The following is a 72,089-nucleotide window of genomic DNA, read 5'->3' on the forward strand; positions in this document are numbered from 1 at the left end:
GTGCTATTAGTGCAAAAGAAAGACGGCACATATCGTATGTGTGTCGACTATAGAGCACTAAATAGGATCACTATCAAGATTAGGTTTCCCATTCCACGGGTAGAAGACCTATTTGATAAGCTACAAGGATCGACCTACTTCAGTAGAGTTGACCTAAAGAGTGGCTATCATCAAATAAGGATAGTTGATCAAGACATTGTAAAGACAGCGTTTCGCACTACATTTGGTCTTTACGAATACATTGTCATGCCTTTTGGCTTGACCAATGCACCGACCACATTCAACCGCTTGATGGAGAAGCTATTCAGGCCTCATCGAACCTTCACTGGAGTGTTCTTTGATGATATTATCATCTACTCTAATTCATTGGAGGAACACAAGCAACATCTCCAGGTAATATTTCAAGTTTTAAGAGAGAATAAACTTTATGTTAATGGAAAGAAAAGTGAATTTTTCTTGCAAGAGATTCAGTATTTAGGTCACATTATCTCTCAAGATGGCATCCAAATGGATCCATCCAAGTTAGAGGTAATAAAAGGATGGACTAAACCAAGGAATCTGCATGAACTAAGAAGCTTCATAGGTATGTGTGCATACTATAGACGCTTCATAGAAAAGTTCTCACAAATTGCGGGACCATTACACGACCTAACAAAAAATAGCATTAGGTATACATGGTCTGCTAAGGAGAACAATGCTTTTGAAAAGCTTAAAGAAAAGCTTATCTCTCAACCTGTGCTTACACTACCGGATCTCTCAAAACCATTTGAGGTCCAATGTGATGCTTGTGGTGATTGCCTTGGAGCTGTTTTGCTCCAAGAAGGGCACGCCATAGGCTATGAGAGCCGAAGGCTCGACCCTGTTGAGCAAGCTCTAGGCATATACGAAAAGGAACTCCTTGTAGTTCTACATGCCTTAGACTCATGGAAGCACTATTTATTGGGGACTCCTTTCATTCTGCGAACGGATCACCAAAGTCTTAAGTACTTCATGACGCAGACCAAGCTCTCCGACAAAAAAATGAGGTGGGAAAATTTCCTTTCGCAATTTCATTTTCATATTGCTCACATTGCTGGCAAGCATAATCAAGTAGCCGATGCACTCTCAAGACGACCGAGAGTGAATGCGGTTTCCATAGCAACTCACAATGATCTATCTTCAATGATAGATGAGTATGCTATTGATCCCGATTTTAGAGATGTGATTTCAGCCCTTACATTAGGGAAGAAAGAAGAACCATTTACTTTACAAGATGGTTATCTTCTCTATGGCAATAGACTATGCGTTACTAACTCCCTGCGTGAGAAAGTAATGTATGAATCTCATGCTCCCCCGTATGCGGGGCATAGAGGGATTCAGTCTACCTTAACACTAGAATGGTAACCTAACAGGACATAAAAGTGTCCTTGCAGGGTTTTGGGAAAAATTTCCAAAATCATAGTAGATCCACTCATTTTGAAAAATCCTTTCATGAGCTTATTGTTCAATAACTACTACATATGGAAAAAATGAGAAACTTGTAATTTTTCTCATCCCTTGGTCACTACAAGCCTCCAAAGTTGATGGAATAGTGCATTTTGCCCAAAACAACAATTTCTTACGGTTGATTGCATATAAATAAGAGTGGAGATTTTTGTAGGACATGAGATAAAATGCCCCGTTAACTTCAATGGGTTGGTGACCAAAACATATGGTTGCTTTTACCTCACTATTTTTTTTTTGGGCAAAAAAATTAGGTACAAAAAAGCTGCATTTTTGCCATTCTGCGGACCTATCATCAAAGTTTCTATAGTCACGCTCAATACAGATACTATATACATGTTTTCTTAGTTCCCTTTGGGCCTCTGGATTCAAAAGGAGCCATGGATCATGTCAAAAGGATAATGGATCTCTTACAATTAGAACCTTGGGGAAAATGATAAAGTGCTAAATACAGCAAACATGAAAAAACTTGGTTTAGCATTATCACCTCTAGAAACCCATAGAAACTACTCAATATCTAGCCAAGTTTGTAGTCTATGATTAGATATGGTCACTACCTACAAAATACACACAATTGGCCTAAGAAACTAGCAATATTGAGAAAGTTATACTTGCTACTCTAAAATGTATCGTATTCTTCAGCAATCAAAAAACTCAACCATCATCATATACTATGCTATATAGCATATTAGGTCCCCCAAAACTCAAGGAAGATTAGCTTTATGTTATACATTACACTTACACAATAAAAATTGAATTTGGATATCAAGAAAGCCACCAAAAAAATCATAAAAGTGCTAATTTTGGCCAAAAAACAGAATTATGCAATTCTTGTAAATTGGTCATAACTTTCAATTTTAACACTTAGCTCTCCCTACAAGCATCAAAACATGTTGAGAAATATGAAGGCCTAACCTATAGCCATCTAAACCTCACAAACATGAAGTTTGGAGTGGTATAGTTGCCAAAAATTGAAAAAAAGCCAAAAACATGACTCGTTTTTTCACACAGTTTAGGTTCAAAAATGTTGTGCAAGAGTAAGGTTAATGGTGAGATCGATACTAAAAAAAAAATGCTAAGTTTTTTTCAGTTCATAAGACAACTTTGTGGATATATAGCACCTAGAAATTCATTTTCATACTCTTCAAATAATTCAAGCAAAATGGTCACTTAACAGGACACAAAAGTGTCCAAGGACATAAAAGTGTCCTGTTACCATTCTAGTGTTAAAGGGGATTGAAACATATTTCTATTGGCCTACCATGAAAGTGAACATACAAGAGTATGTTTCCAAATGTGTGGTATGTCAAAAGACAAAATTTGATAGAGGGAAGCAACCTGGATTGCTTCAACCCTTGCCAATCCCTAATTCACCATGGGAGAGCATATCCATGGATTTTATCTTTGGATAGCCTAAGTCTATCCATGGGAATACGGGAATATGGACGATAGTAGACAGGTTCAGTAAACAAGCTCATTTTATACCTATCAAAAAGACTATCAAAGCCCATCAAATGGCAACCCTCTTCATTTCACAAATTTCAAATACCATGGCTTACCAATGTCCATAGTGTCAGATAGAGATCCTAGAATGACCAGTAATTTATGGAAGGGTCTCTTTGAGAATTTAGGGACAAGGCTAAATTTCTCTTCGGCCTATTATCCACAAACGGATGGCCAAAGTGAAATAGCTAACCTAACAATTCTCGATCTACTAAAAGCCTATGTAATGGAAGTAGATTGAAGATCCCAATGGGAGAAGTACTTACCCTTAGTGGAGTATGCTTACAATAACACTGTACATACTTCCACGGGAAAAGCACCTTTCGAGGTAATTGAGGGAAGATCAAAAAGTCCCTTGCTACTTAAGGTACATGGGAAGATCTTCGCTGCAGATGAGTATAGCCGAGACCTACAAGAATCTTTTCAAAAGATTAAAGATGCTATCTGTATCTCACAACAAAGGCAAAAGGCTGCTGTTGACAAGCACAGAAGATCCCAAGCCTTTAAAGAAAACGATTGGGTCTTGTTAAAGTTTCCCAAGGCTCGATTAAGGCACACGACGGGCAAGAATCCTACGGGCCACCAAAAGTACTATGCTAAACTAGCAAAAAGGTACTATGGTCCCTTCCAGATTCTTAGGCCAATCAATGACATGGCCTATCAACTTAAGTTTCCCAATCATTGGCTCATACACAATGCTTTTCATGTGAGCCTATTAAAGCCTTACAAAGGAGAGCCACCTCAAGGACCAACTATTGAAGACCCACCGGAGATCGAGGACCAAGAGGAGGTGCTGCAGCCCGAGTCCATTCTCCGACATGAAGACAAGGTATTAAGAGGCGGTAAGACTATCCGAAGATATCTTATTAAGTTTAAGAATTATCCTTTTGAAGATGCTAGATGGATGCAAGGCATACAATTAAAGGATAACCTAAACCTTGTCAATGCTTACAATGCTTCCCAAGAGTAAGCAAATGTACAAAATGTTAAAAATGAACAAAATTTTTGTCTTATAAGACTCTCTTTTTCTTTATTTGTGCACAAAAATGAAGTACTATGCATGGTTAGATCAAGTTTGCGGAGACGACGTCTCCCAAACACCAAGTAGAGCTTGTCACTCTACTATGGAAGACTGATAGGACTGATGTGTAGACATGCTTACGGCAGCCTCAGGATCTCAAGCGCCAAATGGACTAGTCATCCATTATGGAATGATGTCGTAGGGTAACATAGGGATCCTCTACCCGCTAAGAAAAGGACTCATGAATATGCTTTATCTTCTCTACACCATAGTCGAGGAAAACTATGATTTCAAGAGAGAGGTAATGTCATAATAATGAATATCTAATTCTCCTAAATGATTTTCTCATATTAAATTGATCATTTAATGTGGGGAGGTACCAGGGGAGAAAAAGCTAGAATATTGGTTAAGCTAGCAGACCGGCCACAGTAGGGATCCAAAGGAGGGAAAATAGGGATCCAAAGGGGGGGCCATTTGCAAAAGAGCCATGTGCAACAATGGGCTAAAAAGACCCTAAGGTTCAGCCCATTAAGACTTCCAAAATGCTAAGGTTCCAAAATTCAAAGGTTTTGTCCAAAGGTCAACCCTAGGGAAAATTGGATGCTTTGTCTGTGCCCTAAAAGTCTTTGCACATCCCTACATGGGAGGGGGCGAGCCCTAAAGGCTAGGTAGGGGATGAGAGAGAAAGCCACACACACACACAGAGGCTCCCTTTTCACAAAGGGAATTAGGGACACATGTCAGCTCCCTAGGCTAGATGCCCACAAGGTGTGCCCAATTCCAATTGGAAGACCCTTGAAGTGGACCAATGAGAATTAAGCTAGAGTAAATCTAGTTTAATTCATTTAAAAACATTTAATAAAAGAAACCAATGGGAATTAAGTCTCCTAGAAGACTATTGGGCAGTCTCCCAAGGGGTCCAATGAGCATTCAGGAGCCCAATGGCTTGCCTGATTCCTATTGGCCAGGAGGCAAAGGGGTCCAATGAGAGTTTAGTTTAATTATTTAATTACCTAAAGCTCTCACAAAAGGGGAAAGGGGGACACATGTCAGAAGGCTATCACTTATGCTGCTTAATTGTAATTGGCTTGACTTGGGGAGGGCCAATGAGGCTTCAACAAGAGAAATTAGCAAGAGGGCTCGCCCAAGAGAGAGAGGGGGCTGATTTTTGCAAGGCATTATCACACACACACACTCACACAAGCTCATGTGTGAAGAAAGAGAAGACTATCTCTTCCTAAGCTTTAATGGAGAACTCATCACCTACTCCAAGCTTGTGAGATAGAAGCCTACAACAACACTCTCTTGGCATGTGGATGCAAATCCAACCAAGAGCCAAGCTTCAATGCATGCTCATCTCCTCTACCAAGCTAATTACTAAGCTAAGCTATGCTACATATGAGTGATTATGTGAGGAGATGTACATCTTTCTCGTAAGATACTCCTTCTTCCTCTCAATCTACTCTCATACCCTGCTAGCTCTCACCATCTTCGAAGGTGTGTGAGGTCTTGGGTCTGAGAACGGGGATAATTCAAGTTGTGTTTGTTAAGTGTTTTGCTTAGTGCATGAAGCTTCCATCTTCATTGCACTAGCTAGTCTTGAAGGAACACAAAGAATTGTATTGTACAATGTCTCTCTTGATGGGAGAAACCATAATACAAAGCCTTTTGGAGGGGGGACCGGCTCCATGCAAATCCGGTCCTCAACTGTTGTCAATAGCTTAATTTCTCTCTCTTTTGAAAGTATTGTTGATGCTATCTAACTAGGTGTTATGCTTTTTGTTGCTCTCTCCACCCAAGCACTCTTGTAATTCTCATTAGGAATCTATTCTAATGAAATGCCCACTATGTTCATGCTAATTTCCACTACACATAAGTTATTAGGCCATTAAATGTTACAATCTACTGATTGCTCCTCAGTGAAGTTTTAAAGCCTGAAGATGATGCAAGATATTGACTTGGTGATTGCTGGAGAAGAAGAGGATGTAGATTGGTTTTTTGATCTGGAGCTATACTTGTTGTAGTTGAGAATTTGTGGACATGAAGCGAAATTGAAGGCCCTACCATCATTAGGGGAATTTTGAGGTCATTTTTGTGCCTTTTAGCGTGTAGAGAGAGAGTGGTCTCAACCAATGGTTGAAGAGCTTCCGTTACGGAACCTCTATTTTTGAAAACTCACAAAAAAAGCAAATATTCTATCTTTACCGCAACTTTGAGCTGGTAAATAGCAATGTAAACAAGTAAAAGTGCAAAGGCATTCAATAGCTGTCGCTTTTAGAAAGACGTACTTCTCATATTATATTGTTTTCATTTTGCACGTCGTCATCATAAAACAACGTTTGGATTCTATCTCATGATCTTTTCCAGATTTGAACCGTTTTTTGTACATTCTGCTTATTCTTCTCTTGAACTCAGGCTAAACTTCTCCGCTCATTTCTTTTTTCACCATGGAATCTTCATCACGATCAAAACGACCAAGAACTTCCATTGAAGCCATTGTCACTTACAACACGACTGATCAAAATGGAGAATGGATTCCAATAACTATACACAAAGGAACGTGGATACTGATGCAACAGAACAAGAGAATAAAGTCTTCCACCAAAAACTCTTTCTTGGCGGGATGGAAGGGCATTGTTAAAGATTTCAGCTTTGGCGACAACAAAAAATCAATCAAAGAGGTGCTGGTGCAGCATGTGTACATGCATAAAGATCTGCATATTAACTCAGAGAGTTCTGCTTTGCCATTACATAGACCAAACTGTAAGTCTCTTAACTTAAATTCTTATTTGTAATGCATGTTGTATAAGGTTATTTGTTGTACAGATTTGTATCCTTCAAACATTATGGAATGGCAGCCAGTAGAATGTGTTATAAATATTCTGGATGTGTGTCATGGATCAATTGGTGAAGAAATATACAAGGGAAGGACTAAGGGTTCATTGGCAGAGAATGGAATATTCTTCTTTGACCATTATTATGTTCCACCTAGAAGGACTGGAGAACTTGGAGCCACAACTAAGCTAGACTTGCCTGATTTCAAAAGTGGAGAATGGTCACTCCCTAGCTCAAATACAAGTGAGGGCTACAGGTGCAAACTGTTTTGTGAGATTCAAAAGTGTTTGAAAGCAAACATAGCAAGCAAACAGAGTAGAATTTCTATATTCATGCCCATTACAGTTTTTGTAGACTTCTTCTCTAATGTTGAAGTCAGAAAATCTAGAACAATGTTTTCAATGAAGACTTTAGACTCAGCAAATGTACTTGAATTTGTGGATGAGGGTTGGAACACCAAAACAGTGAATGGAATCACTTGTAATGTGCAAGCTGGCTCAATTGCTTGCAAATACATGATAGGGACACAAAACTTCATTATGTCATTTTATTACAGAAGATGGCACTATGTTGGTGGTCAGCTAACTCCACTTGATCAAGACATGGAGGACTTCATTGACAGCCCAATAGAAGACATTGATATATGGGTAAACAATGAGCATCTGTCAATTGTAAAGATAAGAGGCATGTGTAGCTTACATCAATTGAGATTGGACCTGCAAAATGATGAAATTGAACTGCCCACAACATTCTGCTTTCAAATAAATGGTGGAAAGGTAACTGTTATCCCTAAAAGTCTCTTGTTCTCTTATTGGTTCTTTATTTAACTTGGGCTGTTTTTGTAGGTATCAAAAAGGAATGAAAAGAGGCTACAGTGCAAGGACATCTTGGATGGCATTGTACATTTGGTGCCTTGAACATCCTTTAAGGCAATTTTGTAACACATGACCTGCAAGGATCTTATTTTGTATCACATGACCTGCAAGGATCTTGTTTTGTATCACATGACCTGCAAGGATCTTATTGAAATAAAGATCTAAAAGGATCTTTATTTTGTTATTGAAATGCAACTTTTCCAAACATCAATGATTTTACTTCAATGATTTGATTTTGTAACACAGTCTTAAAACAAGGTGATCAAAATGTATTCAATTTCAAATATTTGCAATTACATAGACAATTGGATACAAGTGGGCTATAAAATAGACAATTGGATACAAGTGGGAAGCTTGATACAAGTGGGCTGCAAAAAGCTTGATACAAGCTTGATACAAAAAGCTTGATACAAGCTTGATACAAAGGGCTATAGAATAGACAATTGGATACAAGTGGGAAGCTTGATACAAGTGGGCTACAAAAAGCTAGAATAGTTTTCTGCCAGGAGTTTTCCTGTCCCTAGGGGTTGGTGCTTTTGCAGTGGGCTCTTTTGTCCTGGGAGATTTTCTTGTGGGCTCTTTGGCAGGAGGGCTTGAGGGCTGCTTCCTCTTTCTCTTATCATCCATCTCTTCAATTGCCTTTTCCTGCTCACCACTCTCTTCTTCCTCTTCACTTCCCTTTTCCTCTTCTAGTTTTGCTTTCCCCTTTGCCTTTTCTAGCTTTGCTTTCCCCTTTGCCTCTTCTAGTTTTGCTTTCCCCTTTGCCTTTTCTAGCTCTTCAGCATCATCATCTTTAAATACCTCTTGCAGTCGTCCATTTGCTTCAATCATATACTTGATAATCTTTGCTCTTGTCAACCATACATGGTTCTCACTATAGCACTCTCTGTTGATCTATACAAGGCAATAGAAAGAAAGTTTTAGGAACAATAAAATGAGAAAAAATACAGCTAGCAAATATGAAATATGCTATACTTCTATATTCTGATTGTCATTGCAGTATATGAAGTCCAAGAGGAGCTTGGCATTTGTCACTACCCTCCATCCACATGAATGGCTTTCAGGCTCGATTGGAACTTGCAACTCATTACATGTATTTATGGGAAAAAATATTTGAGGATAATCCATTGAAGTGAACAAAGCATAAAGAATTCCAACCTTCACAACTGAAAATTGGATTTCAGTCAGCATCTTTGGCATGGGTGGACAATTCTCCAGTGTCTCTATAAATCTTGTAGCAACACTGTCCAAAATTCTTTATTTAAAGTATGTGCTTGAGGTTCTGCTTGTGGTTTACAAAATGTGTCTGCTACTTTACTTACAATTTTTCTTGACCATGTACTCCAGCAAGAGAATTGACAAAGTAGCATTTTCTTTTCACAATATCAATTGCAATTAAACTCCAATGTGAGCTATAAAAACAAGCCTCAGTTAGCCTTCTAACATGAATTAGTAAATTCTCTTCACAAGGTGTAGGTAGGAAACTTACCTCTCATGATAAGGAATCAAGAAAATTTCACAGATTTCCAAGTCCACATGAATCAACCACTTTGTGAGCTCTCTAATATTTGTCTCTGTCCTGAGAAAGTGGGAGATAGAAGGGTCTAAAAATTCCACCTTTTGTTGAAGGTCTGGCTCATATGTATGCATCATTAACCTGGTACAAGATATTGTTATACAAAGAGTTCTTGCTATAAACAAAAATACATAGGAAAACAAAAACAACCTGAGGCATGTGATAAGGAGTGGAGAATTGATCTCCTTGGTCCAGTCCTTGAGAATTTCCAAGGTCTCAGAGTCAAGTGAATTGTAATCCTCCCTAGGATCCTCCTCACTGAATAGAGCGACAACAATACCAGTAGGATTGACACTCCTCAAGAGGGGCACTAGTTGAGGTTCCAACAGGTCAAGCTCCTTTCTCTCTGCAATTTCCTTGTCTTCCTTTGCTCTCTTTTTCCTTTCCTTTTCCTCTTCTTCAGTAATATCAACTACTCCTACTTCAGGCTCCTTGGGCTTCCTCCATGGAGGAATGTTGAGAATATTAAAGGCCTTAATATCATGCATAGGGACAGGCTCCAACATTCTTGAAAACCTGTATCTCAGCCTCCTGAGGGTGATCATGTCTTTGTCCATCAAAGTAACCCTATGGGCATGAGCTGCACATATATAGGCATCTTGGAAAAGCTCAATCATAAAGTCCTCAGAAGCCTCCTGGATACATGCCAATGCAGTTCTAGTCCACCTCATGTCAATCTTGTACTCCTCTGCAACTTGTCTGCATAGTCTTTGGAAGAGCAGTTTGGGAATTGCAAGATTGATGGCCTTTATGGCCTTCCTTATCTCTCTTAGACATTTGACCCCCTGCTTGAACTTTCTTTTTGTAAGGAGAGGCTTAAGCTGCACTGGCTTGAAAGCTTTCCTCTGATGTGTAGTTTTTCTTTTGCTTGGTTGAGGGTCAGGTGTGCTTGGTTTAGGGTCCTTCCTCTGAGATGTGCTCTCCTTTGGTTTTGAAGTACCAGCTAAAGCTTTGCTAGGCTGAGCTTCTTCTTCATCTTTGGATAGAGGCTTATCAACCGGCTTATCAACCTTCCTTGCAGTCTTCTTGGTCCTTGCCATCTTCAAAAGGGATAGGAATGATTGTTACACAACAAACATTAGTAAAAAAAGTAAACGATGTATATTTAGTGGCACACATTTCCGTACATAGTGGAACACATTGCGGTGACACCCCGTACGCGAAATCACAAAGGGACCAATGTCCTCACACTTACGGTGATCGCGCACGGGGTGACGGAGCATTACACAGAGGCGGTGACACTTCGTACGCGAAATTGCGGAGGGAGCACAGTCCTCTCACTTACCAAATTCGCGCACGGGGTGACGGGAGTCCCAAGAGGTGAAAACCTCTTAAACCTCTTGAGACACATATTGTATGCATGGTGAAAATAGTGGCACACATTGCGGTACACATCGTAAACATGATCACATTTGTGGACATAGTGGAACACATTGCTTTGAAACTCCGTACGCGAAATGACAAAGGAGGCAAAGTCTTCTCACTTACGAATATCGCGCACGGTGTGACGGTCAAAGCGCTCGAAGTTTTGGGTTGTGGACCTCCTTCAAAACCTCCTTCAAAATGCGCTTAGTTTGGGCTCTGTGGAGGTTTATATAGGGTGCATGGCGCAAGTCCCTAGGCGCATAAAAACTAGCCGTTGGACCAAACTTCGAGGCGGCAACCGATTTGCACACCCCCCGAGGCGCGTTTTTGGCCATAAAAGGAACCTACCCAACCCGTTTTTTCGCTTATTGTCATTCACAAGGCTTCGAATTTAAGCCTCCAACCCTCCAAGCGACACACCGCGACACCCGTGCGCGATTTTGGGGGACGTCAACCTCTTCCTAGCAATAGGAAATCGCGTACCAAGTGTCACTCTGTGCGCGTAGTTAGTGAGTGCCGAGTTTCTCTTAACTTCTCAAAGTTCGCATAGCAAGTGACAAACTTAGCATGTCACAATTTTATGTAATTCTTTTTTGCTTGCGCTTAATTTGTACGCTTAATTTGCTTGACAATTTTATGCTTTTAATTTGTTTGTAGACTTGATATAAAGAAGGGTGGTTAATGTCTTGATAGACTTCTCTTTTCTCTTTTTCAGCTGAGCATTTGTGGATTGTCATAATGGATACAGAGGATATACAAGAGACCGCTGATGACAGGCTGATGTCTTTTCTTTACAAAGTTAATGAACTTACAAGATTTCAAAGTGTCAAACAGATTTTTAATGCTGCCTTTGATCTTCAAGCACTTGTGGATGGCTTCTCTACACAAATTAGTGACTTGAAAGAGATATATACAGAATTGATCAGAGATCACAGGCTTGACAATCTTGTTCATTTTGTTGATATATGCAAAGCAGGTAGCTTGTCAAGGACAGGTATTGCAAAGAAGTGGTCAAGCCTTCATCCAGACTGGCAAAAGATCATAAAGCCTTGCAAATTTCATGGTAATATGCATTGCCAGTTGGTAGATTATGACCTTGGACTTATCATTTACTTCAGTGTACTCCCAACACCAGAGGGCAAAGAGATTCCAAAGCAGATTTCCCAGGCTGAGGAGGACCAGGAGAAAGAGGAGATAGAGATGGAGTTCCATGAAGAGGAAGAGAAGCTACAAAGCATTGATCCTTTGCATTGCACAGCAACATTTCCCACATACAAAGTTAACAAAAAGGAATATGTTTTGCTGAATGACATTCAGCATCTTTTTGATCTAAGGGAAGATTATGCTTTGGCAGTTTTGGTTGAGTGGGGATCTAATGACATAGGATTTATTGATTACTCACCTTGCCCCTTAGCAGTCTTGGACACAGAGGCAGAAAATTTTATTGACAGCTCAAGTGTTGGAAAGCATGTGCAGGACATTGTTCTGAGATATGAGCAACAGGGTGTTCCTTCTGAAGAGGAGTTCAATGAGATCCAGAAAAGGCTTAAAATAGAGCATATGGGAGAGGAAAAGACCAGAGATTATGAAGTAAGGCCAACTAGATCCATTGATATATGGGAACCTGCCTTGTTTGAGGAGGATGAGTCTCCTAAGGTATGTTAATGACCATTTTGCCCTGTCTTATTAATGTGCTGAACAATTAACCAAGACATATTTTTGCAGATTGAAATACTGGACACAGACAAATTCCTTGGCAGGGGAAAGGGTTCCAGACCCTTAAATTTAGGAAGGAACCAGAGCTTGGGACACTTTATTGGGAAGCTCAACAAAGAGACTGTCATTATATTCCATAACAAGTTTACAAGAGAACCATTGCTGCCAATGCTTGCAATTAAAGCACTTGCAAAGGTTGTTGGTTCATATCAGCTTCCTCCAGGGTTAGAGAAGTTAATATTGGTGGAAAAGGAGGAAGCCATCAGAATTTTTGGATTCTTCCCTGGCCTTACTGGTTCTAGAGCTGGTTATTTTGCAACAATGGCATCCTATGTGCTTGCCCACTCTGGGGACCTCAAGAGACAAATGATAGGCTACAATAAGCAGAAGTTTCTGAAGTTTAGGGGTGAAGTTGATGTACCTTCATCAAAAGACTGACTTTGCTCATACCTGTACTTTGGCCCACTTTCTACCTTGTCTCTCTCTTGTAGCTAGCCATTGTAAGAATTTTTCATTTGCAGATGAACTATTATATGAATTTTGTCTTTTCTGCTTGTTCCTGTGTAAGGCATTTGCTAAATCTGAGTTCAGTAGTGCTTTCTTTGTCATTTTTGATCTGGTTCTATGCCATATTTGTCTATAGAACCATTGGAAAACCTCAAGCAAGCTGTTTGCCTTCACTGCACCTCCTCCATGTCTTGTATGCTTGAAAAACTTGGTTCTTGCTTGATAATGGGATTTCTCCATGCCTTGTGTAGACCATATGGACAGGGAGCCCCATCTCTTTACAAACCAGGGAGTGTGATTGTAAATTATATGCTGGCAAAGTAAAAGTGTGTCAATAATTAGTAAGTATGAGATTAATCATATGCTTCCAAACTAAAAGTATGTACATATTAAAAAGGAATAAAAAACTTACCATGTAATGTGTGAATTCCTGATCCCAAGCATCTTTCATTCCACTTCTGAAGTTATTGAGCACTTTCTTGAAATTTGGCAGATCATTTTTTCCCCAGGATGTCTTATCACAGTAGGAAAATACTTTGTCTAGTGATTCCCATACCTCTGCCTTTTTGTTTCTTGATGTACGTTCAAGACCATGATCTTTGATGGCATTGTGGAGAGCTTTCCACTGGTTATACTTCACATTGGATGAACCCTTCTTCGCATTTACCTTTCCTAGTTTGCCATGAAACCCTAGGAAAGCTCTGGCCTTCACACCACCAACAGATACCTTTCTAGGCACATTGTTTCCATTTGAAGACCTCTTCAGGTCTGTTTCAATCTTAACCTTACCACTGTGAAGGCCAATTTGTGATAAAACCGTTTCAACACATTTGATTGCAGCATCTCTAGCTGCTTTTGGCTGTAACTTCCAGGCAAACCCCACATAGAGATGTACAATTTTCTCCACAATTCTGCAAAGAGCATGCAGAGTGCATATGTGGACATTAGCAAGTGGAATATTTAAAACTGCTTTGAAGTTTGGATCTTGAGTATGCCTATTGGGTGCTTTGTTCCAATTTGCAGGATTACATTCTTTTGCTGATGCCATACAATACAGACAAGGGCTCTTTGCCATAGCTCCTTTGGAGACATTGTACATACATTTAAGGGTTTTAAGGTCTCCTCCCATGTGCCATTCCACCCTGTAACTTCCAACCCTTCAACTTCAAGCTCTTCCCCTAATTCTTGTGCATTAATGACTTCGGGTATTGTTGTTTGATGGAAACCCAATCCAGAACATCAAACTCTTCACTCTCTACTTCAAAAGCACCTAGCCACCAGACATTCTTCTCCGATTGCACGCTGAAGTACTTGGTATCCTTCGGTTTCAATGCTCTGTTCATTCAAGTTATGGAAATCCTCTCAATTTTTCTGTTCTTAACAATCTCACATTCATCAAGCTTTATCACAAAACTGACAACACCATTTGCTTCTGTATGCTCCAGCTCATAGAATCTGATCATTTCCTTCTGAAGTGTCTTCAAGTCAAGGAAAATATTATTGAACTCGTCAAATTGAAGATCCCTCTTTTTACCATGATAGGTACCATGAATGTGGTGAGGCTCACCCAACATCTCCATTATCCTCTCATTGATCTTTTTCCTTGCCTGCTGCACAATGGATGGCTTTGGAAGCAAAGAGGACTTGACCTTACATTGCTTTAACCTTGACTTCATATTTCTGAATAGCTTGCTATAACCATCTCAGCTAATGCCTACCTTATCCATAGTATATTGCACATCCTCCTTGTCCAAGCAAGAGCTCTGCAAAAATCCCTCAATGCACTGCTCCTTTGCCTTTTTAAACTTCTTCTCTGTGAAAATCTTTTTGGCAACCTTGAGAGGTAAAACATCACAATAATGTTTAGCTGCCATTTCCATGTTTGATGCAGAGTTTGGTTGTAGCAAAGTCCTAAATCAAAAGGTACAAAATTAATTGATTATTGTCCAAATGACACCAACAAAATAAACAAACTAAATTAAAGTTAACTGAATATTAATCATTTAATAAAGAACAATAGCATAATAACAATAACACAATACAACTTAACAAAAAGATTAACAACCTAACATAAGTAGAATCATATAAAATAACAATACCTTGCTGCTCTGATTCTCCTGCTGCAACCTCCTCCACCACGTCTCAAGGCTTCAATGTTCTTTAACTTCTTTTCTCTTTGTCTGTTTCCTAACATTGTATTCTTGCTTCTATCTTGTTTGAGCTGAGTTTGTAGCTTTTCGTTTCTCTCTTTACATTCCTCAAGTTGTTGTTTAAGAGTATTTATCATTTGTTTGGTCAAATGATCTTCTAACTTAAGAATATCTCTCTCTGCCGCAAGACTCTGTGTATAACCCAGCAACCCTCTTTGACCATCACCCACAAATTTTATCAAAGATGAACAATGTGAGAATGGGGGAGTGCTCTTTGTCATTGGGTCCACTGGATACAATCTTCCATCAGTCCAGAGATCAATGTGATTTTTTTGATCTTGCCGCATTGCTTCAAATATGGACGAGGACACCTCTGCACATTTGTTTCTCTTGCGCACTGGACAATATTCTTCATTTAGCTCAATGTGTAGATGGTATAAGCTTCTTCTCTTCCTCATGGAAGTATGTTACCAGTATTTTTTAGAGATAGTACTATAGGAAAAAGCTGTGCAGATACGAGGAAGAAGACGACACAGAAAAGGTTTGTTTCAGCTTTTGGAAATTTTGAATTTTGGGCCAGAACTGACGTTTTCGTTAGTTTTGGAGGGAGTATTTTTTAGAATACGAAAGATCCTAGAAAGATTTGACAATGACATGTTTCGGTGGAGGTAAACAGGACGCAAACTCACCTTTTTACAAACATTTCACTATTTTAAAAATAAAGTATATATTCTCTCTCTACATATTCTTACAGGGCACAAAAGTGACCTCAAAATTCCCCTAATGTGGTTCTACAAGGATGAGCCAAAGCTTGGTTTGAAGGATTGAAGGATTGAAGGTTGCAGATCGGCAGTCAATGAGCGAGATTTGCAAACACTTTGTTGAAGCTTTTCAGAAGCGGGTTTCTCCATTAGACTTGGGTGAACAATTGAGCAAGCTAAAGCAGGATGTAAGTGAAGATTTTGCTTTGTTTTTGGATAAATTTGAGTCTATTTGGGAGAAACTAGCTGTTGTTACATGTGTGCGAAATGGAGATCATTTCAAGCGAGAACAGTTTCTAGCCTGCTTATATCCGCGAATCAAAGAGAAGGTCAAGTGCGGTGGTGCAGAGGACTATGTGCAAATGGCTTGCTTGGCGAAGGCAAAGAGCAAGAAAGCAAAGAAGAAGCTGGAGATGGGTTTGTTGAAGCCGGTAGACTATGGACATAGCTCGGCAATGGAGTTGCGTCATGCCATGAAGCCAAAGGGGAGTTCAAGCGTCAAAGAAGTAGCTGCTTTGCCATTGGTAAGCCATTCTGGTCATTCATTTCAATTTGCGCCTCCAATTTGGTGTGCTGCTATAGAAGAGTCTGTTAGCCCGGCTAACAAGGATGCGGTCTTGGTCGAAGTTTGTGTGCATGAAGAATCAAATGAAGCTATGGAGCAGAGCTCACACGACAAGTTTGAAGGAGGTGGCAAAGCAATGGTCCAAGTTGTGCAAGAGGAAGCTAGCCATGGGGTTGGGCATGTTATAGAATTGATATTTTATTATCTATTGCAGCTAACAGGTGGCAAGAGCATCAGCAGATAATGGATTATGCAGAAGGATGTTACATTTTATGTATATTCAAGTGCTCTTTGTGAGCTTTGGCCAATTATGTCCGGCCGGCCAGTTTGTACTCACTTTGACCATTCAAGAATCTAAAAATTAAATACGTGCAAGAGGAAAATGGTCACTCTTGCACGGGGGGAGATTGCACCCAGTGCTCGTGTCTGTTCTTCTCTCCTCTTCTCTTATCTCTCGCCGTGCCGACGTAGCACTCCACTTTAGGAGATGTGACTGCAGGCTTCTTTTCTCTCTCTACCGCTTTGTCTCTCTATTTGTTCGAGTACGGTGTTGCATACGCGCTATGGGTTTGTGCCAGGTATACCGATTCGTGCTTTTCATGGATTGCAACATGTTATTTACGTATTTTGCAGGGCAACCGCGCCTTCCGTTTGTAGCAGTGGTATCAGAGCGTAGGCTACGCTCCAAAGATTAAAGATAATCAACAGCTAAGTACCTTGTTTTTTTTAATGTTTGTAGAGTTGTTATTTGATTTCGTTAGTGTGATTGAACAAGACAGTTAGGGGTCTTTGAAATGAAAGAGAATCCCTTCTTTGTTGTCGTAATATCGTGATTAGCAATATAATTATCATAATTAAACATAATAACATATTAAAACTTAATCTTATGAGAATACTCATAAAAAAGAAGAGCTTGGAGATGTTTTCCATAGCTATATAGGGAAGAAATAGGGAGTACTTTATTTAAGGGATTAATATAAAGTAATAATGATTTTCTTGTGAAAGCGTAGTGAGATGACGGCAAGACGATCAAGGTAGGGTAGCAGTTTGGATATTAAACCCGTTAGGAATGGGTAGCAGTTTGGATATTAAACCTATAGAATCATTAAACTTCCGCATTTATTTATTTCTTCTGTTAAAAAAAAAACCAAATTATGACGAAACCTCGTGCGCTGCTGCCTGTCGACAGAGTGCAGCCGCCAGAGCCTGATGGAGGGAGGGTAGCCTTTTGCAAGGGTGCTTGAAATGCGACATCGGCATGAGGCACTATCGCTTTTTTTTTCCCCCTTTACTGCCCATAACGAGCGGCTGCCAAGCCCCCACATTTTTGAGCCGCAATCTTTTCTGTCTCTCGTTCTAAATCACCCACAACCACACGCTATGGCATGCAGACTCTCTCTCTCTCTCTCTCTCTCTCCACCTCCACCACGCAGTGATTATTCCTTGCCTACCCAGCTGCACATATCATCCAAGGGCGAGTCTCTCTCTCTCTCTCTTCTCTCTCTCTCCAGCAACCACCCGCAGCCGCCATTGGGCGCGCGATTTTTGGGCAACTTTTTACCATCCTTGCATGGCCCACCCCACACACATGGGATCATACATGCACAACCACACACTGATCTACTGCAGCCCTGTAGCACATGCAGCGGCTCTCATTAATCTCTCTCTCTCTCTCATTGCCTCCTTTGCACGCTTCGTTCTCTCTCTGACAACGCCCACTCGTTTTCTTGAGGCAAGCAATCTCTGGCGTAGCCGCTGCTTATAGTACTCTCTCTATCTCCCACTTAGTCGAATAGTCACAGCCGCCACTTTAACCATGCAGTAAAGCAGCACCGCCAACTTCCTTCCAAACGAGTCTTTTTATGTCCGCCAACCACTCCCATGTAGTGGTTCTTTCATTCCCCTGGCCCGTTCTCACTTTAATCTATTGTGTTAAACCAACTCGGGTAACCGATTACAGGGCCGCCACTGGTTATGTCCAATGGTTACATGCACTCCAAGCTGGCCAATACCTCGTCCAATATCCACCACTGGTGGATTGTTGCAGGGCTGCAGCACGCACTCTCTCTCCCTCGTGTTTTTTTCACGCCCACCCCCACAATATCATAGATGATCTGTTGGCCGAAACTCGAGTAAGGTGGGTTCCTTCACCAACTACCAAAACTCGCCAGTACCGTCTTGCCAGTTTTCCCATATCCTACACTCAAAGCATTACAGGAAGCCATAATGCGGGCAGGGCACTTCTCTCGGACACGTTTTCCCACAAGCTTTGTCGACGAGCATTTGGTGAAGCTTTCAGGGATGCTCACCTCTTCTTGCTGTTTAAAGTCGATGATGGGAGAGCTGCAACTCAAATTTAAAGCAGGAGAGTCTTCCTCCATGATGGCAGCAAATTCAGAGGCCTGGGTATGTAAGGCAAATAGCTCGCAAAAATTTGACAAGGAGACAGGACCTTACCAAGCCCCAAGTGGCGTGCCTTTTTCTCTGCGGCCACAGTGAAGTGGGATAGCCATACTCCAGAAATTAAGCGCTCGTCAACCTTAACCAGCTACAGCACTACTCTCGCAGACGTTGCTTCAATGCCAGGCAGGATCCACGCACTCGTGGCTTAGAGATACACCACCTCTCTTTCCAGGAAGAAGATCGGAAGCTGGTCATGAGACAATGTACCTGTAATGGTGGCTTGATTGCTTGCTGGGAGATTGAGCCTCGAAAGGGGTCTGATAAGACTTCCAACACATCGGGATCCCCTTGCTCTAGAATCAAGATATCAAGGTCTGCTTTCATCTTGTTTTATATGTTCATGACCTCGTCATATAGTTGATGTCGAAATCCTTGCAGCCATGAGCTGCCCACATTGACTTTAGGTGACGCATGCTGGTGTCCAACCACACACACACACACACACACACAAACAGATTGAAGAGCTTGCCTTTCCTGTAGTTTTGATGCACGTCGGGGGGGCATGGGCTTTGATGATGCATGGAGCAGGTTCCTGGATACCTCTTTCTCCATTTATGGCAATGATGAAGCAGTCTTTACGGAACCCTCATCATCCATGATTGCTATACCCACCGAGGAGAACGTTGATCCCTTTCTCCTACGATTTCAATGATTTTCATTATGTAATGATTTATTATTTATGTCGAAATATGTGATTACAACTACTACGATTTGCGCTCACCGACTGTCTACGCATTGTCTTGTCAGGTTTGAGTAACTTGTATAAGATACCAACTCCCATCCTACCTCCTCCCAGTTAATATCCAGAGGCTTAAGTAGATGGTTTTATAAGGCATTTCCTTGACGCACCAAAAATCTGTATTCTCATGCCTAATTCTAGCTCTACCTAACAAATAATTTTTCATAAATAAAGGCTTCTAGGCAAAGTCAGTTCAAGATCAAATTACTTTTGGGTTGTTTGTCCAATCAATCACGGTTAATCATCGTAGAGGTTTGTCAGTCCTCAATGTAATTTTATCTCCCACATTGCACTATAAAATCCAATTAGATCTCCTTACCTACATTTTTTTTTCTGCCTTGTTCGTGGTTTTTGTCTATCTGTGCTATTTCGTTAGGACTGCAACATTTTCTCACATTTCCATTTTCGTAGGGCTATGGCTAACTTTTAATCTGTGTTCCAGCTTCATTTAATTTATTTTGCGATTGTTGAATCAAATTAGTGCTAACACTGTATGTTCTTAATATGTGATTGCACACTAATCTTGAATCAAATTCTCAAAAGACAACATAGTCTTGTATTTTATTTCAAATTACTAACACAAAATTAACATATTTTGGAATTGTTAATTATACTATGGTGCTAGTTTGATAGTCGCAGTTCTCCTTAGCTTCTACAAATCTATTTGACACGCCTCAGATGCAAGTTACGGTCATATCTCTCTCCACAAACACACTGGCTCATATAATTTTGATGCAGTGTACCCTCAAGGTATGTACATTAACCTCACTCCCCTTTTCATAATTACGTTACCGACAATCTTTTATAGATTAGGCAACCCAACATCTCTCATGTCATCACTAATACTTATAAAATGGAATCTCAGATACATCACTTTTATTTTTAAATTTCATTTCTCTACATTATCTGCTCACTGAATACTCCATCAAATGCTTTGATCATGGCTTCTAATTGTACTACAAGTACTTTTGATGATTTGTCAATAAGCCCTGCAGCTACTCATGTGAGCCACGGTGTTTTGGAATAATGCACAAAAATTTGTAAGTGCCTTGATATATTGCAATGCGATGTCAACATAGTAACTATTTTTATTTTCTCCTTTATGCCTTGTCTAGTCCATTGGTCACAAGCACACAGATCCGCCGATTTAGGCAGTGTGTCAATGCTCATGTAGTGCAGATTCACCGATTTAGGCAGCACAACAACAAACTACAGATTCACGCTTTTTGAACTTATATCAAATGCAGATTCGCCGATTTAGGCAACATTAGTGCAGATTCGCCAATTTAGGCAGCACGTCGGGTGTAGATTTGCCGATTTAGGCAACACCGATCACAAAATCATGCTGCAGTGACTGGCCACCATTGTAACTGGTATGATTTTGTTACCCGAGTATAGAAAATGAAAGATATTTTGGATTTGGATTATATTGGAGAATTAGAATTGAATTGGGATTTGGTATCTGGTGATTATTTAGTAGTGTTTATGTGATGAGACTTGACATTATGAGATTGATGATGAGCGTGACCAATGATATCCTGATTCATCAGGGTATGACATATATTGCTTATTCTAGTGGTATGGGACACTAGAATAGGTAGTATGTGGATGACGATAGGCATAAGCAATATTGTCTAATTTTATGAATTTTGTTACTATTTGATAAAGATTTCTAATCATTGTTTTTTACAAGTATTGTTTGCAAATTTTTATCTTCGCAACTGAGGACAGTTTCTTTCCAACAGAGAGGTATGTTATAGAATTGATATTTTATTATCTATTGCAGCTGACAGGTGGCAAGATCATAAACAGATAATGGATTATGCAGAAGGATGTTACATTTTATGTATATTCAAGTGCTCTTTGTGAGCTTTGGCCAATTATGTCCGGCCAGCCAGTTTGTACTCACTTTGACCATTCAAGAATCTAAAAATTAAATACGTGCAAGAGGGAAATGGTCACTCTTGCACGGGGGGAGATTGCACCCAGTGCTCGTGTCTGTTCTTCTCTCCTCTTCTCTTATCTCTCGCCGTGCCGGCGTAGCACTCCACTTTAGGAGGTGCGCCTGCAAGCTTCTTTTCTCTCTCTACCGCTCTATGTCTCTCTATTTGTTAGAGTACGGCGTTGCATATGCACTATGTGTTTGTGCCAGGTATACCGATTCGTGCTTTCATGGATTGCAACATGTTATTTACGTATTTTGCAGGGCAACCACGCCTTCCGTTTGTAGCAGGGCAACCTTGCCCTACCGATTGTGTTGAAGAGTGGCAGTGCATTCCAGAAGGTGTTGGTGATGTCGACCTACCAGAAGATGAGGTAATAGATCATGGCGTTCCCTTTTGCTTAGCAGATGATATGGTCGTAGAAGAAGCCCTTGAAGAGCAGGCAAAGGTGATCGAGCAATCCGATTTGCTCTCGCATGAAGTGGTTGAAGATGAAGTGTCAAAGGCTATGGCAGACAAAGATTGGCATGGTGAATCAGGCTTTTTTGAAGAAGATTATGCTATGGAAAGCTCTCGTGCAGATGAGACGATGATGGTGTATGGTGCAGATGCTTCACAGGTTGGTTTACAGGCTTGTTTTGTATATGAAGCCGGAGTATGGATACAGGTAGTTGAAGATCGATGCTATGCCAAGCTGCACGAAAGGCTTATTTTTGGGTTTACAGGTGCAAAAGAATGGTTGAATATGCAAATTTTACGGACGCATGGCTGTGCTCAATGCCATGTTTTTGATCCAGGTGGAGTTTACACTATGCTGGGGAGAGCCTATGGCTTTCCATTTGACCCAGGCGAGTGCTACAACAGACAGTGAAGCTCTCTATCTATCTACTAGATTCACTCTATCTATCTACTGATTCATGTAAATACTATGTATCAGCTTCTTATTAAGCAACGCTACTTTACCTAAATAATGCTATGGTTGAGCATGAATGCTCAATGAGGGGGTGGGCAATGATGGTGTACCCAAGCCGTGTCGAACCGAGAAAGTGTCAGTAGTAGCAGGTGCATGGCAACAGACAGATTGATGATAGCGTACTTGGACAGGTATTAGATGCAGTTCTAAGCAAGCACCGCGGTGGTATGCATGCCAAGTGCGGCCCTTTGCAAGTCAAGTCGTGGGTTTTGAGTTCTATGAGTCAAGAGGCTTAAAGGTGGTGCAGTTGTGGTATTTATGCTGGATGGGTGGTCAGGATCAGTGCTTCAAAGTTTTTTATGTGCTCAAGTGAAGGTGCTTTGCCATTCATCAGTTGGATATCGCATTTAGCTCGAAGAAAAAAACGATCGTGATGGTCGTGTTTGGGATCCTCTAATCAAAATACGACAATTGAGGGGTTCTTTTTATGCTAGGTATTAAAGACTTGATGCTAGTCAACAAGCAATGTGGTTGTTTTTCTTTGGTATGCTCTGGTATGTGCATCCACTGGCAGGAAAATGGTGTAGCAAAGGTAGCCATGTATTGCGTGTGCAAGGGGGCCAAACCCAAAAGCTTTTTAAAACTATTAATATATATATAAAAAACGAGTTGCAGGGAATAGAAAGGGCGCCATCTGTGTGTGGTATCCATGCAGGGGATAAGGAAAGGCGCCAAGGACTGGCAGAGGAAGAGTGGACGCCATCTGTGGGTTGGTGCATGGACCGGGCTTGTTGCATGAGGAGGAGGCAGCTAGAAGCGAAGTGAACAGCCCGAGGGAGTTGGAGGGCGAGTTTGCAGGGGTGGGGAGCAAGTTGGAGGGCCAGGAGGATGAAGCCAGAGGGGTTGAGGGTTGCGCCAGTTGCATCAAAAGAGGGTGGTTCGGCTGCAGGTCAGGGCCGTAGAGGAGGAGGAGAGTTGAGGGCGGCATGAGGGCCACCTTGAGTAGAACGAGGGTGACAGAGGAGGAGACGCATGGGCTGCAGTTCATGAAGAAGGGGGCTATGGGTCAGGCAGAGATTGCGCCATCTGTTGGGTCTGCATGGGGAGACAGGAGCCAGGCCGTGATCAAGAGGGGGTGCCATTTGTGAAGGGAGGTGCTGCAGCAAGGGGTGGCCGCCTGTAGGGACTGCTGGGAGAGCTACAGGGCAGCGCCAAGGAAGGCCAAGTGGGAGCACGGAGAAGCAAGAGTGGGCACTATCGGTGAGAGGTGGTGGGAGATGCAGTAGCCGCTACAGAGGAGGGGAGAGCAGGAAAGAGGAGTGGCAGGCTGGCAGAAGCCGAGAGGTTGGCGCATGAAGAGGGAGCAGCCAGGGGCTGAGGGCAATGGGATGCAGTAAAGGAAGAGTGCGCTACAGTTCCAAGGGGGAAAAGGTGGCCGTTTGTAGGTTATTCATGCATGCTGAGCAGTCGGGGGAGCAAGCGTAGGAGGAGGGAGCCGCCTTGGGCTGCTGCAGGGCTGCGCCACAAAGGATTTGAAGGAAGCCGGCTTGTGCAGGAGCAAGGGAACAAAGCCACCTGGGCATGAAACCGAGGAGGTGGCACAACTTAGAGAGAAGTCGGGTTGCTGCAGAGAGCCGAGGTACGCAGGAGGGAAAGTAAGCCAAGGAGAAAGCCAGCTGGGGAGAGAGGTGGTGGCGTGGGGCACGTTACTGAGGAACATCAAGGGTGGTCAAGAGGGCTGCCAGGGATAGGTGTTGCCGAGGCCAAGAGCAAGGGGAGGAAGAAGAGAAGCCATCGAAGGGCTGGTCAAGCAGTGAGAACACCCAAGGGAGGTCGCCATCAAAGGCGGCAATTGCCAAGGAGGAGAGCCGCAGGCTCAAGGGAAGAGGTCGCTATGGGCTTGTGAAACAGGAGAGGAGGTCGCCAAGCGATACCATCATTGTATTCCCATGTTTTTGATGTGATGCATAATGTGTTTGTAGTTGTCTTGAGTGTTTTGAACTCAAATTGTCGTTTCTCTCTAGTCTCCTGCAATGAGTCTGTGGTAGCGTTGGCTCCGGACAGGTTGTGTGTGTGTGCAAAGAGGGAGGGAGGGAATGATTGAGTGAGTTGTGTTGTGTGTGGTCGAGGCGTGTATCGCCTCACTATGTGAGTGCATTTACAAGTTGGGAAGTTATTTGCATCCAGTGGTGTCGGGGTACAGTGGTTTGTTGGCGGGTTTATTGTTGAAGTGCTCATGTGTGAGTGTGGGTAGTCGTGATTTCTCATAGACGAGTCCATGGTGTGAAGGTTGGCAAATAGTGTGCGTGTTTGTGTGATTCTGTGTGGCTTGGGGTGTAGGATATCTGCTGGGCTATAGAGAGGCATCTAGTGTGTGTACTGTGTGTTTTCATTTCCCCCATCCCAACGTGTGCAGGACAATTGGGATGATTGTGGCCCTCCAAACGGCCCTGAACGTGATTAATGGCTGAAGGACAAACACCATTGTCCTTGCGCCAAGTGCAAACGGACAATTCCTAACTTGAGGTGCATTGCTTTGGAAAATGTGAAGAACGAAGGGCTTTGGCATCCTTGAAAAAGCGTTTTGAGTAGATGAGAGCACCGCCCACCCCTCGCTTGAGGAGGTCCCCCATTGGTCTGTGTTCGATGGTGGGCCTTGGCACACAATGAGTATGTGTAGGCTAAATTGTTACTCAAGCAAATTACGTTCCAAGACTGGTTAACTTGGACTATAGACAAGATCTTGACTAGTTTGCTAACCCGTCAGAAGCTCACCATAAACATGAGAGATGTAATGCAAACATGGAATGAGTTTGTTTATTCAAAAAATGAGCTTTAAGTAGCTCTATAATCTTGCACCACTTAATGTGCATGTGGGATAATTTCACTCTTCTCTCCTTGACTCATACTCTAGGACAAAGCTCACATGTTACGCAAGGCCGAAAGACAACGACAAGAGCTATTGGGCGAAGGCATGGTGCATGGCGACCCTCCCACTAGCTCTACTTTGACAGCTCCTCCACATGCATCTCAGGGACACTTTGAGCTTGAGGATGAGTACATGTTTGACATGGTTTATGAGTTATTAGCTTACAAGGGCAACATGTGCGAGGAGGATTGTAGACCATGCATTCGATGGGAAACAACAACGGAGGACATGTTTCTATCAAGTGTCCAAACATCTTTTTATGATGGTACATAGTACTCAGTGCTCCGGGCATCGTTGGAAGTCCTCAACTTGTAAGAAAAATTTGGTTGGAACAATGCAAGTGTAGATGGACTCATTGGGTAAGTTCCTTCCATGGCTTTTTATACATGGCACTCTCTTTATGGCATGCACTTATATTAATATTCCTTTTTTGTAGTTTGATAAAAAAATGCTTCCTAAAGATCACCATATGCCTCTGGAACTCTGACAAGCTAGATTGTATGTCATTGCACTTGGCATGGAGTATGGGCACATCTACACGTGCATCTTGCATACTATACCACAATGAGCATGCACCTGCTACCTCATGTCCCGTGTGTGGTAAATCACGCTACAAGATTGGAGTGAGCGGGGTGTACCTACCCCGTAAGGTATTGAGATATTTTTCACTAATCCCTCACATTCAACACATCTTTATAAGCAGGCCTACTGTGGAGCTTCTCACATGGCAAGCCACAAATGATGGAATAATACTTGTCCCTACCAATTCACATGCATGGAGGCACACAAAGATTCAGTGGCTAGAGTTTCGGCTAGAGCCTCAACACTTGAGGCTTTGGGATGGCAAGCGACGATGTCAATCTCTTTGGAACCGCCTGTGGTGATCATCAACTACAACATTCCACCATGGGAGACAACCAAGAAGGGAAATTTAATTCTTTCCTTGCTTGTGCCAGGGAAGTACAAGGTGATAAATATTGATATCTACCTCGAGCCCCTCATCGAGGAGTTTGAGGAGTTATGGAGAGGTATTCCCATTGTAAATGTCTCACTTCCAAAGGAGAGGACAGAAGCCATTGTGAGGGGATCCTTATGTGGACTATGCACAACTATCATAGGCTTGGAGAGATTTTTAGTATGTTATTTTCATTCTCCTCTCTAGTTACCATTTGTAGTTTGAAGGTTCTCTCTAACAATGTGATATGTGTGTAGGGTTGTCCACATCGGGCCACAATGCCTGCCCAACTTGCGGTCCATGATCAGTGACGGAGAGGCTAGATGCCTTGCACAAGGTAATCTATCCAAACAACCATTGTTATTATACCAAGGTCATAGAAAATACAACGCTCCAACAAATGGAAAGACGCATCTAAAGTGCATGATGGCATATTGGACAACTATTTGGGATGAGCACTACAATAGTGATCCAGCCTCGACTACTCCACCAAACGCTATGTCAAGATATTCCATATTTTAAGGCTTCCATATCGGAAGGAATTAAAAATACAACACCTCTTGGATCCCATGCATGTATTCAAGAATGTAGCTCACACCCTGTGAGACCACATTATTGGCAAAAAAGACTCATTGAGGGTGAGGAGGGATTTGAAGGCCTTGAAATGTCTCCCTGTCTCTGCCACTCTATGTCGAGTCCCCAATGGGATGATTGTGCTTCCTAAAGTACCATGGATGCTAACCAAAGAAGAGCTAGATCAAGTGAAGGGTGCCATTGCATCTATTCGCACACCAACATGATACATGAGGTCACTAAAGGGAGCTTTCACAAAAGCAAAGAAAGGTGGAAGTGTTGAGTTGTATGGGTTGAAGTCCCATGATTGACACAAGATGCTACAGGTAATTCATTCTCTCTATTCTCTCTTTCTCCCTCATTTTTGTCTAGAGATTGATTTGTGTGTATGACATTCTCTCACTTTCTCGTTTACTATTTTGACATTGTAGTTCATTTTGCTGGTGAGTATGTGCATATGCCGGGACAAGAAACTGAGGAAAGCTATTTTTAAACTCTAAGAGTTAGTAAGATATACCACATCTTTACTCAACTAAACTTTTCTATGTACACAATACTCTCAACAATAACTTAGTGTACTCTTATGTGTTTTCTTATACATTTGTAAGCTCCAAAGAAATTAAAATAGATGCCATCCTTGTTGCTCAAACTCTTGTAGTGAAAACCATGTGTGCCATTGAGGATGCATTTGATCAATTTTTCTTAGCCAAATCCACCTTTTGGTTCACGTGGTGAGGAGATTGCTATATGTGGAGTGGTGCATGCATGATGGATGTTCTTTTTAGAGAGGTTTTTAAAGACTCGCAAAGATTTTGTACGGCTACGGTCCTAGCCAGAGGCATGTATGGCCGAAGGGTGGATCGTGCAAGAGGCATTTTGTTTATGGATCATTTGTCATTCAAAGTGACTACCTTCTTTACCCTTATTTTCTTGTAACATTAATTATATAAAATTTACTCACTTTGAACTTCTCTTCTATAGGTCATCTATATCCCAACAATCCACCAACCAAAACTTTGGTTCGTAGTTCCCTTAACACCTCGAGGGAGGACCATTTTTACCACTTATGAAGTGGAGACCATCTTTGACCCTCTCCTACCTACTACTTTAAATGAGAGGGAGACAGAGGAGAGAGAGATCAATGACTCAAGTCCCAAAATCGCAAGTCTTACGAGGATGATTTCCATGACGATCATGATGAGATGGAGAATGACGAATCCAAAGATGATGGAGCCAACACACCTACAAACAACAATTCTATTTCTCTCTTTATTGATTTAGGATCCATGAACTTAGAATTGGATGACGCTTCATTAGGAAGGGAATGGGGTCTAAGGGGGGCCTCTTTATTTTCCATGGGATTAAAAAGGAGACTATGGAAGGGGTAAATGGGTGGATGCCATGTGGTCTAAAATGGTGGGTATGGTAGGGCCTAAAAGTAAGTAGTCAAACTTGTACTCTTTTATAAAATATAAAGAGAAAATCTCTTATAAATTCAAAAAATTGAACTTTTCTCTAAATAGTTGGATAAAAACCAATCCTTTCTCTCTCTAGTGGCTGCCAATTTCTCCCCTCCTCCTAAAAGGGGGTCCCTCCAAAAACGTGCTTATCATTCCCTCCCTCTTTCTCTACCGTAACATCTCTCACTTCTCTTCACTTCACCTTGCAAGTTTCTTCTCTTTCCTTCCTTTCATTTTTTCCTCCCAAAAGCTCTGTAGCTGAAGTTTGACTCCCCTTTCCCTCCTCAAGCTTGCTGCATTCTCCTCAAGTTGAAGTTCTTCATTTGTCCATGAGCATCACTAAACACCTCTATCTAAAGGTGAAGATCTGCATCATATCCTTCTGCTAGATCATTCCTCTTTCTGTCCTCAACATGTTTTTTGCTCCTTCTCCATTAAGCTCTATAGAGAGGATCTACTTCCCTCTCAAACTTTGCAACATTATCATCCCCATTAAGCCAAAAAGTAGGTGGAGCAGTATAGCAGTAAGTGGCATCAATTGTCTTTGTGTACCATCAAGAATCTTGCTCTTTATACAGGTGAGAACAATGAATAGAAAATTTCTACTCATAAGTGTCTGTCTCTGCAGGTTGTGCCACTTATCCCCATGGCATCATCAAGTACTCGACGACCTAGGAGTGTCATTGACTCCATTTCATGCAGCAATGTACACGACGATAGTGGATGTTGGGTGACAATGGAGTTCAAACGAATGATGTGGGTGACAATGCAACCTAGCTCAAGAGGTGCACACAAGGTCTTAAGGAGATACATGGCTTCTTGAGCACACCATTGGAAGGGAAGATCAATCATGGAGTTCAACCAAACACAAGACGGCAAGAGGCTAGCGAAGGTGCATCATGTGTATGTTGCTTCACAACTGAAGCTAGAGACAACAGTGACTCCATCCTCGAGGTTTCCTGCAAACTGAAGCTAGAGACAACAGTGGCTCCATCCTTGAGGTTTCCTGTAAACTGTAATTTTACTCCTCTTTTAAGTTTTTAGGTTGTCTATTTAGTATTTTTGCCTTGTACGTTGCTTTTGATAACTGTAAGATTTCCATTTCTTGTTCATGTTTGCAGATATTTTTCCATCCAATTTTGTAGAGTGGGAGCCAATAGAGACCTTCAAGCTGAAGCTAGAGACAACTGAAGCTAGAGACAACAGTGGCTCTATCCTCGAGGTTTCCTGCAAACTGTAATTTTACTCCTCTTTTAAGTTTTTAGGTTGTCTATTTAGTATTTTTTCCTTGTACGTTGCTTTTGATAACTGTAAGATTTCCATTTCTTGTTCATGTTTGCAGATATTTTTCCATCCAATATTGTAGAGTGGGAGCCAATAGAGACCTTCACATGAAATATTGAGGCCATCCACACTGTAATGTACCCAACATTTATCCATATAAGTCATTTCAGTTATTTTGCAAAGTAATTGAGATTCTCAATTTTGTGAGTCATCATGAGTTTATCCGAGCAATCGGATTGAAAATCGGGTTCAGAATCCATTTAATTATGATCTTTCTTTATGTGGAACAATAGATTTATGTGGGAACCTAATCTATGTGTGAAGAAAAAGCTTAGAGATAGTATTTTTAGAAAAGAAAGAGCGGTGAATCAAAATTAGGATACTTCTTTCTTTCTCTCTCTCAAGATAGAATGGGAACTTGTAAGTATAGGGATTTTTGAAAATCACGTATAGGATTCGTGAACGCAAAAAAAATAAAAAAAAATAAATAAGTAAATAAATATATTTTTTATAGAGCCGCGACGACGCGCGAGCTTTTCCTTCTCCTATTCTTGCAACCTCTCAGTATTCTTAGCACCCCCCTAGGGCCTATATAAAGCACCCTTCTCCTCTCACTTTGAACACACACATCTACGGAAGTGGAAGCTCTCTCGCAACGACCTGATGGAGGAAGCCTGTCTCCCTTAACCTCTCACCCTCAAGCCATCTCCATCTCCAATCGTCGACGTGCCGTCTCCCTATTTGTGGACACTCTCTCTCTCTCTCTCTCTCTCTCTCTCTCTCTCTCTCTCCCCTCCCACAAGCCTCTCTCCCCTCCCCCCCCCCCCCCCCCCCCCCCCCTCTCTCTCTCTCTCTCTCTCTCTCTCTCTCTCTCTCTCTCTCTCTCTTTTGTCCATTCCGAAGCTATGCTCCGAAGCGTGTAACGCGAAGTTCTAAGGACGCCCATGCCGTTGCACCACCAAGGAAGGTGGGAAGAAAGGTGTCAACTCTGAACGTACCTCATGCGGAAGCATCAATCGAAGAAGAAGTCGAAGCCGTCCAACCGCCAGCACAAGAGTTAGCCGCACGCGCTCCAAATCCGGTAAAACAAATTTATGTTAAGTATGGAGCTTGATTTACCCTTGTAATTTTCTGTGGTAAAAGCGCACATTTGTAAGGCACCCATTATGAGGAGAAGCCATCGTGCATGAAGGTAAATCACTCACCGGAAACCAAAATTTTCACAGTAAAAAACCAGGGGCAACTTTAGGGGTAAATCCCTAAAGTTAAGGTAAAATTTCCCTCACCGTAATATTTCTTTTCGCCGGAATATTATGGCCGGACGGCGGCCGGAAAGTGGTCGGAAAACAACCGTCGGTTGGCCGGTGGCCGGTAGTCGGAAGTCAATGGCCGGTGGCCGGTGGCCGAATTCAAAAGCCGATTTGTCTTCTCAAGTGCGGCCACACATGGGCGGATTGGAGGGTCCGATTTGGACTTATCTACACAAGGGCGGCAACACATGGCTGCCTCTCATGAGAGAGGGCAGCCCTTTTGGCCTATAAAAGGAGGCCATTTCTACACACATTTCATAGTGTGAAGTTGATGCAACAAGGTGAGTGTGAGGTGGTGAGAGTGAAGCAAGGCGGGAGCTCCATTAAGGGTATAATCCCTTTGTAAACTACTTCTTGTTTTGAAGTACTAAAGCCATTGAGTGGTTGCTTTCCCGTGGACGTAGCCCACATTGGGTGAACCACGTATATCGTGTGTACTCTCTCTCTCTCTCTACTCTATAATCTCGTGTATGTAAATCTGTCTCTCTTCATTAAGTCATCTACTCAATTATCTATTTAGCTACGTCTTATTTCCTAACAACTGGTATCAGAGCAAGCTTTGCTCGTAGATAACTTATCTCTAGGAAAGGATTCCTTGAATTGAGTGGGAGTTATGGCGGAGGAAGAGAAGCTCAAGATTGAGAAGTTCAACGGCAAAAACTACCAACATTGGAAGATGCAGATTGAAGACTATCTCTACCAAAAGGACCTCTATCTGCCACTAGGCGGTCTTGCAAAGAAGCCCGCAACGATGGCAGATGAAGCATGGATTGTCCTTGATCGAAAGGCGCTGGGAACAATCCGGTTAAGCGTGGCATCAATGGTGGCCTTCAATGTTTTGGAGATGAAGACCACGGAGGACTTGATGAAGTCACTTGACGACTTCTACGAGAAACCATCGGCATCCAATAAGGTATTTCTTATGAAGCGCTTGTTCAATCTAAAGATGGCAGAGAATGGTTCAGTTGCAGAACACCTAAATGACTTTAACACAAACATAAGTCAACTTCGATCGGTGAAAATCAATTTTGATGACAAAGTGCGAGCTCTCCTTATACTATCATCTCTACTGGATAGTTGGGACAGCCTTGTGATGGCTGTAAGTAATTCTATCTTTGGTACAAATACTCTTAAGTTTGATGATGTTGTGGGTGTTCTCCTAAGCGAGGAAATACGAAGGAGAAGCACAGGAGAATCATCAAGTGTTGCATTGTCAGTGGAAACAAGAGGAAGGCCTAAGGAAAGGTTCAAAAACCAAAAGGGTCGTGATCGCTCAAGGCGGAGCAAGTCACGCACAAAGTCAGTTCTTGAATGTTGGAACTGCGGCAAGAAGGGCCACGTCAAGAAGGATTGCTGGTTCAAGAAGAAGAAGGAGACAGAGTCGCAAGACAACAAGCCAACATCGGAGGCCAATGTGGCAGGTAAAGTAGAGCAAGATGCTCTAATTCTCTCATTAGACAATGTGTCTAATTCCTGGATAGTAGATTCCGGGGCTTCATTCCATGCGACACCACACAAGCAACATTTCCAAGATTACACCAAAGGTAATTTTGGGTATGTATACTTGGGAGATGATGAAGCTTGTGAGATTGTCGGCAAAGGTACAGTTTCTGTTAAAACTACTAACGAAAATGAATGGAAGCTTAAAGATGTTAGGTATGTGCCTTCTCTTCGCAAAAATTTGATCTCTACAGGACAATTGGACCATGAAGGTCACAACATTGCATTCGGAAACAAATGGTGGAAGATATCAAAGGGATCTTTGGTGGTTGCCAAGGGAGAAAAGGTCTATACACTTTACTTGTGTACTGTTAGCACGCAACCTTCAGCTTGTGCAGCAACTACAGAAGTTGACAGTGCGGTATGGCACTACCGACTTGGGCATATGAGTGCCAAAGGAATGCAAATCCTTCAAACAAAGAAGCTTCTACCAGGTTTGAAAGAAGTGGACTTAGAGTTCTGTGAAGATTGTGTTTATGGTAAACAAAAGAGGGTAAAATTTCAAAAATTAGGAAATGAAAGAAAAAATAAAAAACTTGAGTTGGTTCATTTTGATGTTTGTGGTCCTGCAAGTACACCATCACTTGGTGGCTCATTGTACTATGTAACATTCATAGACGATGTGACTAGAAAAACATGGGTTTATGTCATGAAGAATAAATCCGATGTATTTTCCATATTTCAAAGGTGGAAAGCCTTTGTGGAGAATGAAACAGGTACCAAGCTTAAATGCCTCAGATCCGACAATGGAGGTGAATATTGCAGCCAAGCTTTTGAAAGCTTTTGTTCTAGCAATGGCATTCGGAGGCAAAGGACAACCCCAAGGACACCTCAGCAAAATGGTATTTCGGAAAGGATGTATAGGACAACATGGAGCGAGCACGAAGCATGCGGCTACATGCATGCCTACCGCTTGAGCTTTGGGCAGAAGCTGTAAGTACGTCTGTGTACTTAATCAATCAGTGACCCTCAACGGCATTGGATGGGGGAGTTCCAGAAGAGGCATGGACATGTAAACCGGTGAATTATGCATTTCTCAAAGTGTTTGGGTGTGAGGCTTTCATGCACATAGATAGAAGCCTAAGATCAAAGCTAGATGCAAAGTCCAAAAAGTGTTTCTTCATTGGCTATGGAGAAGGAGACTTTGGGTATCGCCTATGGAATCCTGAAGATGGTAAAATCTTAAGAAGTAGGGATGTAATTTTTAACGAACAAAATATGTACAAAGATTATTTGAAAAGAAATCAAACAAAAGATGCAAGTGATGAGTACATGGAGCTTGAGGACGGTGAAGACTCAAGGACTGCAAACGGTGACAATGTGCAACAACGTCAACCAAATGAGGAGCCTCAACCTTTTTCCCGAAGATCTACAAGAGCAAGTAGACCTCCAGAAAGGTTTGTTCCTTCCTTCAACCATCTCTTGATCTCAGATTCTGGAGAGCCTGAATCATACGAAGAAGCTATGCAACATGAATCCAAAGAAGAATGGACGAAGAGCATGCAAGTGGAGATGGAGTCACTACATCACAACCAAACATGGGAGTTGGTTGAGTTGCCTAAAGGTAAGCGGGCACTTCAAAACAAATGGGTGTACAAGGTGAAGGAAGAAGAAGGTGGGAAGAAAAGGTACAAGTCTAGGCTTGTGGTAAAAGATTTTTTTCAAAAGAAAGGTATTGACTTCAATGAAATATTTTCTCCTGTTGTAAAAATGAACTCAATTAGGCTTGTCTTAAGCCTTGTGGCTACTCATGATCTAAATCTCGAGCAAATGGATGTAAATACGGCATTCCCTCACGGTGACTTAGAGGAGAAAATCTACATGCTTCAACCAAAGGGGTATGAAGTAAAAGGTAAGGAGAAAATGGTTTGCAAATTAAAGAAGAGCTTGTATGGTTTAAAGCAAGCATCAAGACAATGGTACCTGAAGTTTGATCGATGGATGTTGGATCATGGATTCACAAGATGCAACTCAGATCACTGCATCTACACGAAGAATTTGGGAGATGGGAAATTCATCATCCTAATGTTGTATGTTGATGACATGTTGATTGCAAGTGCTAACATGCAGGACATCAAAGACCTAAAAGAGGATCTGTCTAAATCTTTTTCAATGAAAGATTTAGGTGCTGCAAAGAGGAAACTTGGTATGAAAATATCAAGGGATAGGGCGAAGAAGACAATAAAGCTATCTCAAGAAGAATACATCAAGAAGGTACTAGAAAGGTTTGCACATTTGTAAGGCCCCCATTATGAGGAGAAGCCATCGTGCGTGAAGGAAAATCACTCACCGGAAACCAAAATTTTCACGGACAAGAATCAGGGGCAACTTTAAAGGCCTCGGGGGCGGAGGTCCCCGAGACTTTTTTTTCGTCAGAATATTCTTTTTCGCCAGAATATTATGGCCGGACGGCGGCCGAAAAGTGGTCGAAAAACAACCGGTCGGTTGGCCGGTGGCCGGTAGTCAATGGCCGATGGCCGGTGGTCGGAAGTCAATGGTCGGTGGGTGGTGGTCGGAAGTCAATGGCCGGTGGCCAGTGGCCGAATTCAATGGCCGGTGGCCGAATTCAAAAGCCGACTTGTCTTCTCAAGGGCGGCCACACATGGGCGGATTGGAGGGTCCGATTTGGACTTATTCGCACAAGGGCGACTACACATGGCTGTCTCTCATAAGAGAGGGCAACCCTTTTGGCCTATAAAAGGAGTCCATTTCTACACACATTTCATAGTGTGAAGTTGATGCAACAAGGTGAGTGTGAGGTGGTGAGAGTGAAGCAAGGCGGGAGCTCCATTAAGGGTATAATCCCTTTGTAAACTACTTCTTGTTTTGAAGTACTAAAGCCATTGATTGGCTGCTTTCCCGTGGACGTAGCCCACATTGGGTGAACCACGTATATCGTGTGTACTCTCTCTCTCTCTCTCTCTCTCTCTCTCTCTACTCTATAATCTCGTGTATATAAATCTGTCTCTCTCCATTAAGTAATCTACTCAATTATCTATTTAGCTACGTCTTATTTCCTAACAACTGGTATCAGAGAAAGGTTTGCTTGTAGCTAAATTATCTCAAGGAAAGGATTCCTTGAATTGAGTGGGAGTTATGGCGGAGGAAGGGAAGCTCAAGATTGAGAAGTTCAACGGCAAAAACTACCAACATTGGAAGATGCAGATTGAAGACTATCTCTACCTGAAGGACCTCTATTTGCCACTAGGCGGTCTTGCGAAGAAGCCCGCAACAATGGTAGATGAAGTATGGATTGTCCTTGATCGAAAGGCACTGGGAACAATCCGGTTAAGCTTGGAGTCAACGGTGGCCTTCAATGTTTTGGAGATGAAGACCACGGAGGACTTGATGAAGTCACTTGACGACTTCTACGAGAAAGATAAAGATGAAGCGCTTGTTCAATCTAAAGATGGCAGAGAATGGTTCAGTTGCAGAACACCTAAATGACTTTAACACAAACATAAATCAACTTCGATCAGTGAAAATCAATTTCGATGACGAAGTGCGAGCTCTCCTTATACTATCATCTCTACCGGATAGCTGGGACAGCCTTGTGATGGCTGTAAGTAATTCTATCTCTGGCACAAATACTCTTAAGTTTGATGATGTTGTGGGTGTTCTCCTAAGCGAGGAAATGTGAAGGAGAAGCACAGGAGAATCATCAAGTGCTGCATTATCAGTGGAAACAAGAGGAAGGCTTAAGGAGAGGTTCAAAAACCAAAAGGGTCGTGATCGCTCAAGGCGGAGCAAGTCACGCACAAAGTCAGTTCTTGAATGTTGGAAATGCGGCAAGAAGGGCCACGTCAAGAAGGATTGCTGGTCCAAGAAGAAGAAGGAAACAGAGTCTCAAGACAACAAGCCAACATCGGAGGCCAATGTGGCAGGTAAAGTAGAGCAAGATGCTCTAATTCTCTCATTAGACAATGTGTCTAATTCCTGGATAGTAGATTCCGGGGCTTCATTCCATGCGACACCACACAAGCAACATTTCCAAGACTACACCAAAGGTAATTTTGGGTATGTATACTTGGGAGATGATGAAGCTTGTGAGATTCTCGGCAAAGGTACAGTTTCTGTCAAAACTCCTAACGGAAATGAATGGAAGCTTAAAGATGTTAGGCATGTTCCTTCTCTTCGCAAAAATTTGATCTCTACAGGACAATTGGACGATGAAGGTCACAACATTGCATTCGGAAACAAACGGTGGAAGATCTCAAAGAGATCTTTGGTGGTTGCCAAGGGTGAAAAAGTCAGTACACGTTACTTGTGTACTGCTAGCATGCAACCTTCAGCTTGTGCAGCAACTACAGAAGTTGACAGTGCGGTGTGGCACTACTGAATTGGGCATATGAGTGCCAAAGGAATGCAAATCCTTCAAACAAAGAAGCTTCTACCAGGTTTGAAAGAAGTGGACTTAGAGTTCTGTGAAGATTGTGTTTATGGTAAACAAAAGAGGGTAAAATTTCAAAAATCAGGAAATGAAAGAAAAAATAAAAAACTTGAGTTGGTTCATTCTGATGTTTGGGGTCCTGCAAGTACACCATCACTTGGTGGCTCATTGTACTATGTAACATTCATAGACGATGCGATTAGAAAAACATGGATTTATGTCATGAAGAATAAATCCAATGTATTTTCCATATTTCAAAGGTGGAAAGCCTTTGTGGAGAATGAAACAGGTACCAAGCTTAAATGCCTCAGATCCGACAATGGAGGCGAATATTGCAGCCAAGCTTTTGAAAGCTTTTGTGCTAGCAATGGCATTCGGAGCCAAAGGACAACCCGAAGGACACCTCAACAAAATGGGATTTCGGAAAGGATGAACAGGACAATCATGGAACGAGCACGAAGCATGTGGCTACATGCAGGCCTACCGCTTGAGCTTTGGGCGGAAGCTGTAAGTACGTCTGTGTACTTAATCAATCAGTGACCCTCAACGGCATTGGATGGGGGAGTTCCAGAAGAGGCATGGACAGGTAAACCGGTGAATTATGCATTTCTCAAAGTGTTTGGGTGTGAGGCTTTCATGCACATAGATAGAAGCCTAAGATCAAAGCTAGATGCAAAGTCCAAAAAGTGTTTCTTCATTGGCTATGGAGAAGGAGACTTTGGGTATCGCCTATGGAATCCTGAAGATGGTAAAATCTTAAGGAGTAGGGATGTAATTTTTAACGAACAAAATATGTACAAAGATTACTTGGAAAGAAAACAAACAAAAGAAACGTGTGATGAGTGCATGGAGCTTGAGGACGGTGAAGACTCAAGGACTGCAAACGGTGACAATGTGCAACAACGTCAACCAAATGAGGAGCCTCAACCTATTCCCCGAAGATCTTCAAGAGCAAGTACACCTCCAGAAAGGTTTGTTCCTTCCTTCAACCATCTCTTGATCTCAGATTCAGGAGAGCCGAAATCATATGAAGAAGCTATGCAACATGAATCCAAAGAAGAATGGACGAAGAGCATGCAAGTGGAGATGGACTCACTACATCGCAACCAAACATGGGAGTTGGTTGAGTTCCCTAAAGGTAAGCGGGCACTTCAAAACAAATGGGTGTACAAGCTAAAGGAAGAAGAAGGTGGGAAGAAAAGGTACAAGTCTAGGCTTGTGGTAAAAGGTTTTTCTCAAAAGAAAGGTATTGACTTCAATGAAATATTTTCTCCTGTTATAAAAATGAACTCAATTCGGCTTGTCGTAAGCCTTGTGGCTGCTCATGATCTAAATCTCGAGCAAATGGATGTAAATACGGAATTCCCTCACGGTGACTTAGAGGAGAAAATCTACATGCTTCAACCAAAGGGGTATGAAGTAAAAGGTAAGGAGAAAATGGTTTGCAGATTAAAGAAGAGCTTGTATGGTTTCAAGCAAGCATCAAGACAATGGTACTTGAAGTGTGATCGATGGATATTGGATCATGGATTCACAAGATGCAACTCGGATCACTGCGTCTACACGGAGAATTTGGGAGATGGGAAATTCATCATCCTAATGTTGTATGTTGATGACATATTGATTGCAAGTGCTAACCTGCAGGACATCAAAGACCTAAAAGAGGAGCTGTCGGTTAATGGCCGAAAAGTGGTCGGGAAACAACCGGTCGGTTGGCCGGTGGCCGGTAGTCAATGGCCGATGGCCGGTGGTCGGAAGTCAATGGTCGGTGGCCGGTGGTCGTAAGTCAATGGCCGAATTCAATGGCCGGTGGCCGAATTCAAAAGCAGACTTGACTTCTCAAGGGCAGCCACACATGGGCAGATTGGAGGGTCCGATTTGGACTTATTCGCACAAGGGCGACTACACATGGCTATCTCTCATAAGAGAGGGCAACCCTTTTGGCCTATAAAAGGAGGCCATTTCTACACACATTTCATAGTGTGAAGTTGATGCAACAAGGTGAGTGTGAGGTGGTGAGAGTGAAGCAAGGCGGGAGCTCCATTAAGGGTATAATCCCTTTGTAAACTACTTCTTGTTTTGAAGTACTAAAGCCATTGAGTGGCTGCTTTCCCGTGGACGTAGCCCACATTGGGTGAACCACGTATATCGTGTGTACTCTCTCTCTCTCTCTCTCTCTCTCTCTCTCTACTCTATAATCTCGTGTATATAAATCTGTCTCTCTCCATTAAGTAATCTACTCAATTACCTATTTATATACGTCTTATTTCCTAACATGCTATGGTCTGGACAAGGCCAGACATTGCACATGCAGTGGGAGTTGTGAGTAGGTTCATGGAAAACCCAGGTAAAGAGCATTGGCAAGCTGTGAAGTGGATACTTAGGTATCTAAAAGGGACAACAACAAATGCTTTGTATTTTGGAGGAACTGATATTTTTCTAGAAGGGTATGCTGATGCAGATATGGCAGGTGACAAAGATACTCGAAGGAGCACTACTGGCTATGTGTTTACGATTGGAGGCACAGCAGTAAGATGGGCTTCAAAGATGCAAAAAGTGGTTTCACTTTCTACCATGGAAGCAGAGTATGTAGCAATGACAGAGGCAAGCAAAGAAATTCTGTGGCTTCACAGATTCTTAGAAGAGCTTGGATTCAAACAAGACAATTGTGTCTTGTACAGTGATAGCCAAAGAGCTATCCATCTTGCGAAGAACTCAGCCTTTCATTCAAGGACAAAGCACATTGAGGTGAGATATCACTTCATACACACTCTTTTGGAAGAAGGACAGCTAAAGCTAGGAAAGTTGCATACAAGTGAAAATCCTGCAGACATGTTTACAAAGGTGGTCAACAAGAAGAAGTTGAGCTTTTGCTCATCTTCAATCGGCATTCAAGGATAAGAAGCCAGAATGGAAAGCAGTCATCACAAGTTTGGTTTGGAGATCAGTCTCCAAGTGGGAGATTGTTAAGTATGGAGCCTGATTTACCCTTGTAATTTTCTGTGGTAAAAGCGCACATTTGTAAGGCCCCCATTATGAGGAGAAGCCATCGTGCGTGAAGCTAAATCACTGACTGGAAACCAAAATTTTCACAGTAAAAGACCAGGGGCAACTTTAGGGGCCTCGGGGGTAGAAGCCCTCGAGACTTTTTTTCCCTCGCCGGAATATTCATTTTCGCCAGAATATTATGGCCGGACGGCAGTCGGAAAGTGGTCGGAAAACAATCGTCGGTTGGCCGGTGGCCGGTAGTCAATGGTCGGTGACCGGTAGTCGGAAGTCAATGGCCGGTGGCCGGTGGCCGAATTCAAAAGCGGACTTGTCTTCTCAAGGGCGGCCACACATGGGAGGATTGGAGGGTCCGATTTGGACTTATCTACACAAGGGCGACTACACATGGCTGCCTCTCATGAGAGAGGGCAACCCTTTTGGCCTATAAAAGGAGGCCATTTCTACACACATTTCATAGTGTGAAGTTGATGCAACAAAGTGAGTATGAGGTGGTGAGAGTGAAGCAAGGCGGGAGCTCCATTAAGGGTATGATCCCTTTGTAAACTACTTGTTGTTTTGAAGTACTAAAGCCATTGAGTGGCTGCTTTCCCGTGGACGTAGCCCACATTGGATGAACCACGTATATCATGTGTACTCTCTCTCTCTCTCTCTCTCTCTCTCTACTCTATAATCTCGTGTATGTAAATCTGTCTCTCTTCATTAAGTAATCTACTCAATTATCTATTTAGCTACGTCTCATTTTCTAACAATTTAAAATTATGCATAATATTCATGTTGACCGGTAAGATGAACTTAGATTACCTTAAACCGACCGGAAACGTGATTGTTCAATCACATGAAACAAGCATATGTTCATAAAGTAGTAAAAGTATTGTTTTTATAAACTGTTATTGTTTGATAAAGAAATACTGTTGATAAGTGATTATGGTTTGAGAATATGATTTTGATTGATCTTGTTGAAAGAAACATTTAAAATATGAAATACTTAAAGAAAATCTTGTTTCCAGATGGAACTCGTGGTTAGCGAGAGGAATCCGCGGCTAGTGGAAATTAAAGTTGAGGTCATCAACTTTTTTTTAAAAACCTTGCGGTTAGCAAGATGCCTTGCGGGTAGCAAGATGTCCCTTGTGGTTAGCAAAAGGGAAGTATGCGCATCTCGCGGTTAGCGATTAAGAAAAACCTTTGCAAACGCTCTATCGGTTAGACAGAGAACGTCCGTGGTTAGCGGTAAAACTTGTATAGAAACTAAACTCTTTTTTTTTGCGGATTATAGAATTTTTAAACTCTAGTTATGAAAGAATTGTTTGATGACGATTGAAAGGATTGTACTAAAGAACTTGTGTTAAAAACTAATTAAGGAACATTGTTATATATGTCGTGGTAGTAATTAGACAACATTAAAAGAACAGGTGAGTGTGGTGTGGAAAGTGGGGACCGGCTCAGGTTGCCGGTCAAGGATGGGTGGACTCGATTAGTCGAGTACTTTTCACTTTGTCTTAGTTAGTTAGAGGTTTATCTCTTGTAATATTTCAGATTTAAGGATGGCCGCCGTGCCTCTTAAATGCGGGGAAAAAAGCGTTGTTTTTGGATCCTTAATATGTGAAAGGGATTTTCTTCTCTTATAATGTAGGATCTAGAGTCCATAGAACCTTTAACCTCATCGACCTGGCTTGTGGCGTAGGGTCTTGCAACTACGAACACATCAGGTGGAAGTCTTCTTCTCTTTCATTGCTCGTATCCTTGCTTCGTATTGTCGGAGTAGGGTGTCGTCAACGGATTTAGAGGATAAAGAAGGCTATCTTCCAAGTCGCCCCGATCTTTTAGGACGGGGACCTTAAAGTTGGTATTAGAGCCAAGGATAAACAGAGGTTAACCCAACGGTAAGAGGAGAATGTGTTTTTTTTCCACTATTGTTGCTTTTGTTCTAAATTACTCTATTAAATTGATCTTAAATTCTTACGTATTTATATATGATACGTGTCAGGATCAGCATGAGGCATACATGCGATTTCAGGTGTTCAACATCATGTACATGTCTGCGTGCCGATCAAACGACTACGACTTTCGGGCATCAGTCATGAGTATCCTTGAGATATCGACCACTCCGCCGCGTTTTTGAACCCAACGAGGATGGTCTCGAGCCTGGTGGTCTCATGGGAGTACTTTTACCATCAGGGCTGGAAGCTTAGGGAATTTGAATAATGATCTTTGCCGCATCAAATGGTGCGAGGAGCTAAGGCTGGTCCATTACTATACCTTTTGGCCAACCGATGTCAAAACAATGGCCATAGATGGAAGCGTCAACCTCAATTGGTGGGTCTATGACAAGGTCATTGCAGTCGTTCCAAAAGACCGAGTGGTTGTTATGGGAAGAACTAGCCACTTCTCGGGCAAGGGACACTCCTCGCCACTTATCGACTATTAGCCCCTATAGAAAATCCTCCGCGCTTCTTCCTAAAAAGTGCCCAAGAATATCACGGCTTCAAATATACACCTGAGGATTGGGGTTGCTATAACATTTTGTAATAAGACCATTTGTATTCTTACATCAAAAGAAGATGTTGATTTTTTGGTACTCGGACAGGTACACCTTAGTTAGAGCTTAGTATAGCAATTTACGACATTAAATTCCGATTTGTATCGGCCGTTTTAGCCTAAAACCAAAATTTCCTAAGGTTGTGCGGGGAGGCACTGGGGTTCGAGGCTGTGTGGGAACAGGTCCCAGGCCACTCACAGCTTGCTTTAGCAGCTAGGGGACGCCTTCTCATCACTAGGGAGTTGTGGGAGAGTTACCATGCTTGCGAGAGAGTGTGAGAGTCAGTTACACTAGCTAACTGGACACTTGGTAGACATGTAACTGGACTTGCCATGCATGAGTTGAGTAGCTCTCAGATGCAAATAGTAAGCAAGGTCGATTTTCAGCATGGGAGGGCCTATTTAAGAGTGTGCTCACACACTTACACACATGCTCACACACCCACTCAGTACACACACACACACACACACACACACACACACACACACACACACACACACACACACACACACACACACACACACACACACACACACACACACACACACACACTTACACACACCCCTTGGGGAGGTGCTACCGGCACACATAGTTTTTGGAGAAGAAGTAAAGGAGGGAAGTGCTGCCTGATTCTCATCTCGAGAACTCCATTGGTTCAAAAATTCGAGTAGATTTCAGCCCCTAATCAAGGTGTCAGGAGTTTTTTGGAGCAACGGATTGCGCATATGTACATACACATGCATGGTGCATCGAATGAAGGATTGCCCATTTTCCAGAGCCAGGTGGTTACGTGGGGCCCACATGTGTACAGGTAGGACAACATGTACATAGTGCATCGATTTTCATCGTTACCAATACCAGTGTATTTTTTATATAATAATGAGGAGTTGGTAGAGCGTAAAACTTCTCGAGGAAGCTATCCGCAGGCCGACGGCATGAGGTAAGCAGGTGCGTCAGATGGCATCTAGTGGCGTTAGGAGCTCGAATGGGGTCAATATTTGCACGTGGATAAGTACGGACGCAACGTGGGTGTTTTCTTGTGATAATTATGCAAAAAGGTCATCATGAGGACCATCTTTTGGAGCCACTTCACGTGGTGGTAGGATGCATTATTGAGAAAAGCTGAGTGCCAGGTGTGCGGATGATGCAAAAAGGTGACAACTATGCACTACGAGGTTAGTTTTTGGCCCGTTCGGGGTCCGTTTGAGGTCATCTAAAAGGCCAAGGGTGCCCAAGTAATAAAGCTAAGTGTGGGAACTGAAAAAACAGAGAGAAGACCAGAAAAAGAGTGGAGAGAAGAGGAGGAACATCCGCAACTGTGTTTTTGGGGTTTTTGGAGCCTGTTTTGGCCGGAACCTGCTCATCCGAGGTCGGATTTGAGCACTTTGACATTGAAGACAGGGGTTTTGGGCTGTTCCGGACGCGATGGCGCTGGCCATTTTTCCAAATTACTCACTATTTTTCTGCTATTTTTGTTGTGTAAGTTTCTCCAATGAGCGAAGCTTCTGTTCCAATTTGTGATTGTATTTGGTACATTTTACCCATATTGTGTGAGTTGTTTGCCCCATTGGTGTTGGCCAAGATCATTTGTATCTAAACATCAGAAGTTCTCCTCTTTTGAGTTGAGTTTTTTTGGGTGTGTGTGTGTGTGTGTCTCTGTGTGGAGTGGGCAAGTGGATAATCTCTCTCCTCTCACTCCATCGGTGTGTTCCCTGTTTCGGTCAGGTGGATTGTGTAAGACGAGTGGTTCCCCATAGTGTGTGTGTGTGTGTGTATCTTCCCGTCAGGTCATCATAGAGGTGTTTTGTGTGTTTCCATCCCGCTCACATTCTTTTGGCGTCCCCACGGAGGATCTTCTTTGAGTACCTTCTGCTTCGAGCTTCAAGCTTGGAGATTCGGGATTAGAGGTTGCAGGTTGCAGATTATAGGTTACAGGTTACAGGTACATGTACAGGTACAGGTGATTCACACAGGTACATGTAGCTGGAGTATAGTGATATACTAGCAGTGATGTCACTTGCAGTTGTTGTGGGTATGCATCACTTGGCGCCTGTTTGACCGCATTGTCTGCTGGATTGTACGTTACTTGTGGAAACTGCCATTGTACGCCTTTGTGGAGCCATATTTGGTTTTATTTGGCAGCCCTAGCCATTTCTGAGACTTGGTCTGGAAGATAGTCATTTCTGAGACTTGACTATACGCGATTTGCATTAGCCTTTGTGTGAGGGTCGATAGCGTGAGGTTTTATTGAGCTGGGGGATTCTCAAATGTGGAGATCCTTTCGGTGATACAGGTATCTGGAGCACCCTTTTCGTGACCTCGCCAGAGGCTATGTACAAGTGATTCCTACTTGATGCTCAGGTTCTATTGTTGATAGTTTATGCATACATATACAATCTATATTTTGGGTTCTCAGTGCTCTACTTCTGGGGAAACTCTGTCAAAATTTTGCCAAGTTATAATGGCTGGTTTTTTGGTCTTTTGAGCCATTTATGCGGTTATGCTGTTGAAATTTTGGCAAAATCAGAGGATAAGACAAGTGTGCTTTCTTGGGAGCTTCATGGTTGGCTTTAATGGATGATCAAAATGGCCCTCAATTCACTCCTTTTCATTTAACTCAAAGAATCCAGATAAATGTTCATGTGTCCAGGAAGATTTTTTTCCAGCAGCGCATAGTCTTTATGTTCGGGCCAAGAAGATTAAGAGAGATCCTGGAATGTCCTTTGCCTGTTGTAATTCCGATGATTAACTATGAAAACTCATTTGATGTGCATGTGTTTGTCCTTATCTAAAGTTGAGCTCCACTGAAGTTTCTCAGGATTGGATAGTGTGAAAAGTTTTGGGTTCTTGCACGTGCGTTCAAAGGGGTTCTCAAAGCATCGTAATTTGGGTAGCCATGGCTTTCTCTTATCCGGAGTTTCATGGAAGAAGTGATGAAGATGTGGAAGACTTTTTGGAAAAGATGGAGGTTGCATGCATTAGCAACCAGATTCATGACCCGACGCAGATGTTACGTCTTCTCCAGATTTGTTTGAACAGTGATGCATGAGTTTGGTCCAAAGCATTTGAAGAAGAGTTGCGTGCAGAAGATCCACCTGTAAGGTTGACTTGCGACAATCTAAGGCATGGATTGGAAGCGGAGTTTGTGAAGATAGAAGATCCTGAGAAAGTGTGGCAAGAAGTACAAGGTTTGGTGCAGAAGGAAGGTGAGCCAGTAGATGCGTACATACGTAAGTTTTCATTGGCATGGGAGAGGATGTGTAAGGCCTTAGCACCACAGGTATCGCCGCCTGACATGATGAAGAAGGACAGGTTCTTGGCTGGTCTTTGGGAGAATATACATTGGAGAGTGGAGCTAAAGAAGCCTAGGACATATGAGGATGCACTAGAGGTAGCAAGGAACAAAGAGTGGAAGCTGAGGAAAATGAGCCAGCTAGGGGTGGAGTCTTTGTCCATGAGGTCTGAATTTCAGCCTATGGACTCTTTACAAGGTTGCATGCCAGGGGTTCATCATGAACCAGTGGTTTCTGTTACTCCTTAGGTTATGCCAGCAGTGGTCACTACAGTAGTGCAAGATGATGGGCTAAGGCACGACATGAGGCAAGTCGTAGATTCAATGAAGAATCTCAGCCTAAACATGCTAGGTCAAGTCGGAAATAATCGAGGTTGAGGGAGGTTTGCAAATCATCCACGAGGTGAAGAAAGACCTAGGAATGGTGTTGGACAAAGCAATGGTAGGTTTTGGAGGCAGACACCCATATGTTATAATTGTGGAGAGTTGGGCCACATCAGCCCGCAATGTGATAAGCCACCAAGGATGGGGGGAGACATGTATCCATTTCCAAGACAGGTGCTAACTAGGTCAAATGATTATGGCATCCAAATTAAGGGAGAAGAAGGAACCAGTGGATTAACCCAAGAGGAAAAGGGGAAGACAAAAGTGATAAGTGTAGTCACCTTGGAGAAGGCATCAAAGCTAGAGGATACATTAGTGATGCCTATTGGGAAGAGGACCACAGAGGAAAAGGAAGGAAGAAGTACCCCAAGTCCTAGCAAGAAGAAGGGAAAGAGCCATGAAGGCGAGGATGTCAAGGCCAAGAGGAAAAGGAGGGCTCATCACAAGTTTCATGTTTCAGATTTTCCACTAGGAGATGGGCAATTAAGCTATGACTTGAAGGAGGATCTGACAAGTAAGAAGGCAGATGTTACTTTTGGGCAGCTTATAGAGATGTTTCCTAAACTAAAGCGACAGTGGAAGAGGATGGTTAACCCAATGGAGAAAGAACCAGAGAGAGTTTCAGTAAAGGTGTTGGCGGATGAGCTACTAGACATTTGCCCAATAGTAGATGTGTGGCACAAAAGAAAAAATCTAGGACAAGGTTATGTGGATGGTGGAGCCCAAATATGTGTCATAACACACTCATGCGTTGAGAAGATGGGTCTTACAGTGACTTGGGTCTCAGGCTTCCGGATCAGATTGGCAAACCATCAGAAAGTAAAATGTTTGGGTGTTGTAAAGAGCTTAGAAGTGGAAGCATATGATGCAAAGGCAGTGGTTGATTTTCATGTGATGCCAGCAGGGTTGGGAGCATATCCTAGTATACTGGACAAACCATGGTTACGTGCAGTGGGAGCTGTTCAAGATTGGAGACGTGGTACGATTAGCCTCTATGGAAAGACATGTGCTAAGAAGCTATATAATATGGACACAAGGAAACGATTGAAGGAGCTTAATGAAGATGAGGATGAGTCTAGTGATGAAGACTATTCCACGGTGACAGATGAGGACAATGATAGCACTACCAGCAGTGGTGAGGATATTGATGTTGCATTTGTTTTGATGTGGATAAAGAAATCCAGGAGTCTGGTTTAGTTGCATTTGCGAATGAAGTTGAAGATGAAAGTGAAGGGCCTTATGGAGTGATTGAAGAGCTGATGCAATCAAAGGTTGAGTTGTCAAAGAAGCAGGAATTGATGACACAAATGATCAGTGGAGACCTCTCAGCTATGGAGAAGGAGATATATTTGCACATGCTGGCTAGTTTTCCTGATTTGTTCATTATTTCATATGAAGAGATTAGAGGGTTCAAGGGCAAAGAGATGCATATAGAGCTGAAAGAAGGTGCTAAGCCAGTGCGACAAAGGTTAAGAAGGATGGGTCAAGTGCAAATGGAGGCTTTGCGGGAAGAGGTGGAAAACTTATTGAAGGCAGGGTTCATAGTCTCTATGGAGACAACAGAATGGGTGAGTCTAGTAGTAGTCAGTCCAAAGAAGGATGGGAAGTGGAGGATTTGTGTAGATTTTAAACCCTTAAATGCAGCCACTATGAAGAACCCATATCCTCTTCCATTCATCGATCAGATCTTGGATTCAGTGGTGGCAGGTTATGAGAGGTACAGCGTGTGTGATGGTTTTTCAGGCTATTTTCAATTGAAGATTGCTCTTAAAGACCGCACAAAAACAACTTTCATTACGCCATGGGGTTGCTATTGCTATACGGTATTGCCATTTGGGTTGTCAAATGGACCATATTTCTATCAAGAGAGAGCAAATTCGGTATTGGAACCATTCATTGGTAGTTGTGTTAAAGCTTTTATGGATGACTTCTGTGTCTACAGTAGTAGGGCTGAACATCATGAGAAGCTTCAGATGGTATTGGCTCGATATGATGAATGTGGAGGACAACTAAATCCCAAAAATGTCATCTAGCACAGCCAAGGGTGAAGTTATTGGGCCTTATGGTGTCAGAAAATGGCATTGAGGCTGATCCAGATAAGGTTAAGTCTATTATTCTTCTTCCATCACCTACGAGTACGAAGCAATTGGCAACCTTTATACACAAAGTGAAGTACATGGCACGGTTTATTCCATTGTCTTCGCAACTTCTTTATCCATTACAGCAAGTGGAAAAGCATGATCCATTGCAATGGGATGACAAGTGTGAAGAAGTGTTTCAAGAGGTGAAAGAGGTGTTAGGGGGGTTGTCAGCCATGCAGGCTCCTGATTGGGAGAATGTAAATCCATCAGTAGAGGATGATGCCATTGGAGCCATGCTATTGCAAAAGGGGAAGGGCAGCCATTATATGAGGCGAGTGTATTGTGCAAGCCGAGTGAAGTTGGTAGCGGAGAGAAAGTTCTCGGAAGTAGAGCTAGTGATGGCCAGTGTAATATTTTCTTGTCATGATTTTGTCATTACTTGCTACCACGACCTTTTTTTTTCTTGACGAGTTATGCCTTTTTGCCACAGTTAATTAATGGTACTAACATGTCAAATGTGGTGAAGAAATGGGTAATTGATCTGCAAGAGTTTGATTTCTCTTTTCTAGTGGAAGACAGTACAAGGGCTACCCTAGCTGATTTGTTGACCTACAAGGAGAATCCCCTTATTGTTAAGGAAGAGGTGGTGAGAAAGGTAGTTGAAGAAGTTCCACAGATCAGCAATGCACATGTGTTGTTCTTTGATGGTTCATACAGAAAGAGCAATGATGCAGCTTCAGGGGGTTTAGCACTTTATGATCCAGAGGGGAAGCTAGTATGCAAGAGAGGGTTCAAATTGGATGCTCATAGTAACAATGAGGCTGAATATGCTACTCTGGAAGCCGGATTACACATTTGTTTGAAGCATGGGGTTCGAAGGTTGAGCATAAAAGGTGATGCCTTGTTAGTGGTGAAGCAAGTGCTGGGTGTGTGGAAGAGCAAGAACAGCTCATTGAAGGAGATGTGTTTCATAATTAAAGGCCTGTTAAAAAAGTTTGAAGCATGGAGCATCAAACACATTGAACGTTCTCTAAATGGAGAAGCACATGAAGCAGATCAATGTTAGGAAATAAGACGTAGCTAAATAGATAATTGAGTAGATTACTTAATGGAGAGAGACAGATTTATATACACGAGATTATAGAGTAGAGAGAGAGAGAGAGAGAGAGAGAGAGAGAGAGAGAGAGAGAGAGAGAGAGAGAGAGAGAGAGAGAGAGAGAGAGTACACACGATATACGTGGTTCACCCAATGTGGGCTACGTCGACGGGAAAGCAGCCACTCAATGGCTTTAGAACTTCAAAACAAGAAGTAGTTTACAAAGGGATTATACCCTTAATGGAGCTCCCGCCTTGCTTCACTCTCACCACCTCACACTCACCTTGTTGCATCAACTTCACACTATGAAATGTGTGTAGAAATGGCCTCCTTTTATAGGCCAAAAGGGCTGCCCTCTCTTATGAGAGACAGCCATGTGTAGCCGCCCTTGTGCGAATAAGTCCAAATCGGACCCTCCAATCCGCCCATGTGTGGCCGCCCTTGAGAAGACAAGTCCGCTTTTGAATTCGGCTACCGGCCACCGGCCATTGACTTCCGACCACTGGCCACCGGCCATTGACTTCCGACCACTGGCCATCGGCCATTGACTACCGGCCACCGGCCAACCGACCGGTTGTTTTCCGACCACTTTCCGGCCGCCGTCCGGCCATAATATTCCGACGAAAAAAAAGTCTCGGGGGCCTCCGCCCCCGAGGCCTTTAAAGTTGCCCCTGATTCTTGTCCGTGAAAATTTTGGTTTCCGGTGAGTGATTTTCCTTCACGCACGATTGCTTCTCCTCATAATGGGGGCCTTACAAATGTGTGCTTTTACCACAGAAAATTACAAGGGTAAATCAGGCTCCATACTTAACAATCTCCCACTTGGAGACTGATCTCCAAACAAAACCTGTGACTACTTTCCATTCTGGCTTCTTATCCTTGAATGCCGATTGAAGATGAGCAAAAGCTCAACTTCTCCTTGTTGACCACCTTTGTAAACATGTCTGCAGGATTTTCACTTGTATGCACCTTTCCTAGCTTTAGTTGTCCGTCTTTCAAAAGAGTGCGTATGAAGTGATATCTCACCTCAATGTGCTTTGTCCTTGAATGAAAGGCTGAGTTCTTCGCAAGATGGATAGCGCTTTGGCTATCACTGTACAAGACACAATTGTCTTGTTTGAATCCAAGCTCTTCTAAGAATCTGTGAAGCCACAGAATTTCTTTGCTTGCCTCCGTCATTGCTACATACTCTGCTTCCGTGGTAGAAAGTGAAACCACTTTCTGCAGCTTTGAAGCCCAGCTTACTGCTGTGCCTCCAACCATGAACACATACCCAGTAGTGCTCCTTCGAGTATCTTTGTCACCTGCCATATCTGCATCAGCATACCCTTCTAGAAAAATATCAGTTTCTCCAAAATACAAAGCATTTGTTGTTGTCCCTTTTAGATACCTAAGTATCCACTTCACATCTTGCCAATGCTCTTTACCTGGGTTGTCATGAACCTACTCACAACTCCCACTGCATGTGCAATGTCTGGCCTTGTCCAGACCATAGCATACATTAGAGAACCTACCGGTGCAGCATATGGAACTTTAGACATATAGGCTATCTCCTCTTGTGTCTTTGGACACATATCCTTCGTTAGTTTAAAATGACCAGCCAAAGGTGTAGAAACTGGTTTTGCATTTTGCATTGCAAACCTTTCTAGTACCTTCTTGATGTAATCTTCTTGAGATAGCTTTATTGTCTTCTTCGTCCTATCCCTTGATATTTTCATACCAAGTATCCTCTTTGCAGCACCTAAATCTTTCATTGAAAAAGATTTGGACAACTCCTCTTTTAGGTCTTTGATGTCCTGCATGTTAGCACTTGCAATCAACATGTCATCAACATACAACATTAGGATGATGAATTTCCCATCTCCCAAATTCTCCGTGTAGACGCAGTGATCTGAGTTGCATCTTGTGAATCCATGATCCAACATCCATCGATCAAACTTCAAGTACCATTGTCTTGATGCTTGCTTTAAACCATACAAGCTCTTCTTTAATCTGCAAACCATTTTCTCCTTACCTTTTACTTCATACCCCTTTGGTTGAAGCATGTAGATTTCCTCCTCTAAGTCACCATGAGGGAATGCCGTATTTACATCCATTTGCTCGAGATTTAGATCATGAGCAGCCACAAGGCTTAAGACAAGCTTAATTGAGTTCATTTTTACAACAAGAGAAAATATTTCATTGAAGTCAATACCTTTCTTTTGAGAAAAACCTTTTACCACAAGCCTAGACTTGTACCTTTTCTTCCCACCTTCTTCTTCCTTGAGCTTGTACACCCATTTGTTTTGAAGTGCCCGCTTACCTTTAGGCAACTCAACCAACTCCCATGTTTGGTTGCGATGTAGTGAGTCCATCTCCACTTGCATGCTCTTCGTCCATTCTTCTTTGGATTCATGTTGCATAGCTTCTTCATATGATTCCGGCTCTCCACAATCTGAGATCAAGAGATGGTTGAAGGAAGGAACAAACCTTTCTGGAGGTCTACTTGCTCTTGAAGATCTTCGGGGAATAGGTTGAGGCTCCTCATTTGGTTGACGTTGTTGCACATTGTCACCGTTTGCAGTCCTTGAGTCTTCACCGTCCTCAAGCTCCATGTACTCATCACCTGTTTCTTTTGTTTGTTTTCTTTCCAAGTAATCTTTGTACATATTTTTTTCGTTAAAAAATACATCCCTACTCCTTAAGATTTTACCATCTTCAGGATTCCATAGGCGATACCCAAAGTCTCCTTCTCCATAGCCAATGAAGAAACACTTTTTGGACCTTGCATCTAACTTTGATCTTAGGCTTCAATCTATGTGCATGAAAGCCTCACACCCAAACACTTTGAGAAATGCATAATTCACCGGTTTACCTGTCCATGCCTCTTCTGGAACTCCCCCATCCAATGCCGTTGAGGGTGACCGATTGATTAAGTACACAGACGTACTTACAGCTTCCGCCCAAAGCTCAAGCGGTAGGCCTGCATGTAGCCGCATGCTTTGTGCTCGTTCCATGATTGTCCTGTTCATCCTTTCCAAAATCCCATTTTGTTGAGGTGTCCTTGGGGTTGTCCTTTGCCTCCGAATGCCATTGCTAGCATAAAAGCTTTCAAAAGCTTGGCTACAATATTCGCCTCCATTGTCGGATCTGAGGCATTTAACCTTGGTACCTGTTTCATTCTCCACAAAGGCTTTCCACCTTTGAAATATGGAAAATACATCGGATTTATTCTTCATGACATAAACCCATGTTTTTCTAGTTGCATCGTCTATGAATGTTACATAGTACAATGAGCCACCAAGTGATGGTGTACTTGCAGGACCCCAAACATTAGAATGAACCAACTCAAGTTTTTTATTTTTTCTTTCATTTCTTGATTTTTGAAATTTTACCCTCTTTTGTTTACCATAAACACAATCTTCACAGAACTCTAAGTCCACTTCTTTCAAACCTGGTAGAAGCTTCTTTGTTTGAAGGATTTGCATTCCTTTGGCACTCATATGCCCAATTCAGTAGTGCCACACCGCACTGTCAACTTCTGTAGTTGCTGCACAAGCTGAAGGTTGCATGCTAGCAGTACACAAGTAACGTGTACTGACTTTTTCACCCTTGGCAACCACCAAAGATCTCTTTGAGATCTTCCACCGTTTGTTTCCGAATGCAATGTTGTGACCTTCATCGTCCAATTGTCCTGTAGAGATCAAATTTTTGCGAAGAGAAGGAACATGCCTAACATCTTTAAGCTTCCATTCATTTCCGTTAGTAGTTTTGACAGAAACTGTACCTTTGCCGAGAATCTCACAAGCTTCATCATCTCCCAAGTATACATACCCAAAATTACCTTTGGTGTAGTCTTGGAAATGTTGCTTGTGTGGTGTCGCATGGAATGAAGCCCCGGAATCTACTATCCAGGAATTAGACACATTGTCTAATGAGAGAATTAGAGCATCTTGCTCTACTTTACCTGCCACATTGGCCTCCGATGTTGGCTTGTTGTCTTGCGACTCTGTCTCCTTCTTCTTCTTGGACCAGCAATCCTTCTTGACGTGGCCCTTCTTGTCGCAGTTCCAACATTCAAGAACTGACTTTGTGCGTGACTTGCTCCGCCTTTAGCGATCACGACCCTTTTGGTTTTTGAACCTCTCCTTAAGCCTTCCTCTTGTTTCCACTGATAGTGCAGCACTTGATGATTCTCGTGTGCTTCTCCTTTGCATTTCCTCGCTTAGAAGAACACCCACAACATCATCAAACTTAAGAGTATTTGTGCCAGAGATAGAATTACTTACAGCCATCACAAGGCTGTCCCAACTATCCGGTAGAGATGATAGTATAAGGAGAGCTCGCACTTCGTCATCGAAATTGATTTTCACTGATCGAAGTTGACTTATGTTTGTGTTAAAGTCATTTAGGTGTTCTGCAACTGAACCATTCTCTGCCATCTTGAGATTGAACAAGCGCTTCATAAGAAATACCTTATTGGATGCCGATGGTTTCTCGTAGAAGTCGTCAAGTGACTTCATCAAGTCCTCCGTGGTCTTCATCTCCAAAACATTGAAGGCCACCGTTGACGCCAAGCTGAACCCGATTGTTCCCAGTGCCTTTCGATCAAGGACAATCCATGCTTCATCTGCCATTGTTGCGGGCTTCTTCACAAGACCGCCTAGTGGCAAATAGAGGTCCTTCTGGTAGAGATAGTCTTCAATCTGCATCTTCCAATGTTGGTAGTTTTTGCCGTTGAACTTCTCAATCTTGAGATTCCCTTCCTCCGCCATAACTCCCACTCAATTCAAGGAATCCTTTCCTTGAGATAATTTAGCTATGAGCAAACCTTGCTCTGATACCAGTTGTTAGGAAATAAGACGTAGCTAAATAGATAATTGAGTAGATTACTTAATGGAGAGAGATAGATTTATATACACGAGATTATAGAGTAGAGAGAGAGAGAGAGAGAGAGAGAGAGAGAGAGAGAGAGGGAGAGAGAGAGAGAGAGAGAGAGAGAGAGAGAGAGTACAGACGATATACGTGGTTCTCCCAATGTGGGTTACGTCCACGGGAAATCAGCCACTCAATGGCTTTAGTACTTCAAAACAAGAAGTAGTTTACAAAGGGATTATACCCTTAATGGAGCTCCCGCTTGCTTCACTCTCACCACCTCACACTCACCTTGTTGCATCAACTTCACACTATGAAATGTGTGTAGAAATGGCCTCCTTTTATAGGCCAAAAGGGCTGTCCTCTCTTATGAGAGACAGCCATGTGTAGCCGCCCTTGTGCGAATAAGTCCAAATCGGACCCTCCAATCCGCCCATGTGTGGCCGCCCTTGAGAAGACAAGTCCGCTTTTGAATTCGGCCACCGGCCACCGGCCATTGACTTCCGACCACCGGCCATCGGCCATTGACTACCGGCCACCGGCCAACCGACCGTTTGTTTTCCGACCACTTTCCGACCGCCGTCCGACCATAATATTCCGGCGAAAAAGAATATTCCGACGATTCTTGTCTGTGAAAATTTTGGTTTCCGGTGAGTGATTTTCCTTCATGCAAGATTGCTTCTCCTCATAATGGGGGCCTTACAAATGTGTGCTTTTACCACAGAAAATTACAAGGGTAAATCAGGCTCCATACTTAACAATCAAAGCATGATTGGGGAGTTAATTGTGTTGAGGACCACTTTACCTCTTTATCATGACCGGGAAAGTTTGGCTCAAGAAGAGGAGTTTTTGCTAACAGGAATCATTCCAAAGGACATTCACAAGTCTAAGAAGTATGGTTTTGTGCGTAGAGCATACATGTACAAATTGATTGGTGATGTCTTGTACATGAAAGGGGCTGATCTCGTGTTGAGACGTGTACCTTGGCGGGAGGAGCTATACAGAGTGTTGGAAGAGAATCATGAAGGCGCATGTGGCGGCCATTTTGCTCTAAATATCACCTTGCATAAGATCTTGCAAGAGGGGTATGTATGGCCTAGTTTGCACAAGGATGTTCACTATTGGTGTAGGTCTTGCAAGGTGTCAAGCATTTGGGAAGAGAGTGTTGAAGCCAGAGCTACGAAAAACCATTATGGCATCTGATGTGTTTGAAAAGTGGGGGATTGATGCAATCGGCCCGTTACCTATCACAAGCAGGGGCAAAAGCTATAGTTTGACTGCAATGGACTATCTCTCTAGATGGGCAGAGGCTATAGCAGTAAAACAGATCACTACAAAGGATGTGGAAAAGTTTGTGTACGATGAGATATGTTGCAAGTTTGGGGTGCCACTGGATCTACTTTCGGATAAAGGGCCACGATTTAGAGCTAAACTGCTAGACATTTTATGCGCAAAGATGAAGATTAGGCACCAGCATACCACTCCTTATTACCCGCAGTGTAATGGCTTAAATGAAAGATTCAATGGTGAGTTGGTGCAAATTCTTTCGAAAGTGACAGAGCACGAAGGAAAGAATTGGGATTTGGAATTTCCTAGTGTATTATGGGCTTACCGTACTTCGATGAAGACAGGTACAGGGTTTACTCCATTTCATTTGGTATATGGAAAGGAAGTACTATTGCCTGTGGAGGTAGAGTTGCCTGCAGTAAAGATGCTAGAGAAGTTTCTTGGGCCGCCTAGTGATGCATTCAAGGAGAGGCTCTTACAGTTACAAGAGGTTCAGGTGGATAGGATGAGTGCATTGGAACATTATGGGCAGATGCAAGATAGGGCTTTGGCAAAGATAAATGAAAAGGTTAAAAGTAAGGGTATCAAGAATCATGACTTGGTTTTGCGCTACAACAGTAAGCTAGACAACACCTTCCAAAAGAAGTTTCAAATTAAGTGGGAAGGCCCTTTCAAGGTAGTGGAGTGTTTCACGAATGGTACATATGAGTTGGCTAACCTGCATGGAATTCTGCATAAGTCAAGGGTCAATGGATTGCATCTTAAATTATATCATTCCAAATTAATGATGGTGGAGCAAGATGATTTGTCTTAGAGCAAGTAATGTTGGTGAGGGATGAAGAAACTTGTGACGCGGCGAGTCTCATATCGCTTTTTGCTCCTGCTGATCATGAATGATCTAGCAGGCTAGGGGATGTGCAAATTATGTCAGTAGTTTTTTGGAGCAAGGGATTGCGCATATGTACATACACATGCATGGTGCATCGAGTAAAGGATTGCCCATTTTCCAGAGCCAGGTGGTTACGTGGGGCCCACATGTGTACAGGTAGGACAACATGTACATAGTGCATCGATTTTCATCGTTACCAGTACCAGTGTGTTTTATCTATAATAATGAGGAGTTAGTAGTGCGTAAAACTTCTCGAGGAAGCTATCTGTGGGCCGACGGCATGAGGTAAGCAAGTGCGTCAGATGGCATCTAGTGGCGTCGGGAGCTCGAATGGGGTCAATATTTGCACGTGGATAAGTACGGACACAACGTGGGTGTTTTCTTGTGATAATTATGCAAAAAGATCATCATGAGGACCATATTTTGGATCCACTTCACGTGGTGGTAGGATGCATTATTGAGAAAAGTTGAGTGCCAGGTGTGCCATGATGCAAAAAGGTGACAACTATGCACTGCGAGGTCAGTTTTTGGCTTGTTCGGGGTCCGTTTGAGGTCATTTAAAAGGCCAAGGGTGCCCAAGTAATAAAGCTAAGTGTGGGAACTGAAAAAATAGAGAGAAGATCAGAAAAAGAGTTGAGAGAAGAGGAGGAACATCCGCAACTGTGTTTTTGGGGTTTTTGGAGCCTATTTCGGCCGTAACCTGCTCATCCGAGGTCGGATTTGAGCACTTTGACATTGTAGACAGGGGTTTTGGGCCGTTCCGGATGCGATGGTGCTGTCCATTTTGCCAAATTCCTCACTATTTTTCTGCTATTTTTGCCGTGTAAGTTTCTCCTATGAGCGAAGCTTCTGCTCCAATTGTGATTGTATCTGGTACATTTTACCCCTATTGTGTGAGTTGTTTGTCCCATTGGTGTTGGCCAAGATCATTTGTATCTAAACATTAGAAGTTCTCCTCTTTTGAGCTGAGTTTTTTGGGTGTGTGTGTGTGTGTCTCTGTGTGGAGTGGGCAAGTGGATAGGTGTGTTCCCTATCTCGGCCAGGTGGATTGTGTAAGCCGAGTGGTGCCCCATAGTGTGTGTGTGTGTGTATCTTCCCAAGAGTGTGTGTCGGGTCATTATAGAGGCGTTCTATGTATTTCCATCCCGCTCACAACGGTAATATCAATTTATTTTATGCTTTTCTGTAAATCTCTCTATCATTCTTCTAATCTCGCAACTATTATGCTTAATCATAGCTAAATTACTCAATAGCGGCTTTCTAATTCTCCATATCATTAGTCTATTACATAATTCATAATCTAATAGTTAATTATGCAAGCAATTAACCTCTCTTAATCATAGATTAATGCATGATTAGTAAGAAGAAATCTCCCCCTAGTCATCGTAGTAAATAATTGTCAAGCCGGTAATGATGTGGAATTGGTCAATTTCATCCTATTACCACACAATGTTTGAGTAGCTAAGTTAGATTCAATCTATTCATAGATTATGATATAATTAAGGGAAATTAATCCGTCATTAATCCACTAGGAAGGGAATATCCGCTCACCTATGCATATGGTAATTCTGCTTCTCTCTACTCACATTAGGAAGGTGATTGAGCATGTCTAATTCACCCTTCTAGTAATTTGATTAAGTAAAATCTGAAGTTCCTAATTATCTAGACCAATTATTTAACTTTAGAGCAATTCCCGCAAGAACAAGTAAGGTACTATCCATAAATTGTTTATGTCTTGAAGGAAATCTAACCCTTTCGTATAAAAGGAATTGTTCAGTGATTCTAATCTGTCATCTTGGTTGTTATGGTACTCTCAGACATTAGTTCTTTTTCTCCAAGTTTGTCAATTAAGTAGTGAGTATAAAATGGTTCCGGTAAAGAGAACTCGCTTCGGTGGTGTCTACGACCGCGAGGCAAGAACAAGCAACGTGAATGGGAAAGGAAAAGCTCCTATGGTCGACCAAGTACCGACCATCTCACGGGTCAATGACGAGGAAATGGAGGAGGTAGGTCATATTTTATTCAAGTTTGTTTAATTTAACATTGCATACGATAAGTTAGAAAATAATATATCCCTAAACATGTTGGAGAAATCCGACGGAAACCTCGGCATTTGAATTGAATTGTGTATTAAATTCTAAGTAGGAAAGAATGGTTGATGGATATACTGTTTGAAATAGGAAAGAATGTCTGCTAGGGAAAATTTAGCTCGGCATGTTCATTTCTATTTCCAATGTTGATACTAGTATGAACCCCCTCCTGATCATCACAAGGGGCAGAGTTCCTAGTTAAGGGATCTTGAATCTATGACTGCTGGTTAAGCGGTGGATACCCACGTCTGCTGGTTAAGCGGTGGGAACCCACGTCTTGCGTTCTATGCGGTGGGAATGTCCACGTCTGCTGGTTAAGCGGTGGACATACCTAGTTGTATGGGCAACTAGGCGACAACGGAAGGAGTAAACTCTTGCTAGAGGGGGGATGTTGTACCTCCAGAACATTGGAATTTTAATGAATAAGTTTGAGTAGAAGTTTTACTAGAATTACTGTCTTGGTGCCGCTTTGCAACACTGGTTGAAGGGCTGTCTTAATGAACCCTGTGAAACGGAATCTAATCAAGGAACTTATATGTTGAACAACCATTGTGGTAGTAATTAGGCCACACAAAGAAGGGTGAGTGTGGGGGTAGAAAGTGGGGGCTTGGCTCAGGTTGCCAATGCCTATGAAGAGGGTGGTCCCAATTGGTCGGGAACTCTCCGTCCCCATAGTGTTATAAATCGATACTAGTAATACTCATTGCCCCAAGAGCGGCGAGGGCTCAAGTGTAAATGCCTCTGAAAGCTATGGGAAAAAAGGCACTCGGGATTTCTCTCCTCTTGGAAGGTGGGTCTTAGGATCGCTAGATAAGTTAAGCACGCTTCCCCTGAGAGGTGGAGCTAGATCTCGTTACTAGTAGGCTCGAACTCGGCGACTCACTTTGTGATGAGAGATCGTCCGCTAGATGAACCATAAACCACTTTGTTTGCTTCCGCTGTAGATCTAGTGGCCACCAGGTTTACCATCAGATCCGTCGTTTGAGATGACAGGGTGGGGACCTCATACCTGGTATCATAGCTATAGGTTTACGAACTGGAAAATGATGTTGTTTGAATTTTTTTTAAAAAAAAGGGATAGTAGGATAGCTCGTACTCAAAGCTTGAGCATGATGTTTCCCAGAATAATGACATTGGATTTGTCTAGTGGATTGTCTCCTGAGTGATGTTAAAGAGTTTTACTCGTTGGGCTTGTTGGGATTCAGTGGATTCCACATGATGTTTTTTGAGAAGTCGTTGGTGCGACTAGTGCTGCGGGTAGGTAGCTTGTTGATGCACATAAAGTTATGAGTATGGATCAAAGCTCTCGAGTAAAGTTTTTGCCATTATTTATCGGACAATTTTGGATGTATTCAATGGAATTTAAACTAATGGTGGAATGGTTCAATCCTTTGTGATAGCTGTACAGATTAAGTAGGATGGTTAATCCCAAAAAGTTAAATTTCATCTTGAGTATGGAAAAGCCTAGGTTCATTTGAGAAGAGTGCTATAGTAATGAGTTTTATACCATTGGATAGGTACCGTCTGGAAGTATGGATGGAAGCAATGGACGACTATTTCCTCCGAAAGAAGCCTATCTGCAATCTGCATCTGCAAGCTTGGCACAACATGATCCACTGGGGTAATTTTCTCCATACTGAATGCCAATTTGAAAGGGGTTAGGCCTATTGCCACTTTATATGCTGTACAATAGGCCCATAATACAGAAGGAAGTTTAACATCCCAATCCGTTCGGTGCAGATTGACTAGTTTATCAAGATGCGGACCAATTGCTTATTAGTTGATTCTGCCTGCCCATTTGCCTGAGGATAATATGCTTGTGTAACACAAAATAGAATTGCAACCTTTTCTCTATCACCTTATTCAAGAAATGGCTACCCCGATCACTAACCAACTCAATGGGACAGCCATCTCGGGAAAAGATACCCTTATATAAGCACCGAGCAATAAAAACTGCTGTATTATCTTTCAAAGGCCATGCTTCCACCCATTTAGTTGCATAATCCGTGGCCGTCAAAATATACCGGTTGCCAGTGCTAGATGTCGCTGGTTTAAACGTTCCAATAAAATCCAATCCACATTTTTGAAATGGCTCCAAAGGTAACATTGGTTGTAAATACATTCTGGACATCTTAGTCGACTGCCCCAACCGTTGACAAACATCACAGTGTTGCACAAAATCCCTTGCATCTTGAAATAACATTGGCCACCATAATCCAAATTGTAGCACTTTTCGTGCCATGATCAAAGGTGCAAAGTGTCCCCCATCGATGCCTGTGCCTGTATGAACCTCCTCTAGGACAGATCCTTGCTCTTGTGGTAGGACACATCTTAGTAGAACATCCTCCAATGTGCAACAATACAACTTCTTCATCACTATCTCAAAATTTTGGCTACGAATAGCCATCCGGCGACGTTGATGTCTGGACAAGAATGAAGGCATTTCTCCTTTATCCAGAAAATGAAACATCTCCTCATACCATGGGCCAGGGAATGCTAGGATTGCGCAGCTGGAACCTCATCAATAACTACTCTTGTCAAAAATAGAGATGCATGCAGAAATTCATCTGCAACCCCTGTCCGTGGCTTGCCAGAATCAAGCCTAGACAGGTAATCAGCCACTGCATGCTACGCTCCAAGACGATGTATGACCTCAAAATCAAATTCCTATAATAAGAGCACCCATCTCGCTAATATTTCTATCAAATTTTGTTGGTGCACCAAATATAAGAGAGACAAATGATCCACATGAAAGAAAAACTGCCGTCCCAACAGATAATGAGAAAATTTCTTCACCAAATAAATCATCCCTAAGCATTCTCTTTCTGTCACTGAATAATTTTTCTTTGCGGATGATAATTGCCTACTAGCAAAATAGACAGGTCGAAACCACCCATGAGTTTGTTCTAGCATCAGTACACTGCCAATAGCCTCCACAAAAACATGAAAATCTCGATCCCAATTCGGAGGAATCATGATAGGATCTTTGGACAATTGAATTTTTAATCTCCAATAGGCCAGATCACATTTCGGGGTCCATTCAAAAACTTTGGCATGCGCTGCCTGGTTAAGAGGATTTTCCAAATGTGCTACAAAGCGCAAATGCCTCCCATGACACAAAGCTTGACCCAAAAATATTGCTCACTCCTTTGGATTTGCCGGTGGAGGTGCCTCCATAATTGCTGCTATTTTATCAGGGTCCACTAAAATGCCATCCTTAGAAATCACATGGCCCAATAATGTACCACTCTGCACCGCAAATGCACATTTTACAGGGTTTAAATTGAATTTCACCTCACGACATTTCATAAAAGATAACCGCAATTGCTTCAAATGCTCCAATTGCGCTCCAAAGACACTAAGGTCATCCAAAAAGATTTGCATAAAATCTATCAAGTAAGGACCAAAAATTTGAAACATATCCCTTTGAAAAGTTGAGGGTGCATTCCTTAATTCGAACCACATTACTATGCATGTGGACACACCCCATGCCGTAATGGAAGCTGTTTTAGCATGATCCCCTTCAACCATCCAAATTTGATTATAGCCACTAAATCCATCAAGAAAAGAATACATTTTGTGACCTGCCACACCATCCAAAATAGAATCCAAAAATGGAAGCGGAAAAGGGTCTGGAACAGTAGCTGCATTCAGCTTCCTATAATCCACACAAATTCAAATTTTCTTGTTCTTCTTTGGTACCACCACAATAGGAGAAATCCATTCTGGATTATATATAGGGGTAATAAAACCCACTTGCAATAAGCGATCAATTTCCACCTTGACTTTCTTGGCCACATTCGGGTTCATCCTATATGAATGTTGCTTCACTGGCACTGTTTTAAATAAATCTTATGCTGGTAAAACTTTAGTTCCAATCCTTTCATATCCACATACTTCCATGCAAAAAAATCATGGAATTCCATCAACATATTAATCAAGTCTTCTCAGAATTGGGCTTCAAGTTGTTGATTGACATGAATTGGATTAGTCTCTTCCAGAGCTCCTAGAAAGACTATATCTAATTCATCCTCCTTCACCCTTGCTACTTTACTCATCTGTGCTTCAAAGTCGCCTTCTTGCCTAATAACCTCCTCCAATGGTTATGACATAAGCAAGGCTTCTTTTTTCCCCTCTGGTGCTGCCATTTCTTGATCCCATAATGACTTCCCCTTCAAAATCATAGAAACATCTGCAAGATAAAGAGAAACTAAATCCGGATTGGCCTTTAGGAATTGCTCCTCTTCTAATCCTTCCACCATATTCACTATTTTTGCTATCACAGGCCATGCTACTTGAACTGGTTGTCTACTGCAGGTTCCCAACATCACCCGAACTTTCCTACGACCCTTTTTTACTGTCAGCATGTTTGCCTCCCAAATATGCTTTACCTTGGCTTGGCGTAGCCATGGTCTCCCCAATATAATATGATGATCCTGACTGTAATCCTCAATATTTAACACCACTAATGAAATAGCAAAGGACAGACCAACCACATCTAGCACAATTCCTTTGAGCAATCCTACTGGTTCTACTCTTCTCTGATCCTCCATGCAAACTACAAAGGGAGCAGGTTTCCAATCACCAAGACCAAAGCGCTCACAAGACTCTTGGAGTAATAATATTAACTCCTGCACCTCCATCTAATAGGACTTTGTCAATGTACGTTCCATGATATCGTACTAAAAGCTTTGGGATGCGTGTATCCATAATCCTAGTTGCAAACAACATGACTAAATCATCCCTCACTTCCTCAACTGCCGCAACATCTACTTCCATCTCTTTTATTCATTTAAAATCCTGACTTAGCAAGGATATTATAAAAATTCAAAACTAGTTTCAATAAAGATCCCAATCAAACTTGTAATGGTGATTCTAGTGCCTCCTTCCAAACAGAATCCCAATTATCCTCTTTCATAGTACTTACCCTGTTTTTGTCTTTTACCTCTTTCTTCTCCAAAGAGCTCGTCGAAGATCCTGCTGATTGCAACAATGGCACTAACTACGACATCCATGTTACAGTCTTTTTGTGTACATCCTCTTGAGTTGACCAATCCGGAAGCTTAACATTTACTGATGGTATCACATTTTTTCCAGAACAGGTAATCAATGAAACCACCGGGTCAGGCTTCTCCAATCCCTCAATTTAAACCAAAGCTACACTAGGCTGCTTTTTGGTAGCATGTCTTTTACCTCTTTCTTCTCCAAAGAGCTCGTCGAAGATCCTGCTGATTGCAACAATGGCACTAACTACGACATCCATGTTACAGTCTTTTTGTGTACATCCTCTTGAGTTGACCAATCCGGAAGCTTAACATTTACTGATGGTATCACATTTTTTCCAGAACAGGTAATCAATGAAACCACCGGGTCAGGCTTCTCCAATCCCTCAATTTAAACCAAAGCTACACTAGGCTGCTTTTTTGGTAGCATGTTCTTGTTTCTTTCGATCATATTCCAAAGCTTTTGAACACTCTGACCACCAATGCCCCTCTCCAAAAAAGAAAAGGCAGGTCTTGGGTCGATTCCGATCTCGGCCACCTCGTCCGCGGCCACGACTCCCCCCCCCCCCCCCCCCCCCCCCCGACCTCGTCTGCCGGCTGGTCTTGGAGAAGGTGCCTTTGATGCATGAGCATGAGCCAGCACTACCACAAGCTCCTGTCCAAACTGTTGTGACTGCCATGTAGAAGAATCTCGACTCCTACGGCCACGACCATTGTAATAACATTCCACTGTATCATAGGTATTTACGGTGCAAATCGCACGCTACTTCTGATTCATTGTGCAATCTTGAGTGACATGTCCAAGATTCCGGCATTGAGTACACCATAGCTCCTTCATACTCTTTACCATCGCAGAAGATTTCGTGGATCCAAATGAAACACCTTTCCCTTGACACTGGGATCTTTTTCGAGGTGCCTCCTCCTATATTTTCTTCGAACCATTGATGCCTAAATTTGAAGATTTTGAGTCTATACTCTCTGAGTCCGAACTATCACTACCACTTCCCTGAGATTTACGATGAGATTTCTTGCAATCCTTTTGCTTTGATTTGCATGGTGACTCAGTATCTTCTAATGCTTCTCCTACCACAACAGCTCGTGCAATCACATTATCCAGTGGAGTGGTTACCTTATCCACTATTTCCATAATAGTTTTGAGATCCTTATTCAGTCCTTGCAGAAAATAATCATTCAACACCTTGGCTGCTGGCCATTGTGCCTGAGGTACCCGCCCCAAGAGCATCCAAAACTTCGCAGCATAATCCTCCACTCGCAACGACTTTTGATGCAACGTCCAAAGCTTTTCCAAATGTTAAGGAAGTGTCTTTTCCATTCTAAATTGATGCAAGAACGCTCTGGAACCTTTGAAATAAGTTTGAAAGTGATCGTCACGATACTCCGACAACCATTTTGCAGCTTTTCCTAAAATTGTGGACTCAAACACAGATTGTTGATGGAGAGGAACCACTGCACCGGGATGATTCAATCCATACACCTTATTAATTGCCGCAAATGTGCATCAGGATCTTCCTTTGATTGACCTCAAAAGAAACTATACTTAATCTGACCACCCGCCACTGGTTGCACCATAGCCCCTTGCCAAATTGTGCCCCCTACACGAAAGAGTTGCCAAACAATAGGAGGCGGAGACGATGGCGGGGTAACCCTGGGACTGCTTACCAAAGTCGGTGGTGGAGAGACATGAGTTGGTGAGCAAGAGCGCATGGCAGAGGGACATGACTAACTACGCGGAGTACACCACACATACTAAATACACTAACCATGAACTGGGCTTGGAGACAGAGACACGTGTTCCTCAGCCTGGGGTGGGGGAAAGACAAATTCATCCAAACCACCTCTCCCCTGTCGCCTACCCACGACTGGAACAACAGGGTCAGGAGGACCCTGTGACCTAGTGCTCATGCATATTCATGGTAGGTTTCCCATCATGTATCTTGGTCACCAGATTTAATGCCTATGGCTCCGTAGTGGAGCAATAAGCATTACGAGAATGGATACCCTCACACTTCCTTACATTATATGAAACAACAATGTATAAGAAGACAAAATATACAGTACAAAGGAACATAACACCATCTTCTTCATTAATACACAGCACAACACATGATTACATGAGAATGATATTGATTGATTGATATGCCCCCCCAAATATACCCGTTGCTCCAGCACAGATCAGGAACGGTGCAAACCCTTCCTTTCCCATGGTATCCCGTGAAGAATTGTTCGTAGCCCCATGAAGTTCTAATCCACACACTCCACACATCTACAGGATCCGCAGTGTACGGCTTATGCCATAACACTTTTGGTAAGACTAGTCCAATGTATGATACTAGAGTGAATGTTATAGTATATGTGTGTTTGCATTAGGTTTCTAATTTACTTTTTATATGGTCACGTGGTTTCTGGCAACATTTATTGAGCCTCATGACTATGTTTTGGACTTGTTTGCGGGGTGTGGTGGTTTGGCCCAAGCTTGTGCGAAAGATATGAGGCATTGCATGTGTTTAGAGCTAGATGATGTGCTCTATGAAAGATGTTTGTCGGACATTGCATGTGGACCTGTGAATTTTGATTGCGGATGCACACTTGGTTTAGGAAGCTCTATTCTAACTGTACATCTTGGTATTTGAGGGTTAAGGAATGTGTGCAGAAAAAAGCAAATGTTATCACCCCCTTGAGTTGGCATCAAAGAGCAGGAAGAGTCCTATCTTGGTGTTGCTTTTAAGCGAGAGGGATGTCAAAAATCATGGTGTATCCATTTGGAGATGTTGCAGCGAGTGGTCCTTGGCATGGCCCTCACATTGTTCAGCTACTCTGTTTTTGCATACGAGGACACATCATGGAAAAAAAGATGTGTCTCCCTTGCGTGAAAATAGAGTAGTTAGAAGCTTATTCAAATACTCTATTTTTGCACAAGGAGGACACCAGTCATGAAAACAAAGTGTCCTTGTGAGGTACTCCTTGCGTGAAATAGAGTAGTCATCACTTACTCTATTTTTATGCAAGAGGGACATAGTTCCTCAAAAGAAATATGTGTTCTCTTTGTGTGGAATATCTATAGAAGGAAGCTCATCCGATCGCATATTTTGCATAGAAAGGACACATGTTAATAAGAATTTGTTAAGAAATATGTGCAAAAGGTTTATGAGAAAAATGAAGACGTGTCTATCTTGCGCAAAATATGACTACTCGAACACTAAATTTTTATGCAAGGAAGACATATCTTGATCTTACAAGTCCAAACTCTTACCAAGCTCTATAGCATCCAAGGCTTTGAAGAGGATATTGAATAGTAGCTACTACTACTGTCAAAAATCCGCTTCAAATCAAGCTTGTGAAGCATATAGAATTAAATATAGTGTTGAGAATTGTGTACTATCCAAAAAGGTAGAAGAAATGAAGCGGAGAGGAAGAAGTAGTTGCTCAAAGAAAATCCCAAGGAAAATAAGTAGAAATGTTGTTTGGGTGCGATCTCTTCTATATATAGTAGTGCATAATTATCAACATAAAAATTGATTTGGCACAAAATTATGATGCATGGATTTGAAAATTGTGCACAGGTATCAAGGTTCATAATTGACATACTATATATAGCTCAAAATTCTTATAAATCTTATTTTTAAGACCATATTAAGTATTTTGGTAAAAATTTCGCATTATGGGAATCTCCAAATCGACCAAATTTATGTAATTTGAGAATTTTCCAACTTAAAGTGAGAAAAAATGAGATAAGCTTGTTGATGTATGGTTGGTAAAGAGAGCAAACATCTTATAGAATTGTGGTGTTGATAAACACAAAAAGTCAAGAGTATGCACAACACATGAATTTGAAGAAATACTATTGATTAAATAAAACAAAGAAAGATATAATTAAAGAACCCGTTTATAAAACTGACTATTATACTCACAATAAAATCCACACATAATCTACTGCAAATTTGATACCATATCCAAACCTTCATCCAAGCGTGGTTGATGTGCATGAGCGAGGCTTGCTTTGGATTTTATGGCATGCCTTCTTAGGATCTTAATTCTAGAAAATGGTCCTTCTTTGTTGGGTCTCTAGGACCAAACAATTGCATCTACAACTTCCCACACTTGTGGGTCCTTATAGTTGACAACCCAAAAACCTTTCCAACAATTGTTGTTCTAAGCTTGAGCATCTATCATCCCACTCTTTCTCACGCAATGTATCCAATATTGGATCAAATGTTTTTTGTAGTTTGGTGATGTAGACTTATTGTCAATGTTGGATAAAGCCATTACAAGCCAAACTAGATAGATTTCTCTGTCACTTAGAACTAACATATCAAAGTCACCTTGGTGCATGTAAGCTATAGGGTCAAAATATTCCCTTGGTCTATCTTGTTGAGGACCACAAACATAATCATTCAACTCTTCAAGGCCAAGGAATATTTCTGCTTCTTGTTGAGGACCACACAAATGATCATTCAACTTTTCAAGGACAAGGAGTCTTTCTGCTTCTTGTTGTAAATTCATTGTAGTGATTTGTAGAAGACAAGATTTTTTGGCCAATTTGTTTTATCTATGTTATGATTGCTTTTCCAATCTCATCAATTACCTTACTCCAAAAATCTATCATGGGTCTGTAATACTGTGGCATACTTGAACCATTCCCTAAATTTTTCTAGAACCTTATATAATTCTTCAATCCTGAAATCACTTCTTCATGAGCCTTGACATAGTCTGCCATTGGTACCAAAGGTGGATCTCCATGTGGCAGTAATGCACTTAGAGGACTCACTCGTCTTTATTAAAGTGAAATATGGATACTCTTTGCTCCAATTCTATCAAAATAAGACTTAGATAACTTCTTCTCATAGCCCAATTGGTCAAGTGTTGTGCCGATTTCACTTAAAATATCTACTTGTTTGTACGTTGATAGAATCAGTAATTGACTCTCTCTTGATCCCATCTAGAAGTGCTCTACATCTATGTGGCATCTTCTTGGAGTTTTTATCCACAGACTCATTTAGCAATGCTCTTGCTAAACTAGTATGTTGAAGTCTTCTTCTCAATGTACATGTGTTCCCATGCACATATTGGTGCACACGAGTTTCAAAATTCTCATTGTAGTGGTAAAATGATGTCTTTGGTATTCAATGTAGCTCATACCATTCTCTACAAAAAAACAATAGATCCATTAGTCTAAATTGGTATTCTATCTTCTCATCTTTTTTGATAGTAAATAGAAAGAACATCATAAACATAATTAGTACGTGCTTTTTGACTCTATCCCAAAAATTCTTTGCATAACCTTGTCACCATATCACGATCTGCAAACTGATAACATGTTTGTCCACATCAATCAATGCATGAAACCCTTTGAATTGAATTGGTTGATAGATAAAATGTAGCAGCTGGTGCTGCTCTTGCTTTTTGAGTCCTGTTGATGAAAGTTTATTGTCTCTTCCTTGACAAAGGGGAAATATCACTCCTAAAAGATTTTTGTCAACATTATCATCATTGGATACATCCTCACATCTAGCATGCATGCCATAATAGGAACAAAGTGTTATAATGGGCTCCCCTTCAACATTGTTGCCTACTTGATGGCCCACTTTAGCAAAGTGATGCTACCCACTTCAACCATAATCCCAGTGATTGCATTTTCCCTTTAAATACCCACACCATAAAATCATTACCAAGTTCTTGAAAGTTGACATAATAATGTGTAAATACATATAAGATGGTCCCTTCATTCACAATTTGCATCATTGTGTCATCGCTTAAAAGGACACTCTGATTTGTCCAAGATTTTTGAATCAATGTTTCAAATTATAGGCTTGTTTTAGGTATTGCATCTGTAACTAGAAGATCAAAATGATGCCATTGTTCAGCACAACTATATCTTTTGTTTTGGTCAATTAAATTGTCATTTATAATGAAAGACCATAAAAGAAGCTTAGGCCATCGAACGACACTCCATGATGAACCGTGGAGAGATGTAGTACCATTGTAGGAAAAGGTAGAAATATATCCTTCAAACATTCCTCCACTTGTATAGATAAATTTCCTTGCCCTATATTTGTACCCCCATAAGTGGAATCTAGATCTGTTCTACACGCACAACCAATACCAAAAATTTCATCATCAAGTATCATATGCGTTTTCTCCCCAAATTCACAATCCATCCTGTAAATGAAAAAAAAACATTGTCAAGTTCATAGTCATGAATAAACCACCTTTGAACAAAAAAAATATATTTTCCATTTTGCAAAATAAATGAGGGTTATGAGTATTATAACTCCACCAACTCTCAATGTGATGAGCCCAATCATTCTAGCTTGGATAAGTGGTTAAACTTGTTTCTCAATTCTCCAAATTGTCGGCCTTGCGTCTATCCATGCATCAATGGGGCTTAGCTTGAGCGGGTGGAGGACCTCAAGTCCAAATTCTTCATGGTACAACATGTAAAAGTTCTAGATAGGTTGGACAAGTGGCAGATCTTGTGATTAAACCATCTTTGGTGCACCAATAGATGAAAAGCTAGGCAATGGAATCAATGTTGATGGACCAACTAGTGGATCTTGAAATGAAAATCCCCTACTATATTAGAGCATAGCTTGGACAAGTGATGGACCTAGTTCTAATGCGCATTGTCATCAATGAACTACTATAGGACCTTGCTTTCCAATGTCCAAGTAGTCCTTGAATCTTTCAATGGAAGCAAGGCTGTACGACTGGTGAATCTTGAAGCCAAAACCCTCTTGCTATATTAGAGCATAACCTAGTTTTAATGCCTAGTGTCAATGGTGAACTATTGTAGGACCTTGCTTCCCAATGTCCAAGTAGCCCTTTCTTCTTTCAATGGAAGCAAGGTTGGACAAGTGGTCTATCTTGAATCCAGAACCCCTTGCTATATTAGAGTGTACCTTGGAAAAGTGGTGGGGACCTAGTTTGAATGCCCAATGCCCAAGGTGAACTACTATAGGACCTTTCTTCCCAAGGTCCAAGTATCCCTTTCTTCTTTTGATGGAAGCAAGGCTAACCAAGTGGTGGACCATGTGGTGATTCTTGAATCTAGAACTCCTTGCTAGATTAGAGTGTAGCAAGTTGCACAAGTGGTAAACCTAGTTTTAATGGAAAATTCCCAAGGTGAACTACTGTGGGGCAAACCAATGTCCAAGTAGCCCTTGCTTCTTTCAATGGAAGCAAGGTTGAATAAGTGGTGGATCTTGAAACCAATACCCCTTGCTACATTAGAGTGTAGCTTGGACCTCGTTTTAATGGACACAATACCCAAGGTAGACAACCAGAGGACCTTGCTTCCCAATGTACAAGTAGCGCTTGCTTATTTCAATGGAATAAAGGTTGGACAAGTAGTGGATATTGAAAACTAAAACCCCTACTATATTAGAGTATAAATTGAACAAGCATGGACCTAGTCTTGATGGACAATGCCCAAGGTGAAGTATTATGGGACCTTGCTTCCGACCAATGTCCAAGTATCCCTTGCTTCTTACAATGGAAGCAAGGTTGGACAAGTGATGGATCTTGAAACCAATAGCCCCTTGCTACATTACTGTGTGTATCTTGGAAAAAGTGGTAGACCTAGTTTTAATGGCCAATGTCTAAGGCAAACTACTGGAGGACGTAGTTGCTTCCCAATGTCCAAGTAGTCCTTACTTCTTTTAATGGAAACAAGGTTGGAAGTGGTGGATATTGAAATCAAAATCTCCTTGGTATATTATAACGTAGCTTGGATAAGTGGTGGACCTAGCTTTAATGGCCAATGCCCTAGGTGAACTACTGGAGGACAAAGTTGCTTCTCAATGTCAAAGTATTAGAGACCATCCACTAGTTTTCTTCTTAGCCAATTTTTGTTTGCTTCCACATAATATCTAGGGACCGTCAGGTGTCCTCCTGTTCCGTCAAGGTGAGACGGGGAGGGGACCTCACAACTGGTATCAGAGCTTAGGATTCAGAGCCTAGGTTAGTTTGGAAAAAATTGTACTGTCTGAAAATTTTTAAAAAATTGGATAGCTAATCCAAGGCTTATGCATCGATATTTCAGGAAGATCCTGTGGTTGAATATCGCAAGTTCCAAATCTTCGAGCTTATTTATGAGAGTGCCCGTCGTTCTCCAAACTATCTTTTCCAATGGAGCATGATGGAGCTATTGATGAAGGCTCACACTCCTCATTTGACTCGGACAGATAAAGGCTGGGAGCTCAACTGGAGCAATGAAGGCGGGATTTAATACATCAATGCTTGGAAGCTGGGATGTCTTACCATGGACTTAAAGAAACTACACTAGGTAGAGGAACTGAGAGTAGTTCAGTTGTACTACTTCTTGGGTACAAACTCGACTATCACTGTTCCCACTTATCCAAGAGGCACGGAGAAACCCCTGAACGAATGGCTATGGGAGAAAGTGGTGGAGATAATTTCATATCGAAGGCTCAAAACTTTTTCTATTCCTCAGTGTACCCCTAGGAATATGGATCTTATAATTTACTTCCTGATCTCTAATGAGTATAGGAACTACTATACCAACCAGCTAGAGGATTGTAGAAGTGTGACTACAAACACCCATCGTTTGTATCACCATATTCCAAGACAGCCGGCTATGTGGATTCTTTAGGTGCAACAGAAATTTGTATTAAGTTAGAATGAGATAGCCTAAGCCTCTTTTGTAAGACTATCCTTGAAAATATTCACTTTATGAATAAAGAATCAAGTCTTTTGAATTGAGTGTCTTGATCTTG

At 42.0% G+C, this 72,089-nt stretch overlaps 2 protein-coding genes across 2 annotated transcripts; one reads left to right on the forward strand and one right to left on the reverse strand.

The window, feature by feature from the left end:
• Positions 1-16,153: 16,153 nt before the first annotated feature.
• On the forward strand, positions 16,154-22,372 carry LOC147447930 (uncharacterized). The gene is made up of 3 exons (XM_086523703.1): positions 16,154-16,528; positions 18,494-18,497; positions 21,792-22,372. The coding sequence occupies exons 1-3, from the start codon at positions 16,154-16,156 to the stop codon at positions 22,370-22,372; spliced, it is 960 nt and encodes a 319-aa protein (XP_086379829.1).
• An 843-nt stretch (positions 22,373-23,215) lies between these two features.
• On the reverse strand, positions 23,216-27,175 carry LOC147447931 (uncharacterized). Its single transcript, XM_086524453.1, has one exon. The coding sequence runs from the start codon at positions 24,779-24,781 to the stop codon at positions 24,254-24,256; it is 528 nt and encodes a 175-aa protein (XP_086380579.1). The 5' UTR covers positions 24,782-27,175; the 3' UTR covers positions 23,216-24,253.
• Positions 27,176-72,089: the final 44,914 nt, after the last annotated feature.

This window comes from Adiantum capillus-veneris, chromosome 11, assembly GCF_014529385.1.
Source record: "Adiantum capillus-veneris isolate H3 chromosome 11, ASM1452938v2, whole genome shotgun sequence".
NCBI lineage: Eukaryota > Viridiplantae > Streptophyta > Polypodiopsida > Polypodiales > Pteridaceae > Adiantum > Adiantum capillus-veneris.

Bases quoted from the DNA above. Each gene is read 5' to 3' on its own strand.
- LOC147447930 (XM_086523703.1), top strand. From the start codon at position 16,154: ATGGCTTGCTTGGCGAAGGCAAAGAGCAAGAAAGCAAAGAAGAAGCTG.
- LOC147447931 (XM_086524453.1), bottom strand. From the start codon at position 24,781: ATGCCTCTCTATAGCCCAGCAGATATCCTACACCCCAAGCCACACAGA.